Source organism: Dermacentor andersoni, chromosome 9 (genome assembly GCF_023375885.2).
Source record: "Dermacentor andersoni chromosome 9, qqDerAnde1_hic_scaffold, whole genome shotgun sequence".
Taxonomy (NCBI): domain Eukaryota; kingdom Metazoa; phylum Arthropoda; class Arachnida; order Ixodida; family Ixodidae; genus Dermacentor; species Dermacentor andersoni.
The window spans coordinates 74,770,164-74,831,111 of record NC_092822.1 but is presented as its reverse complement, the minus strand read 5'-3'; the positions used below and the strand labels follow the sequence as shown (position 1 = coordinate 74,831,111).

General features: G+C 45.4%; 2 protein-coding genes across 4 annotated transcripts; both read left to right on the top strand.

The window, feature by feature from the left end:
• The first annotated feature begins 416 nt into the window (after positions 1–416).
• LOC126527816 (glycine receptor subunit beta-type 4-like) lies at positions 417–11,672 on the top strand. The gene is made up of 3 exons (XM_050175668.2): positions 417–1,644; positions 3,946–4,221; positions 10,927–11,672. Exons 1-3 carry the CDS (start codon positions 1,231–1,233, stop codon positions 11,449–11,451), a joined length of 1,215 nt encoding a protein of 404 aa, XP_050031625.2. The 5' UTR covers positions 417–1,230; the 3' UTR covers positions 11,452–11,672.
• A 3,651-nt stretch (positions 11,673–15,323) lies between these two features.
• LOC129384097 (zinc finger transcription factor family protein 17-like) lies at positions 15,324–48,313 on the top strand. Of its 3 annotated transcripts, XR_008611873.2 has the most exons (5): positions 15,324–15,601; positions 21,236–21,400; positions 34,823–34,963; positions 44,627–44,809; positions 47,808–48,313. XR_008611873.2 is itself a non-coding variant. In XM_055069233.2 (4 exons), exons 1-4 carry the CDS (start codon positions 31,903–31,905, stop codon positions 47,900–47,902), a joined length of 549 nt encoding a protein of 182 aa, XP_054925208.1. In that variant the 5' UTR covers positions 31,264–31,902; the 3' UTR covers positions 47,903–48,313. The 3 variants fall into 3 exon arrangements, 2 of the variants coding, with proteins under 2 accessions (XP_054925208.1, XP_054925207.1); XM_055069233.2 differs by lacking the exons at positions 15,324–15,601; positions 21,236–21,400 and adding an exon at positions 31,264–32,125 and having other exon boundaries at positions 44,627–44,716; XM_055069232.2 differs by lacking the exons at positions 15,324–15,601; positions 21,236–21,400 and adding an exon at positions 31,267–32,125.
• The last annotated feature ends 12,635 nt before the right edge of the window (positions 48,314–60,948 follow it).

Sequence of the window (60,948 nt, the reverse complement as noted above, 5' to 3'; positions counted from 1 at the left end):
CCGACGAAGTCGTGGATTCCATTTCGGACCGGGGCAGCAGCAGTGCGATCGTGTCAAAATGCGACAGTGGTTTCTCGCGTGCTTATATTTAGGAGCACGTTAAGTGGTTCCTCACCTGGAGGATTGGCAATGCAAACAGACCTATTCTTTCGGTAAACCGCACCCGAGACGACGCTTTACTCTTTCTACTGTATGAACGAAATCTCGAAGGTGCCTTGTGAGGAGCTCTTGTTTAACAGCTACGTGCTAGGAACTATAATAACTGATGCCTCCTTTGTGTCATCTTCATAGCCCAGATATTTAATAGGATAGACGCAACCAGCCAGCCCTCTTCCACCCGTGTCTGTCTTGCAGTTATTTTCCGCGTCATTTAGTCAGCTCAGAGTTTACAGAATATCGCCGAACTTCACCGTTTTGTGAGGCCATAGGTGAAATAGGTTCCGTAGTCCAATTAATTGACATTTGTGGTTGCTACGTCGTTGTAGTGATCACCATCAGGTTGCATGTTCGTCTTACGCCTACGAGGTAGCTGCAGACGAAGGGTAAAAAAAAATCACTTTTTTCTTACATTTCTGTCCACTAGCTCCCACAACAAAAGCTGCACATTCTTAAGGAGCTCTCCAACATGGCGCCTGCACAATCTATAAACTTAAGTCGGAGCTATTTCTCCGTCTTAATCTCCCGCATTCAGCGTATTGGTCGAAACAGCCACAAGCTGCACACGAGTTAACGGAGCTAAAGAAATGGTAGGAATTATGTTTTACGTGCAGGGATATCTTTCATATAGTTTCAGCCACAGCTATTCAAACGCACTGTATATGAAACTCAAGTTAACTCTGTTGCAGAACCCGAACACTGATTGGTGAAGAGCGCAAATCTCTCTGCTGATTGTCGCGTCGCCTATGGACAACACTGCTGTAAATCGCAACTTTTCTAGCACAACAAAATAAAATATCCGCACGCAATATACGCAAAGACAAACTTCATTTTCCATCGACACTTTTTTTTTTTTTTTTTGCTGCCGGGTCAGCTATATTTCAAACACATTTTAGCGGCTGATGGATGACGACCAGTTTCACGAAGTTTGAAGCGGAGTTTCGGAACGGGTGTCATTGTAACTTTTACCGCCGACGACAGCGTGTGAATACGTAGTATGCACGTGACGTCACATCCGCTGCTGTCGTCTGCTTCCGCTACCTTCCGCTACCTTCCGCCATCTTGGTGAACCTAATGAACAGGCGCACCGCCGTAAACCGCAAGTCGCGGAGTATCCCTGAACGACGTACGTGCATACTATGTGTACGACCTCGCAGGTACAGCAAATCGTCGCCACCGCAGACGGCTGACAACAAGACCGAGGTCTTCATCCAGCTCGAAGTGACGTTTGTGGGCGACATACGGGAGGCGGCGCTGAGCAGCTTCGAGCTTCACGCCTGGGTGTCGCTGCTGTGGCGCGACTCGCGCGTCAACGCCGAGATCCTGCGCCAGCTGGGCCACCGCATCATGCCCGAGTTCTTGGAGCGTAGCGTGTGGCGGCCCAGCGTCGTCTTCGAGGGCGTCGGCGAGGTGGCCCGCTGGGACGAGCCGGACGTCTTCGTCAGGGACGACGACTTCCTGCTGTCTCGCCAGAGAACCGTCTTCCAGGTGCGAGCGCTGTCAGACTCCGCCAGGCGTGGCGGAAAGAAAGAAACATTAGGAGGGAGTGAGGCCTAGCGTTCTCAAACCAGAGAGAGAGAAGAAACCTTTATTTAGTCGGACAATTCTGTAGGGCCGGGTTACATTGCCCTATTAGATGGTCAGCATGTCAAGCCTACTGGTGACCTCATAGGCATACTTGAGAGGATCGGTCTTTATGCCCGAGCCCAAGCTGAGCAGCAGGGTCTCCTATAGTCATCTGGAAGCAGGATTTCTCCTAATTATGCGGGTGAAGGGTTTTCGTTGCACCCCCAGAGTACATGGTTGAGGGTAGCTCTCTCACCGCATGTATGTAGTATGCAATCGGGAGAAAACTGTGTTCTCAAACCTGCCTCACCTGAAGCCGCTCCACTAGCCCATTTCGTGCTGACTGTTCAGCGCATTGCACATTCGGAATTTTACCTAGCTGGAGAATAAAAGAAAAAAGTTGAAGGGCACGTAGGTATCCCTGCGTGGGTGAATGCGAAAGCATTGAGACGAAAGGTAATGGTATATATATATATATATATATATATATATATAGTTTGGCAACGCGAGTCCAATACTATTACCTTTCGTAAAACGAGTCGTCATCGGGTAGACGGCTCAATGCTTTTGCATTCATCCACGTAGGGATATATCTACGTGCCCTTCATTTTTTTCTTTTATTCTCCAGCTAGATAAAATTCCCAATGTGCAATGCGCTGTCAGCAGGAAAGGGGCTAATGGGGCGGCTGGTTTGTTTTCTCCTGATTGCATACGGTGATTATATATAATCACTGCACCAACTGGCAGTGGGCCAGTGCCGTCAGCGCCTTCGCGGAGGGAAGGGCAATGTGGGAACGTTGCCATGATGAGCGGCATCGGAGCCAGCCGTGGAAGAAGACGACGAACGCGTCAGCAGCGGCACGAGAACGTCTCTGTGACCACGTGACTTTTTGGACCATCTCCGGGGACGCCGCCGGATATTTCTGCTGCGTGAGCCGTATAATGCTTTCGCATTAAGGAGACAGATGATACACGCGTGAGCGCAGGCTACAAGGGGACATAGCAAAGTAGATGCTATAGAAGCTGCGCGTTGTTTTTTTACGGTCCGTTTCTCTCAGATTTAACGCGCTAAGGCGCTACGAAGAACTACATTCATTTTACATTTTTTGAGAGGCACTTCTCCCGAGAATGCAAGCGACGCTCAGTCAGCTTGGCTGCGAACCGGGAAATAAACCTAGTGGTAAAGCGCCGCTGAAATGCTCAAACGGCTCGGTAGCGTTGTGCTTCCCGCTGAGCATGAGCGTTACGCGCATGCGCACTAGTTTCCGCTGCACGGCTGTGTGGGAACTGTAAGGACACCCTGGTCTCAGTGGACTGTTCCGCAAACGCTAAGCTAAAGCTCTGTTATCGTGTACACAGGCCGATGTGCAACGTTATATATCTGCGTCGTATATACTGAATGGTTGTACACTTACGTGAAGAAATAAAGGAGGGTGGAGAGAACTAAGGACAAGTGAGCCGCACATGTATGGAGACCACCGTTACCTTATTACCGAGATACTGTGGATGTAAAAGATCACGCCGCGTTGTTGCCAACTACTTGTGACGCTGCGTTGAAAAGGAATGCGTCATAAAATATACCCCGTTGCACTAATCTTATACCTATGCTAAACAAAAGCCGAATGTAGCCCTGATGAAGACTAATCTGTCATTTTCGACATCATTTAGGCATGACGAAAGGTAGAGCATGCCGCTCATTGCAATAGACGTTGGGCATGCTGATCGAACTCACCATCACAAGATGTCATTGCCGGCTGCTTTCTTTTTCCTGATATATATTATAAATAAGGCTTCGCACCGGCGGTGCCACTGTAGTAATCCGGTTAATATTACGTGATAATCGTTATCGAGCATGGAGAGATTATGTAAACTCAGATTATAAATCTCAGGGCGCATGCGCACTGCCCTGCCAGCGCCATGTTGCCAAGAGTCTCCCATATTGCCCATTCGTCTTAAGGTTAAGTCAGTTGGTCGCGCTACAGAATGAAACGTAATAAGGCCGTCCTTCGATTCACAGCTACCTTTTCGTCCGGTAACACCTACCGCCATCCACAGTGGAATCGGTGGCGTATAGAGAAATTCGTTGTCACTTCGGCCTCTTCAGGAGTAATACCGGAGGCATCAATGTCCTACGCAATCGCCTTGACGATACATGATCGTGCAACAAAGGTGACGATGACGAAAGCGTATACAATTGCATTTGGGGGACGCCAATCCTCTCAGGTCCTGTGCCTGGGCCAGCAGAACAACGTCATCCTGGGCGTGACCGTGTGCAGCCTGGTGGTCAAGCTGCTCCACGAAGCCGACAGCGTGCCCAGCCTCGTCTGGATCGGCAACGACACGGCGAGCCCGTTGCGCGGGCAGTACGACAGCGTCACCGTCCACGGGGACGTGCGGCCGTTCCTCCACACGCTCGTCAAGGTCGAGCCCGTTCAGCGCGACGACGCTTCCGCCGTAGGGGGCGCTCCCGCGGTCGTGGCCGACTTCCACTTCTCCAAGGTGCAGACGAGCTTTCAAAGCGAAAGCTTTATACTGGCCGCGAACTTGCGATTTCGCCGTGGCCGTGCTCCGAGGAGGCACATGACGTCACACCGCGTTCCTACACCGCGTTCCTCATCGTTGCGCTCGCCTCCGCTCGCTTCTCCAGCTACGTCGCATGCCTCATAACATGTCGGAGGATTGAAAAGGAGAGCTCGCGTGCGCCGCAACCACAGTTGAGGCGGCAGTATGGACGGCGACAATTCTGTTAAGCAGGAGGAGGCCTGGAATCGACATCGGAACGAGATGAAGAGGAAACGAATCGTGCAGGAAACAGACAAACAGCGCGACGAACGACTGGCTAAACGTCGCAACATAGCTAGACAACCAGACTAACCTGGACTTGCAATCAAGATTAACCAAGGCTAACCATGCTATGCGTTAGCTTTCGCTACGTATATCCTGGCATAGCCGAGCTAAGCCACTGCCAATTTTTGAATGTGCGGTTACGCTGTCGCATTCGCACCGCAAAAACGAGTAGAGGGCTACCGCTCTACCTCCTGCTCTTCTCTTGGTCCTTGCTACGCCAGTGACATATAGTGCTGCAAACCCGCCGTTGGTTGCCTAATGGCTATGGTGTTGGGCTGCTAAGCACGAAGTCGCGGAATTGAATTACGGCCACGGCGGCCGCATTTCGATGGGGGCCAAATGCGAAAACACCGGTGTACTTAGATTTAGTTGCACGTTAAAAAACCACAGGTGGTCCGAATTTCCGCAGTCCTTCACTACGGCGTGCCTCATAATCAGATCGCGGTTATGGCACGCAAAACTCCATGATTTTATTTTTAATAGTGTTGCTGCTACTGCCACTATCTGGAATAGCAAAAATACTTTAGGCATATCATGCAGCAGCTGTATACCTGCAGTACGTGTAACTGTAGTAATAACATCCAATGTGGCGCCGATACTGTATACTAACGCTAGTCAAAAGAGAGATACGCGTCCCGTAGCGTATGCCTATATAGGTTTCGTACACGCGTGTTGTCTTCTCACTGAGCTAATATGTATCAAGTTAACTACAGAGTACTGTGACTATCGAGTTATATATTTTTAAGTTGCAATGGGGAAGAATAAAACTAGCAAAGGCGTGAGTAACAATTTAACTCACGCTTTACAGTGTTTGGGTGAAATTGGGGGCCAAAAAAAAAAACGAGCAGTGCTCAAAGCAAAATTATATATATATATATATATTGTCACGAGAGAAAAAGCCGGTCAGTCAGTTCTAAGCGAACAGCCGTTTACAGTTCGTGTTTGTAGCAGCTACCACGCACATTTCTTCTTCCTCGACCTCTAGCGTAACTAGTGCGTGCCATTACCCCTCCCTCCAAAAAAAAAGAAATAAATAAATAAAGTTGGGGAGATGTTAAATGCCACAAGGAAAAAATAAAAGAAATGAGAAAGACAACGGACGAGACGACAGGGGCCGCATCACAAAGTTTGTGGATGAGAGTCAGCGCGAATGGTAAGGCTTCATCCTGGTAACATGAACAATGTCAGAGGAACGTGGTCTACGAGAGTGGTGCGAAGTGTCGGCTGGAAAAACTTCGTAGTTGACAGGACTTAGACGACGCAAAACTATGTAGGGTCCAAAGTATCGGCGCAATAATTTTTCTGACCGGCCTCGTTGACGTATAGGGGTCCAAACCCATACAAGATCTCCCGGGTTGTACGTGACGTCTCGATGGCATATGTTGTATCGACGAGCATCTTGACTTTGTCGGGATAGAATTCGTTGCCGCGCAAGGTGCCGCGCCGCTTCGGCACGCTGAACAAAGGCGTCTGTATCTGGTGCGGTAGGTTGAGACGAAGTTGGTAGGAGCATCACGTCGAGCATAGCGGTGACGTCGCGTCCGTAGACCAGACGAAAAGGAGGAAACCCGGTGGTTTCTTGTAGGGCAGTGTTGTACGCGAATGTCACATACGGGAGCAGTTCGTCCCAATTTTTATGATCCGTGGCAACATACATGGAAAGCATATCCGCAATCGTTTTGTTGAGACGCTCTGTTAAGCCGTTAGTCTGCGGGTGATACGCAGTTGCCGTACGGTGCGTTGTTCCGCTCAGCTGCAGAATATCTCGGACCAACTGGGCAGTGAAGGCCGTACCACGGTCTGTGATGACGACAGCGGGAGCACCATGTCGAAGGACGATATTTTTGATAAAGAAGTTAGCAACATCTGAAGCAGTAGCTCGCTGAACGGCTTGTGTTTCGCAGTATCGAGTGAGGTAATCGGTGGCGACGACGATCCAGCGGTTATCAGCCGAAGACTTGGGAAATGGGCCGAGTAAATCCATCCCGACTTGTTCAAAAGGTGAGCAAGGAGGTCGGACAGGCTGAAGCAGACCGGCTGGTTTTAGTGGCGGAACTTTGCGGCGCTGGCAATCTCGACAACTTCTGACGTACTGCTTCACGGTTTTTGTGAGTTTCCGCCAATAGTACTTCTGCTTGATCCTCGCGAGAGTACGCGTGAAGCCAAGATGCCCGGACGTTGGTTCGTCATGGCATGCACGTAGAACGTCGTCGCGGAGAGTAGCGGGAACAACGAGCAGGAAAACGGCTGCCGTAGGGTGAAAGTTCCGCTTGTATAGGATGTCGCCACGTAGGCAGAAAGAGGACAAGTGACGCGCGAACAGCCGTGGGGGTTGTGGGCGGCTTCCTTCAAGGTATTCAATCAAGGGCTGGAGCTCGGAATCTTGGCGTTGCTGTTGAGCAAGGTTTAAAGACGGGAGAGTACAAAGAAAACCAGAATCGTCGTCAGTATCTAGTGGTGCGGGTTCGACGGGGGCGCGGGAGAGACAGTCGGCGTCAGTGTGTTTCTGGCCAGACTTATAGACGATGGTCACATCAAATTCCTGCAACCGAAGGCTCCATCTTGCGAGACGGCCTGAAGGATCTTTGAGATTCGCCAGCCAGCAGAGAGAGTGGTGGTCGCTGACGACACGGAAGGGGCGTCCGTACAGGTATGGGCGGAACTTTTGGATAGCCCATATGACTGCCAGACATTCTTTTTCAGTTGCTGAGTAGTTTTTTTCAGCAGCGGACAAGGTTCGGCTGGCATACGCAATAACGCGCTCAACACCAGCTTGAAACTGTACGAGTGTCGCTCCGATACCAACGTTACTAGCATCAGTATGCACTTCTGTGTCAGCCTCGGTGTCAAAGTGACCAAGTATCGGTGGTGTCTGTAGACGTCGCTGAAGGTCGTGGAAGGCGTCGGATTGTGCTGGGCCCCAAACAAATGTGACGTCGTTCTTGATGAGTCGTTGCAAAGGTTCGGCAATTTCACAATAATTGGGTACAAAACGGCGGTAATACGCGCAAAGCCCTAAAAATCGGCGGACATCGTGTTTTGTCTTCGGTATCGGGAACAGAGCAACTGCCAGGGCTTTGTGAGGGTCAGGGCGCACACCGGTGCTGCTGACAATATGACCTAGAAATTTGAGCTCCTCGTAGCCAAAGTGACATTTTTCGGGCTTCAGGGAGAGGCCGGCGGTGCGGATAGCTTGAAGAACCGCCTCAAGCCGCTGGATGTGTTGTTGGACGGTCGGTTCAGTGATGATTCTGTGTTTGATTAAAGGAGTCTGTTTGACCTTCGACGTGGTGGCGAAACAGTCGCTAAATGACGAGAGCAGAGTAAGGAGCCTCTCCTTCTCGTTTTGGTCGAGCTGTGGGTTGACGTTGATGTGACTGGTCAAGTCCACATCGCTGGGTTCCGGAATCGAGATTGTCGTTACCGAAGCACAGGCGTTGGACTCGGCCACCGTTTCAAAGTAGGCCACGGTGGTATGCTTCGCAAAGTGCTTGTATTCGCCACTGAAGTTCGTAACTAGAATCGTGGTTTGCCTATGTTGGAGCTCTACGAGACCTCGTGCGACGCCGACTTCGCGATCAAGCAATATGGTGAGGTTACCTTCGGCGATGCCTATTCCTAGTTGTTCTTGGGGGCATTCAACGAGGACGAAGATGCTACTTCGAGGCGGTAACGTCACGCAGTCATCGACCACGCGTAAAGCCGCGCGGTGATGTTCATCCGCCACATTCGAATCCGAAGAAACATAGTTAGAAAAAGTCACGAACAAGTCACGAAGGTTAATGATCGCCCCATATTCCTGGAGAAAATCCATGCCCAGTATAACTAGCCGAGAACACTTGGGCAGCACAAGGAAAGACGCTACGAAAGTCGAAGTAGAAATTGCAAGTCTGGCGGTGCATCGTCCAATGGGTGACACGAGGTGTCCTCCGGCCGTAATCAGATGTGGGCCGTCCCACGCTGTCAGCACCTTGCGTAGCCGAGTCGCCAGTGAGGCACTCATAACCGAGTAGTCAGCTCCCGTATCTACAAGTGCAGTTACTGGATAACCGTCGATTGAAGCAGTAATAGCAGCAGAAGTTTTTTTTTGCAGTTGCGAATGAAGGCGTCAGTGGTTCGTCGCGAGGGGATGGCGTCGGCGGAGGATATTTGACGGTTCGCATGACAGCGGCCTCACCCCCGGAGGTCGCCGTTTTCAGTTTCCCCGGCGCGGGCTTCCACCGTTGACTCCAGCGGAATCAAAGGCGGGTCGAGCACGGTTTGGTGACGCGTACCGACGAGGTGAAGGCGACCGTGACTGTCTTCGCTGTTGGGCAGGAGGAAGCCGGTTACTTTCTAAGTATTTCTCGATTTCGTGCGGGCGTTCGCCATAGCGCGGGCAACGGGCGTCCGGATGGTATCCCCGCAGACCAATTCGTCGGTACTGGCAATCGCGATACATGTGACCAGCCTCCCCGCAGTGATAGCACAACGGACTGTTGTCGGGGGCGCGCCATACTGTAGATTTGCGCGGACCAGGATGAAAGGGTGCTTGCGGATTCGTGCGGTGGATCGGACTTGGGGAGCGTCGAGAAATCCCAGCAGGCGGCTGCGAAAAACGGCCCGTCGACGGCGCGCAAGCCCGAAGAGCATCCGCGTACGAGAACGTGGGAGGTTCGGGTCTTGTTGGTGGCGAGGGATGAACCACTTTGCCGATTTCTTCTCGAATGACATCCGTAAGAACCGCGGCACTGGGAGGTGTCGGAGCCGATGCATAGGACTTCTGCAGTTCTTCTCGAACAATTTGTCGTATTAGCTCGGTAAGTGACTCCCTGTCATCATTTGCAGGTACGAGAGAGCATGCAGCAGTCATGGTGGTCTGGCGTTCATACTGCGAGAGCCGCTGCCGAAGCATACGTTCCATGACTGTTGCCTCACGAACGAACTGAGAGACTGTTGTAGGAGGATTACGCACGAGGCCCGCGAAAAGCTGTTCCTTTACGCCTCGCATTAACAGACGCACCTTCTTGTCTTCTGGCATTAGTGGGTCGGCCCGACGGAACAATCGCGTCATGTCTTCGACGAACATGGCGACGGTTTCGTTTGGCATTTGGAACCTCGAAGACAGTGCCTGTTCGGCTCTTTCTTTCCTTTCGGGAGTGCAGAAGGCTTCGCATAGCAGTCGGTAAAACTCCTGCCAGCTGGTAAATGAGACTTCGTGGTTCTCGTACCATACTCTCGCCGCGTCTAAAAGGGAAAAGTAGACGTTCTTCAACTTACGGCGATCGTCCCAGTCGTTAAAGGCGGCGACCCGGTCGAAATGGTCCAACCAGTCTTCAACGTCCTCAAAGGCGTCGCCATGGAACGGGTTAGGCGTGCGAGGCGCGTTGAGAATGCATGGTACGGGAGCATTTGGGATCACCTCGGTTTGGCTTGCGGTAGTTGTTGACATCTTCCTCACGGAGCTTGCCAGGGGACTGTATTGCGGTGGAAGACCTTGGAGGCGACGGCTGCTTCGATAGATTTCTGCCGTCCCCGAGGTACTGGCGTCGGTAGCTTCTGGTTCAGGACCCGCAGGCATACGATGGATGCGTACCCAGCACCTCCACCAGTTTGTCACGAGAGAAAAAGCCGGTCAGTCAGTTCTAAGCGAACAGCCGTTTACAGTTCGTGTTTGCAGCAGCTACCACGCACACTTCTTCTTCCTCGACCTCTAGCGTAACTAGTGCGTGCCAATATATATATAGCGGGGCTCGGTCACGGCCGACGCGCCGGTCACGCCGGCGCCCTGCGCCCGGGCCTGTGCCCGGGCCTAGCAGCGCGAGCACAGTCGGTCGTCGAAATTTCGACTCCCAGGAAAAGTCCGCTCGCTATTTGTACATGTATAACCGTACATTCCGGAGTGATCTCTAGAACTGGCGTGCACTTGAAAAGAAAAGTACGTTATTTGCGTCCCACGCGCAAGCTGACTAGACGTGGCTCTTCGCTAAGAAATCGGCGACAACGCTCAATGTTATTTTCGGGTTTAGTAAGTGAGTCTTGCGCTGTTTTACAATTTCATAATTGCCATCCGGTAAAAATGTAACTGGCAATCGGCAAAACAATGTACGAGCGTGCCAATACATCTATGCTAATTGTCCCAGGCTCCCAGCTAACGTTAGCCCAGGTGTTAAAGAATAGAAACAGCCCTACGATGCTCCTCAGACGACCGGACACCGTTGGTCTTATAATCATATCTGGCACCGTGCGTTTTTTTTTTTTTTTTTGAAACAGCTTGGCTAGCGTTAGCTGGGACACCTCATTTAGTCCAAATCTAGACGATTTAACCGCACTCGCCCTGTAGCAACCTTACTTCGTGTCGCTGCGCTCCTCCTACAGGTGACGTGGTCGTTCCTGCTGTCCACCTACGTGCCGTCCACCATGGTGGTGGTCGTCTCCTGGATCGCCTTCTGGATGGACGTCGGTGCGGCCGCCTGCCGGGTCACGCTGGCCGTCGCCTGCCTGCTCATGCTGATCGCGCAGGTCGGCCACAACCGCATCGCCAGCCCGCACGCCTCGCAGCTGCAGCCCGGCGACGTCTGGTTCTTCGTGAGCGCCGTGGCCGTCTTCTGCAGCCTCCTGGAGTTCGTGGCGGCCCACGGCGCCTACCGCGACCAGGCCCGGGCGCAGGGCGCCGGCGCGACCGGCGCGTCGGCCGTGACCGAGCCCCGCTACCGCGTCTACCGCAAGCCGCCCACCATGAGCGCGCTGACGGTTGTGTGCGACGCGGCGAGCCAGACGGAGCTCTCGTACCGCGCCTACCGCGCCAACGAGCTGGACGTTCTCGCGAGGGTCATCTTCCCGATCGCGTTCACGCTCGTGGCGTCCATATATTTCCTGTGGTACGCGGCGTCGTACGAGTGAGCGGAGACAAAGCGGGGACTTCTTTCTTCCTTCTGCTCCTTGTGGACAGGCGTGGACGTCTCCTGCGGCCCCCTTGGCACGTGTGCTTAAACACTGCAAGAATGTTGAACTTTACTTTCTTTTTACTGTAATAGTTGTGTTAAAAAGCATTATTGCGTTGGAAGGCTCATTACCTTGTACGTAATCGCGCACTTTGTGTATGCTGGTAAACAGCTTTATAGCATCAGTATTGTATGCAGTGGGAAGCTGAACTGCGATAGCGTTTTTCTTTTTTTTTTTTGTGTCGTCTCCTGATGTTTTCATTTCCTTTTTATTTAACCTGTTCTCAACGAAGAAGTAATGTCAATTTCGTGCTTCTCGATCAAGTTTGAATCGATCAGGCTGATAGGCGCACATTAGGAAACGCTCTGTGATTCGTCTAAGATGTCCGACACGACCGTCGTTCTAGTCTTATGTGCACTATTGTTCATATAGTACTGCAGAACTGTGTTATCGCTTTGCAAATATGGCGTTATATTCATTAAGAACACGCTCATGGCAAATAGAAGAGTGACCTGCTGGCTAAAGTCACATAAAAGCGTGCGAACACCGTCCATATTTACACGTGTCGCAGTGCACGCCTCCGCATGCATGGTCATTATCTTCGAGCGGTCCTGCTTTATTTCGTTTGCTTTTTAACACTCTTTTTTTTTTTATTCAGCTGTTTTATGTAATTGTGGAGCGCCGTTTAGATTCTCAGGGGCACTCTATGCATGAGTAGCTGAGGTTTGTTCTGGTTCTCCATAATCGCTCACCAGACGATTCCCGACAATTCCCAACTTCACACCTATGCCACAAAGGGCACGCAAACGCAAGGTTTCGTCATCAGTCGTGCACAAACACTTCTCACACCAGTCTGTATTTATTTACTTAATTTAACTCATTGTTTGCTATTTATTTCCTTACCACTTTCCACACGCCCCCTCTGCATTGAAACCCGCCGTGGTTGCTCAGTGGCTATGGTGTTAGGCTGCTGAGCACGAGGTCGCGGGATTGAATCCCGGCCACGGCGGCCGCATTTCGATGGGGGCGAAATGTGAAAACACCCGTGTACCTAGATTTAGGTGCACGTCTCCCAAGTCACTCGCTAACGCTAACACCTACATCGATCCAGTGCACCTGGAAGAATGTATCGGGCAGGCTCTCGCCACATGCTGCCAGCGAGACCTTGCCCCGAGGACCCCCCATAAGCATTACTCACAAAATGCGTAAACATGTCTCATGCATATTGTGATTGCATATATACATTACTAAACTGCAAGTGGTCTACGTAAGTGGCCAATTTCGCCGTGGTTTGTGCCGAGCGACGGTTTACTCCGCCCATCACGTTAGTGTGCATCAAGCATTTAACCACCATTGGTCATGCGGATCTCCATCGCGTTCATTTAACAGAACGAATTGGTAATCTTGCCGCCTGGTGTGGCCGAGGTCTGCAATAAATGCAACACAATATTTAAGATGTGTTTGCCTTGCGGCACAAAGCCTTTGGTGCGTGCGAGTTATATATACATGTATAGTTATGTCTGACGAAACTTAACAAGGGCCTATGGTGCGGAACATAGATGCGCAGATGGTAGTCAGGTGGGTGGCTTCACATTTGGCAGGTAGTGGCGCCTTGATGAGTGCAGTCCGGGACAATTCCATAAGAGGTGCGGTAGGTCTGTGAGGGCAGCTGGGCGAGGGCATAAAAGACAGGTCAGGCACGTAACCAAGAGGGGGGGGGGCGGCAATAGTAATACGCATACTCCGCCCCCTCCCGACCAGCCCAAATAGCGGCCCCAAAAGCTTTGCGTCAGCAAACATGGCGGCACCCATCGAAGCTAGAGTTACTGTATATGCTACCGTAGGTAGCATGCATATACAGTAACTTTAATCGAAGCGACGGTAGGGACCCCCTAGCGACGGCTCTAATCTAGCACCAAACTGGGTTCGATTTGTGCAACGCGTGAAATTCGCAAGCTGCGGTTATCGCTTTCTCTCAACTAGCGTGTGTTATGAAGATTGATTCATTAGACGCCGCTGATTGATTGTGGATTTTTTGGCTCGTAGGCCTAACACGGCTAAGCTTGGCTGGCATAAAGTTAGTGTTGGCTGCACGTAAAGTTGGTTTGCTCAAAACTAAGCGCAACTAATTGTTTGCTGCTTACAGAATAATATCTAAATTGTAATTAAACGCGAATACACGCAAGTCAATATTACTATTCCTATCATAAAATGCTATATTTTATTTATTTCTAATAGCTTGTCTTTGACGCCGTAGTGGCGCTGTCAGCGCAAGACGCTATCGACGAAGAAGACACTTGTACTGTGTGTGGTAAATATGTAGAAACAATGGAACACCTCATACTAAAATGTGATGGTATCAAGCCCGATGTCGATGCGGCCACAGTCACCCTTCCTGAGGCCCTAGGATTCAGAGATAATAATACTGTCATGTAAATAAATATGCGGTGGAAATTAGGAAAAGGCGATTGGAGGATTGGTGGCTCAAAAGCAGAGAGGTGACATAGGGTTAAAGTGGTAGGAAGACGTATTCAAAGAAAATCGAGAAATTCAATAACACACAACACAGATAAAAATAAAAATAAAAGGCAAAATAAAAATCTGAGCATGGTAGCAACTGCTATCACCCCGTTTCAAAGGGGACGCTCCTACTTTCCATCCATCCATCCTATCCGCGAACGCAAAGCCCTATTTTGAAACTCTTCACTCCTGCGTGCCCCAACGCTAACACCCGTAAAGCTTTTTGGGGCCCCATACTATTGGGGCCCCTATTCTAAAACTTTCTATTCTGTCCGCGGTGTTATTTCATCAAACATAACGAAACGCAAGTCCTTTTCGTTGACGCGGCCAGATATTGGAATCGAGGCGCCTACGCGGTCTCTGTGGTGGACGCCCATGGCTCACTCGTCAACGCAGCCACGGTAGTAACCAACATCACTCGCGAAGCAGAAGAAATGGCCATCGCGGTGGCCCTTCGAAGCTGCAAAGGAGCGTCAGTCACTTACTCGGACTCGAGAACAGCTATTAGAACCATCTTGTCGGCCCTCGTCTCTAAGAAAGCAGCTACGGTTATCAACACCATCTTCTTCCAAGAAACGGGAGGAGACAACCTCACGTCCCCACACATCACATGGTTCCCGGCCCACATGGGCAACATTTCCGGACCTCCTGACTGCAATCCGAACGAGCGGGCACACCAACTGGCGCGAGAGCTCACATTCCGCGTCTGCGGTCGACCCTCTCGCTTCAACCCAGCCTGGAGGGACCTAGACAACAAAGACTCGCTCGTATCATACCACGAAATCACTTCAAATCATAGGTCATCACGAAGATTTTTTCCTCCTCCTCACTCAAAGCTCAAAATAAGCACAGGCCGTCACTTACAGACAGTTGCAGACTAGGACATACATCACACCAACAAGACTAAGCATAATCAATCCTGACCTTCCTACTGAATGCCCACACTGCGGCCACGAATACAACAACTTCGAACACATGCTCTGGCTGTGCCCTGCCAACGCGAGCACGGACTTTCCCGACCAGTCTTCCTGGGACTCAGCGCTCAGAAGCACAGAGCTCATCGCTCAGCTCAAGGCTGTCCAGAGGGCCCGGGCCGTCGCCGAAGGACTCTGTCTACCGGCTCCGACCTGGGTGGAGCCGCCGGATTGATTTCCCCTCAGGACCTAAATAAGGTTCTAACTCACTCACTGTTATTTCTGACGCGCGAAGCAGACGACGCGCCGCGAAGCGCAGAGCACGTCACGTGAACAGAGCGCAACTCGGTCGCAGCGCCGCCAAATTTTTGACGACAGTCAGGGGCCACAACGAGACGGTCATTAGAGGAAACGCCAGTTCACGGGATTGGCCAGTCGTTTCAGCGGGTGCGAGAGAGAAAATCTGGGGGCGTTTGCGCCTGAAATTTCTCCCTTTGCCTAGGTACTACGGAGGAGAAGCCGATTTGCTTGTTTCGTATGCGTTTGTCCCTAGGCGCGCATTTTGCCGTGTGTCGGCTGGCGATCCTTCAAATCAATGTCTCCTTTCTTGACGAAGCCGTGCGTGCCATGCGTCGTGCATAAGTGTTCCTCCTGCGTCTCCTTGGATGTTGCCGGTAGGTTTGTTGCGCTTTTTGGTAACATACGGAACGTGCGACGGGATCAGTGAACCTGTGATATCGAGGACCAATCGGATAACTTAATGCCACGGCGTAATGCCAAAGCATTACGCCGTGTCCATGATGTGTTGGTTATCGGTGCATACTGCACCCTTCAAGAGATACGCGTGAACATGCATGTCTGCATGTCGAAACACATTTAGCACCCTGTAGCTGGGAAAAGCGAAAGTCGTTATGCAATTTATGGCCGTAGACCACTCTGAAACGTGATGGCGGCCGCAGTGTTCCGACTGGTGTTATAGAAGTGGCGGGGTGCTTTTTTCGTCCCGACGATATAATGGATTTTTACCAGTACTGCGACAGGACGGCATACGTCACCGGCAAACGGAGCCCTCACGAGAGCACCTGAGCTTATAATAACGCTCTGTCTAAATGTACATCCGATCCCGGCCACGGCGGCCGCATTTCGATGGGGGCGAAATGCGAAAACACCCGTGTGCTTAGGTTTAGGTGCATGTTAAAGAACCCCAGGTGGTCGAAATTTCCGGAGTACTCCACTACGGCGTGCCTCATAATCAGAAAGTGGTTTTGGCACGTAAAACCCCATAATTTAATTTAAATGTACGTCCGACTTGCCTGCTTTGCTTCCGTTTCGCTAGCTCTGCGGCTCCCGCTTACCGATTTATTGCACATGGTTTTGCTGAAGAACCTTTATTTATATCGAAGGGGACCATTCAAATATTCCATTTAAAAGTCAGAGAGCAGCGTACAAAAAGCGTTGCACGAGCGAAGGTACTGCTTCAGGAGAGCATGCCTGGTCTACACTATGGCCCCTATTCCTCGCCCGGGAGGAGACGCAAAACATCTTTAATGAGACGAAAGATGGCTCATTAAATCAATAATCCGCCATCACCAACTCGGCACGAGCGCCGCACGGGCGAGAAAGTCTTTCCGACGTACACCCACTTTAGCAGTACATTTCAACTCGACATAGGCGACAGATTTCAAGAAGCACAGGTTGGTACACTTGGCTCACTGTAGCCCAGTACTGCCCGGCACTGCCATTTTTATGAGACACCTGCTGCTATCCCTTGCCACAACTGCGCCGTCACTTCCTTAACAGCGCCAGGACTGATGCTTGGCATCAGTAGCATTCGTGACAAAAAGTGCTTGCTCTTTGGCAACTTATGACCCAATTAATTTGCTACTTTCTTCTGAAATTTGTGCTCATAAGTGCTGCTCTTGTCGTCACTGTCAAACTGATCTCCTTTGTGTGATCCCTTGTAGTTTTTCTGTACCCTTCTCCCTGCACATGCTTGATCACTTTTTGTTGCTCTTCCCTGTCTCCATTCCTCTACAGTGGCACTGTCTTTTGCTATATGTGCCTGGCTGTCTATTGCTTATGCCGCATGTTCACTGTAATGATTTCCTTCGCCAGATACGTGAATTATTAATTGCTAAAAAAACTTTTATCTGCAGGGTCTCCTGGAAATTCATCCACAGCTGGAAACCAAAATTGTGCTTCATCCCAGACCACAGCTTATCTCCACATCAAAGCCTCATATCACCATTACATCTCCAGTCTCACTCACGTTCGCTCTGAACAGAAAAAAAAAAAAGAACAGTTGCTGCACTTCACAAGGCAAGAATCCATCTCATCATTTTCTCCTGGGGGGGGTATTCTGTAAGAGTACACCTAGTGGGCTGTCCATTTCGGCCACTGCTGATTGGATTCAGCTCTGTGAGAGGAGGAGACGAGCAGCCCTAGCCAATCAGTAGCGGCCGAAATGGACAGTCCACTAGGTGGGCTCTTACAGAATACTCCTCCCCACCCCCCTGCTCACCACATCTTGCCTGCTGCTTTCTCTTGTCATGTATGACTTTGCACATACTTTTCGTTCATGTTCTCCTTTCTGCTTTGGCACTACACCTATGCTTTCTTTTTTTTTTTGTTCAAGCAATAGCTCTTCATTGCCATTGCTATTTTCTCGGCCTTTGCGTATTCTATTGCAGTCACTAGCATCATACTTACTAATCAGTGCGGAAGCAATGGAAGACACATGGAAGGGCACTGGACGAGTGCTGTCTAATAACTGAAATTTATTGAACACTAGCATCAAATGTCTCTTACCTTTGGTTGCTCCATATAACTTGCTAGAAATGCAATAGAAATTTTCATCATAGGGCATTCAGTCTTGGAGCATACTGAAATTATAGCTATTTGCTTTGTGATGAAGTATTGCTTTAGTAAAAAACAACTAATTAACTTGGCAAGTTGTTTCCAAAGGCTACATCCTTTGCATGTCCAAATGTCCACACCTTGCAAGTTCCTAAAGAACTTCACAGCTTCAAAGGCTTTTGTTTCATAATTTTGCAGCTTAATTTAGCATTTTACCCCCGTTGTTCATCTCATTATTGTGGTTGTTGTGTGACGGTACCGAACTTAGACCTTAGCATGAAGCAGTGCTTAAAAACTGTTGTGCTCTTACACGCTTTATCAAATCACTGCTTTGTTTTAATGTTACTGGTGCTGTGGCTTTGGTGTTGGCTGCTAAGCCCAAGGCCGTGCGATCAAATCCAAGCCCCTGCGGCCACATTTCGATCGGGGCAAAATGCAAAAAATGCTGTGCGCCTTGCATTGGGTGCATGTTAAACCCAGGTAGTCAGAATTAATCCAGTTTCTCATTATTGCATCCCTCATCATCATTTAATGATTTTGGCATGTAAAACCACTGAACTTAATTTTGAAGTATTGTCTTTGCCCAGTACAAATCTGGATTTTGGATGTCACTGCAAATGTAACCAATACACAAATTTAAATACTTTGTCATCTAAAGAAAAATGGGACACTATAAAATGCAGTAATCGCCATTATGTGCCTTGCAGCCAGAACAATATCAGCACGCTAGCAAGCACCATCGCCATTGCCTGTTGCTTGACGACTCCATTACACCTCGCCACAGTCAAACAGAACAGCTTTCACCTCCAACTTTTGTCCACTCTCCTTTGCCTGTTGTCTAATCATCTCGCCAAATTCTATGGTTGCTATCCTGTTCTCCAGCTGTGAATCGTGGTTGAACCACTTCAAGCGTCTGTCGACTTGTTTATCTGACACAGTGAAGTAAAAGTGTACTTACTCACTGTGAAGTAAAAATGCACTGCAGTGATGTTGCAGTGATACTCTTGCCAGAATAACCTACTTTTCATGAAACCAGAGTAGTAGTCAGAAGACTGGCATTTATGCCAGCTGCATTGCCAAGCTCCTGCACAAGAGCAGAGCTTAGCATCTGAGCATTCGCATCATTCTGAGTATTCTTGCATATCATTTTAGCTCGTTAAACCTTGCTACAAGACATTAATTTTCAGCAGCCAAGCCTGACAGCTTTGGTCAATCTTTCGTGCTCTGAGCTGGTTTGATGCAATACTTTTAACGGAATTTCTTTATTGCTGTTTATTATGTGGTCAGTGACGGGATTTTTTTTTATGCAAGAATGTTAAATGGTTCCTTCAGTGAAAAAGCCGGCAGCACCTGTAGCAGCAAAACGGTGCCTAATTTCCCGTTGACTGTGACGCCATGTGAGCACACGAGGCGCGCTCATGACACTAGCTTGCATTTGCTGGCTCGTGTCTCAGCAGAGGAAAGCGAGTGAAGGGGAACATCTGCTGCTGCGCTACTTCGCGAGGGGAGAGTGCATTGCTACGACAAAACATCACCTTCCCTCTCGCAAGCCTGTGTTACCACCTGTTCCTTGTCTACTCAAGCTCTTGTGTGTGTTCTAACTGCGCCTCGGTGAGGCTAAGCTAAATCAATATGTGCCAAGCGTCTTAACGTGCCCGCTTGCCCGCGAGGAGTTCATAACTCGGACTGCTCAGTGGCGTTCAGTTGGACATTAAAGTATTCACAACTCATAAGAAGTGCTTAGGTATCCTCGGATTTTCTTCGTACTTAATGCACAAACTTCGAAGTCATTTTTCCTGGCGAAATGAGTTAAATATCATCGTCCTTTGTCTGCTGTCCGGCCTTTGTGTGAGCCTTATACATCTTCGCAGCCACTCCTGTCATGCACAGTAATTTGTGTACTTGTGCTTGTATCTTTAATGGCATATGATTAATTAATGCATTTTATTTGCATGATCCAACTAAACATGATCTCAAAAAGCTTCACTTGACTGCTCACTTGTCCCTGTGGCTACATTGTGTGGATGTACTATCAGCGTCAAATGAAACGCAAACAGCAGAGTGCATGCCTGTAGCATCACTGAATGTATAGTGCACACACTTGGCCAATCATCACCCTCACAGGCGTGCACATCTGGTTCACAACACTGTGCAATGATGCCCTATACTGAGATATTTTTCTTTCTGTTTTGCTTCTTGCTTTCTTAGATTTTTGGTTTTTTTTTGCTTTGAAATAAAAGGAAAGCATAACAGAAAGAAAATTTGACTGCATTCAATGTGTTAGAAAACGTTCACTTCAATATTTTTTTCTCACACTTCAATCAAAAGCAGTGTGGCAACACTGAGTCTTGATGAAATGAATTGGCACCCTCGGAAACTGTTCCCACTGGTAATCGAAGCTGATCTTGAAGGCCATGCTTTTGTCTATTGGAAAAACTGGAACTGATTTCAGGAGCTGGGAAATACGTTATGGCCCTCATTCATTGTTTTGCTTTTGCATCTTGGCAGTTTGCTGCTGCTATTTATAGCACAAGTGAAGGAATTGTAGCACAAGTAACACTGACACCTGTGCTGCCCTTTTTGGTGCCAGAGTGTGTGAAGGAAGGCTGCTATCTGGTCTTGAAATCCATCGAAGCAGCCTTGTTCCCAGACATCACACAGCCTTGCCAAAATGGCGGTTGGCACGAAGGGTCTAGAGGCAGCGACTTGAAATAGAATTTTCGACTTACCATACCAGAAATGGTTTTATTTCCAACAAACTTTGTTGGGTGTCCTCCAGGCGAAAAGCTGCAACATACAGCTTTAATGTGCCTGAAGGCCCTCGCATGGCAGCAGTAAGTCTCCTATCGGCAAACGTATAACATACGAAACACTAATCTATTAGGGTATACATTTACAATGTAGCAAAAGAAATGTGTGAAATCTAAAGAAACATTCATCTTTTCAGATAATTATATAGTATTTGTAAAAAAAATTCTTCTTAATGCACAACAAAGCTAAGATGCATATTATATGTATTATACATCCCAAAGGATCACATTTCAAAAATAAGCACTACAGACATGTCTAGCATGTACACTCGCCCACAAAATGTTACAGGGTGCGCAAGCGTGTGGCAAAACGACCCTTCTTCCCTTCTAGCTGTGCACCCATGGTATCGAGTTTGCACGCATGCGCGTCCCTCTGAGACTACAAGCGTGCATGTTTCTGCACTTCCTCCTTGTGCGCCGGCGATATCCGAATGTAGCCGTGAGGTGCCCCTCTTGCGATGGGCGCGAAACTATGTGAAGCCTGAGCTTGCGCGTGCCGCTGCGGCTGCTTTTTGTCGAGTCACGAGCGCCGACGCATACGGCCCAGTGGCGAACCCAGCAAGTAATTTTCTTTTAATGAGCTGCACCACTTTGTGTCCAATCTTTGTTGTTTCTTTTTATGAATGCGGCATTCTCCCACAGAAGAGCATGTCAGAAAATGCCCCCTATAGAAGGAGACAGTGTCAACTCCCATTGAAGACCAGCAGTTAGGGCACATGGACCTGTGACAGAAAAGCTGCCGGATGGATCTGGGACAGCGACGCTGGCCTGTACTTTCCTATCGTCTCCATTATACATGGCAACCTGGTATGAAGAGCATGCGTTGGCCATTTATGCTTGAACTACTTTTTCCTGGAAACAGTTAACAAAATGTTTTGCATGGAACAAAGAAGGTATGTTCACCTTCGCAAGTAGTGGCTCATAGGGAAGGCTGGCACATTGGCTGGAGGGATCAAGGTTGGACATGTTGATCTCGACTGCACTTTTAACTCGAAGTCTATGGCAGCCTGAAAGCAAGAGTGCTTATGCTAATTTTCTGTTTGCCCTACGACATAGAATACACTGCCTACTTAAAGTACTCGGTAAAGCTGTTGAACAAGTTCAACTTAGGAGGAATTGTAGAAGCCCGGTAACCTGGGAAAGTTGGTATGATTTCACTGAGAGGGAAAATTAATTTGCACCCATTCAAATCTGAACTACTGGAGGCACCAGCACCTAAGCCAGAGAACCAGGGGTAGAGAGGCTGGCCAAGACTGCTTTCATCAAAACTCGTAGTAACATGATGGGAAGACGTCTGCCAGCCAATAACCGCTTCAACTAAAACTGTGCAGCATAATGTGGACAAAGCAAGACATAAAAGCTATAGAGACAAGCCCACGATAAGTATCCTCATCCCTGTAATGTTGTTTTCCTTTTTCGACGATGCATGGCACAGTTTTACTTCAAGCTCATGTTTACAAAATGGCTTCATACTATGTTTTATTGTGGAGTAACTGTTTATTCCATCACATAGTCAGCGATATCATTACAACAGTCAAGTGAAACGTTTACCTCTGCAAGCAGCAACAAGCTTTCAGCACAAGCTTGCATGGGCTGTGAATATGCACAGAGTAAGTGTACGACATGGCTTGTTGTGTCAGGTGCACTGTCCCATTGGCCAACTGTATGAGGAAGCTGGGAGATTCCAAGCTTGAGAGTATTAGTTATAGTAATGGAAAGAATGTCGTATAGCAATAATTCATTACAATTAAACCTTGTTATATGAAACAATTATAAATAGAATTACTGCTTAAATAACAGGTGGTGAATCACCAAGAGAATTACATGTATATGTAACTTCATACATCAAACTTGCTCAGACATTAAATGGATATATTGAACTCCGTAGCATTAGACATTGGGACACATATTAAAGGCTTCACTGCAGTACATCGGCAGATCCTGGTGGCGCAAATAGGACCTACAAATTCTGCATGGGCTAAAGGGTAGAAAGCGCTGCTCTGAATGTATCTATGTAGTCAAACGCCTTTTTAACAAAGTGCTCGCACCTTCAAAATCCTTTGCTATGCAGGTCACTTTGTTTTAAAGGTTGCGCAGCTCACTGCTCACAATAGCTAAGCACTTTCAACAAAAGAAAATCTTTAACAAGAATTCAAGAGAGACTTAATGAAATAGACCGCTAATTTTTCTCTGCAAGGTATCCCTGACAGCACGTTCTACTGTAGCCACCCTATGCTCCATTGAGGTTCCCAGCTTGCTCTCCAACCAAATGCAGGAACCATGCAAAGCAAAGCCCCCGATTGTCTAGTGCCCCTAAGCCTCCCTTGCTGCAAAATTTTTGGTCGCCTTCGTTGACATTCGCGGCCTATCCATGCATTCGTCAGCCGTTGATCCGTCACAACAAGTAGCATACGAGGTGAGTGAATCCTGGAGCAGGGCAACAGAACTAGTAATATCAGCATGCTCTTCAAATACACTGCTGTTAGCGCTAGCGCACAGCTTACCCTGGTGACATCTTCGCGGGGCAGTGGCGGCACTGGTGCGGCATTCGTTTTATAAACGTAAATCAGCCGCCAGGGACGCATAAGTTTCTTTGTTTTACAGGCAAATTAATTGTGGTCTTCATTGTAGAGCTGTTCAACTGTAATCTAGTGCTTATGCTGATGCTACTTGCTGCATGCAGCGGCTCGTTTTCCTCACGTGATAGTGTGCGACGCTGTTGTATCTCAGCTTTCGGACTTTAAAACCAGCAAGCATCTAAAATGTGCTGCATAATAGACAGTTTTAGTTTAGCGTACACTATAAAATAGTGGGTCATCACTGCGCATGCGCAGAACGCTAAACGACCTATTGCGTATAGCGTACGCGCACTATTTCTCAGATTTAGCATTAGTGTCTTTGCGTGGTTTGCGGAATTTGCGTGAAACATGGCGGCGGCCCCGGCTGCCAGCTTCGAATTGAATTTGGCGTTGCTTTTGTAAAATGGACTTCGTTCTTTGCAACTGACTGTGTAAATGGCTTTCGCTTAGTCTCAGGCTGCTTCGACAGAGTATTATGGATAACCTTGTGGTGTTTTCGAGATCGCTTCTCGTTTCGAGTGAGTTGAAACCTAACGAAAGAAACATCCGACATGTTAGCACCACCTATAGCTACAGTCGGGAGATAGCCGCAATGACGGCACATGGCCTTTAAGATCTGAACATCTCACAGGCCAACTCAACCTAAAGAAATGTGTGCTGCTTAGCATACGCTATATATACTTTAGCGTATAGCATACGCTATAGTTGCGTACGCTAAATTAAAACTGTAATGTCAGACCCATAAGTTAGCTTCATCCCAATACAGTGGTGTTATGCATTCAACCATGCACTTAGCATTGTGATGAAGTATACCAACAGTGGGAAGGGGTCACAAACACTGGACATAGCAAGGTTACGCGGTCAAGCATACCATAGCGCTGAAGCGTACTGAAAGTGGAAAAAGATAAAATTACATGCAGAGTATCCTGTGGGAGTTATCTAAATGATGCATAAGCATTTGCGACTGATCACCTACTGTTGTGTCGTCATATGCTGCTGCGTTTCATATAATTGCGAGAAACGCCACGAAAAAAATCATGAAATGGAGAAGCGCATTTGCAACACCAAAATGTTAAACTGAGACCAGCATGAGTATGAAGCAGAGGCCAGTAGTAGCACTGTTCACTCCTTTTATATTATGGTGCATTTGGATGATGTTGCTGCTTCATGGAAGATGAGCATTGGCCAATGCGTGCTGTTCTACGTGACGTAATTGAACTGTCACGTTAGGTAGACGTCATACGTAGATGTGGTCAATGATGCTGCCTCCTCTCGATGCAAACCATTATCAACTGTACATCAGCGGCCGCTGCTTATGGCACGGCTGCGCAGGCCCGATCTTACAATTCGCTCGCTCATGCGGGCCTTATCTTGAAAGCAATCATCTTACGTGATGGACGGGTTTCCTCATTGGGTAAGCATAGAAACCTTTACGCATTTTGTTTTAAAGTGAAGCTTTCTTTGTCTCTTCCTCTGACTTTCCCACTCCAGCTGCTGCTGTGGACTGCTGCTGATGTCACACACACCACATCGGGGGGGGGTTCAGAGTGTGTATATACATGACAGGCACAAGTAAGAGAAGAAAGGAGATGGGAGAAGCTTGTTTTCACCCCACCGCATCGAATGTGCACAATGTCCTCTGGAGCTCCCTGGCCGTTATCACATTAGCCACCTGACAGCTGCAATTATCCGTGACTCCCCTCAGAAGCACTGAAGAAACTGCAGCGCTTATGTGCGAGGCGAGAGGGGACACAGATAGAACTGTAGAGAGAAGAAGAGGGAGGAGAAGAGGCAGTTCCCATATAAGATGGGGGAAGTGACATGAGAAGGCAAGGAAACTCCACTAACATACAACAGCGGTTGCGGTGTGCTTATGTTCAAGGCACAATACAATACGTTGCTGCTATTTCTGAAAAAATAAACACAATGAAAATATGTCAAGCGGGCAATTCACACGGCGTGCAGAAGCAGAGCCGCATTAATTAAAGCACACTGCAGCGTCCAGGAAACACTACAGAAGTGGTTGACCGTCAAATCAACACTTCTGTGCCCGCTGCATTAGCTCTGCTGCTATGGCATTGCGAGAGGTCATGGATTTGATCCCAATCGCGGGAGCCACATTTCGACGGGGGCGAAATAGAAAACCCATGTGCACTTAGATTTTAGGACACATTAAAGAACATCACGGTGTCAAAATTAATCTGGAGTCTGCCACTATGTCGTGCTTCATAATCTGAGTGTCGTTTTGGCACGTACAGCCCCATAATCCAATTCAAGTTTAAAACTTCTGCCATAACGCGATGTGCCATATGAGGAAATGACAACACTTAACCCTCTCGGGTTATAAGATATGGCCCACAACAATGCCTCATGCAAACACCTCTCCCTGTGTGTTCTGCCTATTACGCAGACAAACAGCAGTGGTGCCCACAAGGTAACGTTTAACATCAATTCGCCAATCTCGTGTTAGCCTAAACGTTGAAGAAATTAAGCTTTAGCCATCAACACTGCTAATTATCGTCAATCAGAGCATCCAGCATGGAAAGCTTCACTTACATCAATTCCCACAGGGTGTGGGATCTGCATAATTTTTCCCTTATTCCTCATTTTTGTGTGCATAGCATGAACAGGAAGATGTTCCAATGAGCTCAGTTTTGAAAATATAGTATTATATGTGCAATCTCCGATTACGGTAAAAGCACCGAAACCCTTAAGAAGTGTACAGGCAGGGATTTAGAGCTATTTCCGGCAGGGTTGTGGTGATTTGGGCCCTTGCTTCGCCCATCTTGCAAGCTCCATATACGAGACTGCAACACAGCCTTGCACATGTTCCCGACTATACATGCGCACATGTGCCGTCATCTGTCGCAGTATGAGCACCGAGACATCTAATAACTCACATGACACCCATTCAAAGCTGGTTCTGACGTTGCTGCAGTGATGGACCGCAATACATTACAGAAGCTCCAGTGCATAACACAACTGCATTGCGGTGAAGCTTAGTCTAGGGCATTGGCATTGAAACTTGTTTAAGAAATCACATTTCCTCAAGCCACAACCAGCATGCGTATTCGTGCTCTTAAACTGCACAACGGCCATCCATATGCCGACGTGTCGGAATGTTAAGTCAGGTGTAGTTCTGACCAGAATGCACATATTGTTTGCAATGTCTAGAAAGTGTTCCTAAGGTCACCTCTGCCGCATTACAGTTGAGTTAAGCAGGGAAGCTTATGCAATGTATTGCACTGAAGCATATTAAAAGCGAAAAATTGCAATTTCATTGCTGTGGTGATTTAAGCCCCTTGTTTGGGGGGCCATGACCGTGCCCCTCTGGAGGGCACAAAGGAGCGAGGAATCATGGTTGGAGAGCATGACACAAACCCTGGCGATGGAGAAACAGCTTTGATGACCTGCTCTACCGAAACTGCACTGCTTGTTCAGCAGGTGTTAATCAAGAAGCTAGAAAAATGAAACCTAGTAGTCTGGATATTTATTGACTACAGCAAGGCTTTTGACAGTCTGCAACACAAGATTCTAATAAGAGTTGACTGCAAACGGTGTACATGGAATGACATATTTTGTTGTGTTCGTATCTGCTTGATTGCAGGCAATGCGTTGTCATTGGAAATAGTATTTCCTTGGACGGCAATATTGTTAGGTGTCCCACAGGGCAGCATTTTAGGTCCCCTTCGACATTTACGTTAATGACATGATAGACATACGAAGGTTGATCCAGAAATAAGGTTCCCATCAATTTTAGAAGTAGAGAACATTGTTTATTCTCATAGAAATTTACATTATTGGAAAGATGAAACTTACATAATCGCCATCTTTTTCTATGCATTTTTGTATACAGTGCTCCAATTTCTGTATCCCAGTGTCGTAGAAGTCTGCCGCCGACCCACTGAGGAAGCATTTCACCTCTTCGACTTCATCGCTCCGGAAGCGTTGGCTACTAAAATGTTCTTTTAGTTTGGGGAACAAGTGATAATCACTAGGTGCAAGGTCCGGACTGTACGGTAGGTGGGGCATGACAGTCGACCCAAAGTTTGTCAAAAGTTCCTGGGTTTGACAGGAGACGTCAGGTCGGGCGTTGTCGTGAAGCAGTGTTACACTGGCTGCCAGTTGTCCTCGCCGGCAGTTCTGAATAGCTTGCCTGAGTTTTCATAGTGTTGCACAATAACTCTCAGAGTTGATTGTTGTCCCAGGTTCCATTAAATCGATCAGCAGTACTCCCTTATGATCCCAAAAAACAGTGGCCATGACTTTGCCAGCAGAAGGAGTTTGAACTTCTTTGCAACTGGTGACTCTGGGTGACGCCACTCTTGGGATTTTTATTTCATATCAGGAGTGAAATGAAACACCCACTTTTAGTCTCCCATAAAAATGGAGTCCAACAATCCTTCCTTATCTTCTTGACAATTTTGAAGAAACTGGCGAGCACAGTCAAGGCGTTTCTCCTTGTAGTCTGATGTCAATAGCCGCGGTATCCATTGAGCACAACACTTCTGATACCCCAATACTTTAGTCAAAGCTCTTTCCACTGTACCGTAAGAACTTCCAGGAATCTGAGCAATAAGTTCACAGATGTTGATCCTCCTCTTCCGAAGCACTTTGCGTCGGGCCATCTTGATAACCACCTTCGAAACTGACGGTCTTCCACTCCGTTCTTCATCGTGGACTTTCTTTCAACCGGCACTAAACTCCCTAAACCACTTTCGGACGTGTTGAACGGACATGCACTTGTCGCCATACACCTCTGTCAACTGATGATGAATATCCACGGGGGAGTCCCCTTGGCGTGCAAAAAGCGAATTGCGGAACAAATCTCGTACTTGGCGCGATCAACAATGGGAACCTCCATATCGGACGGCTGCTGAGCCAAGAATGAGCGGTGCAGCGAAGCAAAGTGCGGCTGGGGGGAATGGAGAGTGGGGGAACAGCCGCCTGCATGAGTGTTGCCGGATTTCACCTCGCACCTTCCCGTGCGGCTGGAGCTCTTTGGGAACCTTATTGCTCGATGAACCCTTGCAGAAAGCGAGGCAACAACCATTCTATATGTGGATCATACCAGCCTGTTTGTCTCTGGTCTGGAGGCTTGCGATGTCATTCCTAAAGCGAACGCGCTCCTTTCCACTTCATTGGGATGGTCCAGCCACAACGGCCTTAAAAATATTTCTTTCCAGAACAGTTGAAATTACAAATTTACCAGGCACTATTTGCGTCTCATATTAACTACTGCATGCATGTGTGGGGCACCACTGTGAACACTAACACAAGCTTTTTCTTCAGAAACGTGCACGTCGGAATTATTGCTAACGTTCCATACCTCCACACAACATCACCACTTTTCACCAAATTTAACGCGATTTCAAACTGCCAGATCTGTATGGCTTTCCTTTACTCTATTCATATTTTTTTCCTCTAACAAAGTCTCTTCACTTGTAAAATCACTGTCGGGACTACAGCCAGGATAGATGGCTCATGCCAAAAAGGCTAACAATTTATCTAATGCAATCGCTAACCTGTAATGTTCCTTTACTTCTTAACCCTTTCGCTGTCGGACGTTTCTGGCCGTGACGCACCCCCAGTGTCGGCTTGGTTTCAGGGAACGAGCATAACAGGGAATGAACATAGCAATTTATTTTTGATTATGATTGGCATACAAATAACATAGTCAATGCAATATGCCCATTTCAGTGTTCTGCAGCTGTTGTTAGTAAACATCATCATCATCAGCCTGACTATAAAATCTGTTCAACATCCGAATCTGACGATGCGGAACCCTCTTCGTCTCAAGCGACTTTGTCTGAGTCCGAATCCGAGCTCGGCTCGTATTCTGAATCGGAATTCAGCCACCGCTCCCATGAGCAGACGAACGTCCCGCGCGCCGAGCCATCCGAAAGTAACCGCGCGCAGGGAGGAAGCGCTTTCAGTCGCCCGCGCAACGGAGAGAAATGGGACGTTGCGTGATCAAGAAGACAGAGGGAGATGAAAAAAGGCTAAACAAAGTTCGAAGGGCTTTACGTTTACTGCTGCAAGTCGGAAGCGAGGGTGTGGCGAGAGAGCGAAAGCAGCAATCGAGTCACCCTTTTTGGAGAGGCAACGGCACGTGCGCCTGAACTTGACGCGCCGTAGCAGGCACACCAACAGAAGAAAAATAAAAACCTTCAAACCAGCGGAGATTACAGAACAACCCTTGAACCCATAACCACACGCGCGCGACGCATGATCCAGCGAACGCGGAGCCACCGCGCCACTCAGCAAAGAGAAAGTGGGGAGTGGCAGTCGCACCGTACTCTTCAATACATGGGTTAACACAGGTCGGAGCGAATATACGAACTTGTAGAAAGAGTCAACCGATGGCGTGGCCAATCCAGGAGCGCCTGTTTTTGCGCTCAGGCGCGAAATTTTGAACGCACGATAGAGAACGTACCGGTACGTCAGTGACACCGTGGGGGGGAAGCGCGATGACGTACCGGTACGTCAGTGACAGCGAAAGGGTTAATAAGTATGAAAACCAAGGCATTATTAATGTTCATGTATTTATCCGGAAAGAAACGCGAAATATTTTTGGTCTACAATCATTCATTACATGATGCCTGCTCGCGGGAACAAATGTATGGATATCCATAACTGGGAGTTACTAATGCGCTGTTCTTTCTCTCTCTCTCTCTCTCTCTATAATATATATATATATATACATATATATTTTGATGGGCTCAGACACGGAACCAGTGTTTACGGTCGTCTTCTCTGAAGAAGGACAAGAAGCCCCCGGAAAGGCTGGTGACGGTCATCGGAGACGTTGATCTTCCCAACGATGTCAGGCATGTGTTGAACAAAGGTCCGAAATTCAGCCACGAGCCACGGATAGAAGCACATGAGTTCCTGGCGCTTAATAGGCGCATAGCAGGAAAGGCGTTGGAAGAAAACCGTGAAAGATGCCTTCTGGATGGTGTGAATACGCTTATAAGATCTACGACCAGCACTAACACGTTGACTAGCAAAGATTCTATGGGAAAAGTCGTGTCGTATTTCAGGAAGAATAGACTCCGGCTTTTTCAAGCTGACAAGGATGGTGGGTTTGTGGTGCTCACCGAGGAAGAGTTTCAAAAAAGAGCCGGCGAAGCAATTGCAAAGAACTTCATCCCTCTGAAAGCTAGTGCGACGCGAGTGAGAGGCAAGGCGGCTGTGATGTGCAAAGAATTAGATCTGAGCACGCTGGCCAATGACATTGGTAACACCAAAGCAATGCCCTTTCGATGTTCTTTACGGCCAAAACGCACAAACTGTCCGTGCCATTCAGAACAGTGGTCAGCGAAAATGGAACTTGGCTGATTGTGTTAAGCAAGTTTCTTCAAAAGCACCTTACATCCCTTAAAGTTCAAGATCCGTACGCCACAAAGAGTTCAAAAGATGTTGTTAGGTTTCTTGAGGGATGTACTTCCAATGGTTATGTGTTTTCAGTAGATGTTGAAGACTTGTTTTACTCTGTGTCCCACGATGCCTTATTTCGTTCTGTCAGAGATGCTATAGGAAGTAACAGTGCAGTAGAGTTCCAAAACTCCTCTGGCGTGTCAATATATAATTTTATGAAAATGCTAGAATTTTACCTTGATGTGACGTTAATCTCTTTCGAGAACAAGTTTTATCGACAAAGACAAGGGATTTGTATTTGATCCTGCGTCGCCCCGGTGCTTACTAACATTTTCTTAACCTGTATTGACAGCGCCTTGGAGCCAATTTTAACATGGTGCTTGTCCTGTGTCGTTCTCCCCACTTGTGAACGTCTTCGTTGGCGCTGTTCCTTCCTAAATCAAGTATGCACCATCTAGCCCAAATGAATGTTGTCCTGAACTTCTAGACTCGTTGATTTTTTCATCGCCGCGTCTAGCCATAACCACTATGGTCTAGCCCCAGGGAGCCCAAACAGAGGAAACGAAGGTAGAAATGAACGATAAAGGTAATCTAAAATGACGCAGGAACTAGGCAGCCACCGTACCTGCGCTTAATCAAACATTCAAATTTTGACACTTCACGTGCCAAAGCCGAGAACTGATAATGAGGCACGCCGTAGCGGTGAACTGCAGATTAATTTTCACCGCACGGGATTCGTGAACATGTGTTTAACGTACGGTACACGGGCATTGCATTTTTACTTCGTCGAACCCCGTCGAAATGCGGCCTCCACAACCGAGATGTGATCCCACAACCTCACTTTCGCAGCGCAACGCCAAAACCACTAATACAACATGGTGGGTCTAGAAGCCATCAGGACAGTTTCAGTTGGCTGGACCAATAAACCATATTGCTTTTCACAAAATCCCGCAAAAGTTGCGGAGTCCAACATGACGGTCTAATGTGAGGAGTTTATTTTAAACTTGTTTCAATGCCAGGGCAGAATAGTCAGACTTCGCCAACGTTACATCGCGATTGCATCTTTTGTCAGAATAGTAGATGCTTTCGGATTGCTACAGGCGCGCCCGTGCAGCCCACGCAGTTCGTGCGTGGTTGCGGGCCGGAGGAGAGAGATATGCACAAGAGAGGATATCTGCCACACCTTCCGACGTCACTCATGCTTCGCAAAGAGTGACGTCAGCATCTCTCAGCTTTTTCTTTCCTCCATGGTCAGAGCACCCGCAGATATAGAAGGCCCGCTTGCACGCACTGAGCATAGTTACGTAATCGGTTTTTAGGAAACCCCATGCTTCTCTTCGCGGTATCGCAATGGCGAAAGTTGCTTCCTTTGAATGTCAGTACTGCGACCTGCGGTTAGCGAACAATCGCAGTCTGCAGAGGCACATAAAACTTGTGCACAAAATCACTCACCCGAAGTACAACTGCGACGAGTGTGAAGTAGCCCTGACTTTGAAAGAACTGGAGTACCGCCATATCAGCGTGCATTTCTTCGAGCCAGAATATGAGAGGTATCACTTTCTGACAATGCCAGGTAAGACACTTGCTTATTCTCTCAAAGCAACGCGTGATTACCACTGCACCTGTTATTTTTGCATTACGGGCTTGCAGAGTGAACGATTCACTTGTTCACTTATTGCTTTAAATGTGCTCATTTATGGTGCTTTCATGCTTAACATTTTATCTGACCATGCACTAGCTGCAACTTATACCATCATACATTAAATTGCATGCTTATCATTGCTGTTTTGAATCGAAGCAACGCAGAATCATTGCTGATGGATCTTATTTAGGAATCGCATATTTAAGTTTTAAAAAAATGTACCCGCCGCGGCGGCCGCATTTAGATGGGAGCGAAATGCAAGAAACGCCTGTGTGGCACGTTAAAGGGACATTAAAGTGAAAAATTATTTCTTCTGCATCAGTAAATTACCGTTCTACAACACCAAAAACACCACTGTTACAATGATAAGACGTTTGGTAAGCCAGAAAAAGCGCAAGAACGAAATACGGGTGGCGACGCCTACTTGAGTTCCCGCACCTGGGGCTGTGACGTCGTGGATTTTGATGGCATCTTCTAGGGCCTACTAATTATATATAGCGGTACAGATTGACTATATTGAGTTCTAAAGGAACCAAATATTAAACATGGCAAGTTTCAGGAACCTTTATTCAGCCAACGCGGCCCAAATGCGAAAACATACTTTGGAATCCCTGACGTCACGCTAACGTACCGGCACTGGGGTTTCGGCGCGAAATTCAAATACTGATACTTCGACCTTCATTTTCTCATCTAATAATCAAACTATTTTTTTGAAATCACTGCCTGCAGGGTTCTCAAACAATGCTTCATTAGTCTAAACTGATTTATTGTTTCGCTTTAGTGTCCCTTTAAAGATCCCCTCGTGGTCAAAATTAATCCGGACTGCGCCACTATGGCATGCCTCATAATCAAATCGTGGTTTTAGCGCTAAAACCCTAGAATACATTCTATAAAAGAAAAGTGACTGGAGGAGCATGAATGAAGTTAATGATTTGCTATTTTTACTTTAACTAATGAAAGAAAGAAAACAAATATACAAAGTATGAACCCTGCTTCTAGTTCCCAACTTCTGTAAGGTAAACCATGCGATACAATATATGCAGATTTGGTAGCATGAATATTAGCCATAGTGGTGGCCATGCCATGCAGGAAAGCACTCGCTTTGCAAACTTGGAAATGGGTAAGCACCTATAGTATGGTACAGGAAAAATTTGTTTCTCCCCATTGCAGCAAGCACCTACTTTTTTTTTTTACTGCATTCTTTAGGGTCTAGAAGCAATAGTTGTCAGGTTAGGTAGCATGGACAAGCCTCCTTGTACATTAATAATGTGTTAAATCAGCTTTTCTGTTCAAGAAATCTGGTCTAATCTTGTGCCCTAAACTGGTGCTGGAGCTTTCATATGCTTTACAGTCGTCGTATAGTTATGCACAGGCTTGCGCGGTATTGCACACTAATGAATAGAGGCAAGTGCACAGGTATGAGATTGCACTTCTGCCTAAGGTCGATCTGCAATCGAGCACATGGCTTTGTGTGAGCGAGAACTCCATACAATGGAAAGGATTGCGTCTAAAAACATGTACACACAGCAGAAAAAACAAAGTAGCACTTCATATCAATCTTAACACAATAAGTAAATGCTGAGTCAACCAAAGCGCAAATTTTGCATTGTTTGATTAAAGAAGTGCTAGAAGTACTGTACACTAGTTCTAATGATAGCTCCTGTCGAAGTTTTATATTTCCTGAATTCCCAATGTGCAAAAAATTTAAATCTACTAATTGTTCAGTTAAAACACGGGGAAAACATGGTGTCAACCACGTGCCAACTCACGCGTGTTAGCCGGCATGTCAACGGCGTCTGACACGCCGGCTGAGAAAAAGAAGAGGAAAGAAAAAAAGGATACGCCAAGAAACCAAACTAAGTGTTGTTGCCTATAGCTTGAAATTTAGCATAGCGGATAGATTATAAAGCTCCTTTTGAAATGTTTATGCCTATTTGTTGCAATGCCTTGAACTTATAGATAAGGTATGATTCTCTGTATTTTCTTTCTCGTTCAGAACGGAAATTTGTAAGATGTAGAGTTGTCATTTTCAGTTGTCATTTCATGCAGTTCTTGGCGTTGCTCACGAAAAAAATTTTGATGGCAGTCACTTTGCGCTGCTATAATTAAGACGCCATGTCACAGTGTCAACCTCAAGTTAATAAAGCAAATTAGCTTACAGTTTCTATACATACTGTCTTCGCAGGAGTTTGATCTCTGTATGAAAGCTGCAAAATGTACTCAAACAAAGCATAGTTTAAATATGTACAAGAAGCAACATCATTCTTGTCACTTTTTTATATCTTCTTTTTCTTCAATTCCATTATGCTTCGCTCTAAAATTTTGCCCTGAGAAAAACAAATGCTTGATCCTCATCAGGAAAAGAGAAAAGATGTCACTGAACCTCTTCTTCATAACTACTGAGTTCCACAACATGTCTACGATTCAACTTTGTAACGCTAGTTCTGTGCATTACACACCCTGAAATGCAGACTGAACATAACAAGTGTCCAGGGTACTTAATCTTCTTTCTTCTTCTAAATTACCCCATAAGATATTCTGCACAGCCAACGTGGGCTTACAATAAACTGATTCCCCTTGACACACTGCATACATGTAACATTTGCTTTATTTTATTATCCTGATCAGCTTTCAAGTCATTGAAGGAAAAGGTGGAGAAAGACACACGCAGTCACTTCATTGCAAGGACAGGTACAGAGACTTGCGGCCACCTGAAAAAGAAGCATTTCTACTTCGTCTGTCACCGGTCTGGAAGTTATGCTTCACAAGGTATCGTGAAATGCCCGTATCATGACCACCAGTCTGAGTCTCTGGCTTTGATGGGTTTTTAAAAACCACAGAGATTTTTGTTCAGTCATGTTTATACGATTACTCAAAGAAGCGTTAACAGCATATCGGAATGAACCTCAACCTGGACAGTTATCTCGGTATGCTCACCCAAGCTGGGAATCATGTGTGCCTAAAGTTGGGCTTAAACATACTCCAAGGCCATCTTGGCCAAGATTATACATATTATTCTATTTCCTTCCTATCATTCAATGCACCATGTATGCAGTAACACTGAATGAAGTGCGAGTGATGCGAAAGAAAATAGAACAGGATAAAAATTGTATACACTAGCCTGACCCTGGTCACCTCAAAGCCTATGCATCAATATTAAACTACTTACACCCGAGTCCAAGCGTACCACTGTCCAAGTGGCTGCCCTTTAAACAAAGCTCTAGTAATGCTGGACCTTGCTGTTAAAGAACTCCTATAATCAACCACAAGACATCGACTGTAATCGCAAACCAGACCTATGATAGCACCAATGTTAAACTATTTGTTGTCACCAATATGAGTTAAGCACATTTGTTTTAGAACTACACTGTACTATTTCTGTGTCAGTGATTGCAGGGGAGTCCTCGTGTATCGTGTTAGACATAAAAGGATTAAAGAGATGCCTACAGAGACATTGCGAAAGTAGCTGGTATTAGTAGATTGCACCAATGATTGGAACATCTTTTTGGAGCACATGTTATAAGCACATGTAATAAATAACGAACAGTGACACAATACATCCAGCGGTCAGATGCAAGTAGTACTGCTCAACATGACAACAGATCACTATTCACCACTGTCGGAGTGGCAAAGTTTAAAGTTCGTTTCCAAAAGCATTGCCTGCCTGGGTTACATGTCGTCATAACCTTCCCATGTTATGAATACGTAAAATTTATAGCAGGCCCATCCCAAAAATTTGGGGATGTCCAAAGCCAGTATATCAAAAAAATGTCTTCTGTTTGATTCTACTCTAACCTTATAGTCCACGGATTTCAAGTGACTGGCCCAGCTAGTAGTGCAGGTGGCATGCAGCTCTAACAAGTAGTGCGGCTGGAATAGGAATACTTTATTGTGGCACTGGTGGCCTGAATTCAAAGCCTTTTCATTAAATAACAAAGCTCAAAAAGAACAGTGCCACAGTTATTTTTGTCTTACTGAGACTTGGCTAATACAGCCCACACCCACAGTGGGTGGTGTGTCAGCATGCAGCGGTGGCCTAGCCAGTTAAGGATTTGGGCTAGGAAATAAGTAGTCATGGTGCATGTTGGAGCAGAAAAATTCGCCCTTTTGGAATAGTTCGAGTAGTACAGCAGTAATGTGTAGCCATTTGGTGCAGCTCATTATTACTGTGCACTCACTAAATGCTGCTCAACAGCAAAGGAAGACACCAAGGCCAACAGCCAGCAGCAGCCAATTAGTACCACGTCAGTATGTTGCAAACACTTTTCTTTGAATAGGTAAGAAACCTTCATAAACGATTGAAAAATTCATGCAGAAACTCCTCTGGGACTTAGGTACGCTTAAGCATTGTACCACTTGCTCATCTCCACGCAGCCCAATGTCATTATCAACTCATTTTCAAGGATACGGCAGCCTGTAATGGAAAATTCAAGAAAGACATCCTAGGGAAAGTAAAAGACGTCCAAACGAATGTTACTGAACTTCTTTCCTAAATGGAAGGAACCTCTGGCGTCACGAGGTAATTCATATGCTTGACACCCAGGACAAACTGGAAAGCATAAAATCAGGACAATTGCAACACAAGTTTGGTGGTAGACGACCTCAGTAACAGATTGCGTCACAACAACCTTATCTTTAAAGCAGTCATTGAGCAAGACTCAGAGACGTGGCAGGAAAAGGAAGGGCTTGTAACCGAGTTAGTTTCTAAATATTTAGGCATTGCAGCTGGTGAAATTGAGCGTGCCCATAGAATAGGACAGAAAAGACAAGGCTATACTTGGCTGGTAATTGTGAAATTCCTAAACTTAAAGAAGAAAACACATACTGAAAAATGCATTTAAACTAAAAAAGGTTTGAATCGTCTCATGTGGACTGATAAGGATTTTTCAATGAGGATGCAGTCCAGAAACTCCGAGATTTCGGACGTTCCAAACAGAAGCCCACTGAAAGGTTCAAACTTCTGTTTGGCAAGCTTCTACTAAACAACACGATTTGTCTTTGACCATACCACTAATGAAGTAAGCGCCCTCCCGAAACGTCACGTCCTCGTGAAAACCCAGTGATGTAAAAAATGAACGCTGTGATGCATGTGTGTCAATTCTTTTGTCAAACTTCCGCAGCTTATTTCGTAAGCAAGATCACCTCTGTTCTTATCTTGAATCCTGTTCAGTAGACGTTCTAGGCACCGAAACCTGGTTGTCATTCGACATTTTGGATCGTCCTTGTCTCGTCAGTTTTCATTATTTAGAAAACATAAAACTGAATCGAGAGGTGGCGGTGTGTTAATCGCAGTAAAATCTAGTTTGGAAGCTTGTGTTATTGAAACTAATTCCTGCCTCAAAATTGTAAGGGTTGCTCTCTGTCTGCCCACACATTCTACCTCTGTCATTGGAGTCTGCTATCGTCCACTTGATTCATCCCACTACTTTCCGGATCATCTAAACAAGTCTTTAAGTTTTGTCCAGAACAAGTACCCGACATCACCAATATTTCTTGTCGGCGATTTCGACTATCCCAATATTGAATGGCATTGATGCCGACCCCTGTATGGCACAAGAAAAACGTCAATGCCAATATTTTCCTGGCATGCTCTCAACTTTCAATTTGCATCAAATTGTTTCTGTTCCCACTCATGGTGATTCACTCTGACCTCATACTAGCCACAGAACCAAATAATGTTACGGAAAATGTATTGGATGGTATCAGTGGCCACAATATCTTGCATTGTGAATTCATAGGTGCCCTAAAGAAACATGAAAATAGAAAGAAATTAATATTTGATTACACCCGCGTGAATGTCAGCGGGCTTGTTAGTGACCTTTCCACCTTTTCTGTCGGCTTCTTGCAGTCATTCCCTCATTGCAACATAAACACAAACTGGGTTTTTCTTCATAATGGGCTGATCACACTTAAAAAGAAAAGCATATTCCAAAATTCAAAATAACAGCCTGCACAGAAAGCACTTGGTTTGCGACGCATGTGAAACCTATATATTGCAGAGCTGAACTATGAGCATCTGTGGAAGATTGGAGGCCCTATCGTGAGCACGCACACTTATGCAGGACCGTAACAACAGCCAAAGATAAATTTTTCAACCATGACATTTCAGACATGCTTAGCAATGACACAAAAATTTAGGAAACCCAAATTATCGAACTTGACGGTACCGTTATCTAAGGATGGTAACATTCTTTCTCTGGCACGTGTTGCTATTGAATTCAACAAGTTTTTTTTCATCCGTTTTCACGGACGAGACTCCTGTACCTAGTAGCTTTCAGGCCCCTATTTTGCATTCAAGCATGCACAACATTAATATCGCTTCTGAAGTAGTACAGTCCTGTATCGATTGTCTTCCAACTAACTCTGCTCCTGGCCGTGATGGCATCTGCCCTAAACTTAAGATATCCAAACCTGCAATATGTCGCATTTTAGCCAAGCCTTTTCAGCAATGTATTGACACGGGATGCGTCCCAAATGTTTGGAAGGCAGCTTGCATAATTCTCATATTTAAATATGGTGATTCGTCTAACCCATCAAATTACAGACCAATTTCTTTAACCAGCATGTGCTGCAAACTTCTCGAACACATCATTTCATCTGCTCTAATGAAGTTTCTTACAGAACATAACTTTTTCTTTATCAGTCGGCATGGACTTTTACACGATTGATTTGAATTAATGACTTGCATAACTCCACTCATTCTTTTTATCGAATCGATGTAATATCTCTAGACTTCGTGAAGGCTTTTGACAAGGTTCCTCAATTCTGGCTTATTCATAAACTGACAGATCTTAACATGTGAGGATAACTAGGTGGACTACAATGTTTTTAACTAACTGGTAGCAATCAGTTTTCATCAATGACCATTTGTCTCCATTAAATCATGTCAAATCTGGAGTACCGCAAGGTTCCATGCTCAGGCCTATTTTGTTTTTAGATTATATTAACGATATTAGTAATGGTAGGCGTTTCATAGACTATTTGCTGATGATTGCGTGATCTACTAACCCTGAGGACACCTGCTACCTTCCATCTTACTTAGACAATCTCCGTAAGTGGGGCAGTAAGCAAGCGGAAATCAACATTAATATAACAAAAGCTATCAGATTCGGGACTACAGCTAAACCCGTGTTATGCAATTGCATAATTATAAAACATGCCCGTAGCCTCGGTATTCGCAATATCTGGGTGTTCATTTGTCATCCGATCTGTCATGGAACATTTGCGTAGATGTGATTTTCACTAGAGTGTTTTAGTTTAGTGTCATTACGGTCCACCCCGCTCCAAGTTGCCCCGCTAAGCCACATGGTGGAGTGGTGGGTGATTGCATGTTTTAGTTGTATGTCTAGCCTAGCGGAGGTGGATAGGTGCTACGAGTGTCCCCTTTGGAAAGATGTGTGGGTTGCGCCATGAAGCTCTTGTATTGCCTAATGTTCTACCTATGTTAACAAAGAAAAAAAAAACCCACGATGACTTCCCATAACCAAACTTTCTGAACTTTGTCTTTGCAAGCCTCTGTTGTTTGACGTTTCCCTACTTTTTGTCCACCAATCTTCCATTCACTGCTTACCAATCTTTACTGCATACATTTTTACTTTCCCTCTGCTCTTGCTGAACCCAAGGGCTTCAAGCAGGCCAGTGGTGTATGTGTGTGAAAACTTTTATTGTAATGATGTCCGGAGGCTAGACTTCTCAAGCCAAGGCGGTCCGCTCCCATGTTGGCACTGTCAGGCCAAGCCTTTCAGCGACATCATGGGCCCCCTGGACTGCCCTTAGTTGGTCCTGAAACAATGGGCTTTGAATCCTTTTCTCCCACTGTGTCCATTCTTCGAGTTTGGGGAGAGTCGCAGGACACCCCGCCAGCATATGTCTGATTCCAATGATGCCATTACAATCATTGCAGTCCATCTTAATCTCCCTCTCTGGATATATTTTATTAACGGTATATAGGCCAGTGGTGCCTAAATCTACTGCTGGGGAGATATTTCACATTCTAGTAAAGCATGCTCTATTGTTTCCCTAGCTTTACCGCAGCAAGCACATGCTTCTTCCTTCTTATATTTTGCTGTATAAGTGCGTGTTCTAAGGCATCCCGAGCTCATTTCAGAAAGTAATAAGCTTCTCTTTGAGTTATAATAGATTGTTTCTTTCCCGATATTGTTATTTCCTCTTCAGTAGTTACTCATAGCAGGTTTATTTTCCATTGCCGCCAGCCACGAGATTATCTCGGCCTCTCTGGCTTTCCGCTTGATGTTCCTTTCGTATTTGCAGTGCCTTCTGGCCGAATTCAGGGTAATGAAACAAAATAAAAGCACCTATAAGTAAAACTTGTAAGTAAAGCTTTTATAAGTAAAATGAATACATATAGCTTATTTGTCCATAAAGCATCTAAACATGAACTTGTAATGCATTACTGGTCCATTTTATCCAGTGGAAAATAAAGCCCCATCTTGGGAAATGCCACGTGATAGCCAGCGAGCTTGCATTTTTCATCCAATCTGATCCTTTCTGATGCCAACATGTTGCACAGCATGCATCACATACTACCGCGCTGCGAGGTTTTCAAATGGGTCAGTATGCGCACCTTCTAGCAGACATAAGTCTTCGTCTGTGCAAATCTGTCTTGTAAAGAGCAAGGCAGGCAAGGTGCCTCGATGCACGTGCCAGAGTGGGTGTGTGCATCGACCACCCTTGCTAGAAAAAAATGGCAGCAACCTTCTGTTCAGGCAGCTTGTAAGCGGACCGTGTTTCTGACTCCACCAGCCTGCTTGCAGCTAAGCGGAGGGCGCATGCGCATTCACGCTTTCGCTCCGCTCAGCTGCTTAGCCGAGTGTAAAAACGGCAAACTAGAACACTCTACTAAAGCAACCAGATCACTTGGCTTCATAAGGCACTATTTGCACTCGGCTAACTCCGAGACCAAATTTCTGGCTTACACCACCTTAGTATGCTCTAAAATCGAATATGCCTTCTTAATTTGGAATCCACACATGAGGCCTACCTCGAACACAAACTAGTGTCTCTGCAAAATAATGTTGCTCGCTTCATCACAAGAAACTACTCGCATACATCTAGTTACGGAAATCAAATATTAGATTAATTTAGCTCCTCTCAATATACGCAGGCTTCCGACACTATTGTCCTTCTTTCATAAACTTTACTCCAATCGGTTGTCCCACGTGACTCTAAATATCAGACTAGCTCGTGACATGTGTCTTGATGGCTTGATCACCAACTTAAAATCGCACCCATCTTCGCCCACACTAATCCGTTTTTCCACTCACCTCTTCTCCTCGCTATTTGTCACGACTCATTTGTACATAATTTAAAGTTGTTCCTAGAAATCTGAACTACCTCTTACCTTGCTGTTCCGTTCCAGTTGCATTTCTCGATGTTCTTATTTAATATGCAATTTTGCTTTCTTGTTTAGTAATGTATACTTAAATTTTTTTCCATTGTTTTGTAATGTAAAACAGCTCATTGTGATAAGTCAAGTATTTTAGGAACCTTGAACCTTGTCATTACTATGTTTTTTCACACATTGTATATACCCTGTAATAAGTAGTTTTTTTTTTCACTAATTCATGTTGTTCCAATTCATATTTCTTGTTTAGTTGTGTACTTTTGGTATGTTTTGCTCCTTTCATTGTAATCCCTGTAAGAGATGGTGTCTGCCATGAAAAGGGTACCGGCCCATACCATCGTCCGACTCATTCATGCTAAGGATGTTGTTGAAGGGAGGAATGAGGAGTAGGGGATTTATTTACAATATCTACATGAAGGGTGGAGAACATTACATCTGATCAGTCTAGCATGACTGAAATGCACACTGAACAGCCGAAAATGTCTGCTTAAACACTCTCTGTCCTTACTAGATCCCTAGGCCAGGGAAAGCTGCCATCCAACCTTCATCCAATCAAAGCGTCCAAAGTCGTCGAAGTACCCGCCTTTGAGGGCGAAGGTTCACACACTCTCTTGCACTTTTGTTTTACTGAACACACCAAAACCAGTGAGGCCTCATAGACAGGTGTTGTCACGCTTGACTCAAGCTGGCATGTCGTTCCTGAGCTGACTCTGCAGTTTGCTGCTGAATCTGTCATGACCGTGACTATTACCAGAGTACATGGGGGAATGCCATAGAACAAACATTTCCAGGAGTTTTCTTGCTCCAATTGGTCCCTGAAGGTGACAGCGAACCAGCTAACAATCCTGTCCGCCAAACGTGTCTAGCCTTACTGGCTCCGAAGGGCTATTCGAAGGGGGCGTGTTGTTGGCTTCACGAAGCGATTCATTGCAGTGAAGCCAGAAGGTCACTATCCCCGCTGGCCAATTGTAACATCCCCCACCCCTATGCCTCCTGGGCTCTTTAGGGTACTTGAACAAAAAAGTGTTATGGAAGTTAATATGACCGGTATAAACAGCAGCGTCGCAGCAACACTGACTGCTGCAGACGGCGGCGCCAGGTGTGCTGATGACGTTCTGATCATTATAAGCTGATACTGCTCTTTAGTGCCTTATCCATCCATGTCAAACCATTATACGCCGCGTGGACCATATCTTGAACTCCGTGTTCTCGTCGCTTTGCCTTGAAGAGCGGGCCCATATCTTGAAAGCGATCTGCGAAAGGTGCAGGGTGCGGTGTGTGCCGAGAGATTTGCGAGCGCTGCTTCGATCTCGTGGTAGTGACAGGCAGAACAAAGGTAAAGCCACTCACTGCTCCATGCTCTATCTATATTGTATGCACTTTTCACTTTGTTGGGTACTTGAAGGCTGTTCACCTCCGCCGTGGGTCGGCCCAGTATTGCACTATCTCTGGGATCGGCCCACATTTTTATCTTGCGTGATGGACATTTGGTAAGCATAGAAATGCTTACACATTTAAGAAAATTTTAACACCCAGAACCAGCCAATTATTACCATGCCAGTATGTTGCAAGTACTTTCATTTGAGTAGGTAGAAAGCCTTTGTAAATAAATAAAAATTTTGTGGGCTAATGAAAGCAGCTGTGTGCCTAGGTGTCGGAGAGGCAAGAAATTACAACTGCACTAGAACAATTTGCTCTGTCACACATAACAAAAGAACTGAAGGTGAATGTCTTATGTGCATTGCAAATGACACATGTGCTTTCATATGCACTATGGCACATGCACAAGTGTATTACACCCGATAACAATGCAAGAGACTGCCGCGAGGCTATGAATGGCGTCCAGAAGGAGGTGCCATAGCACAAATGGATGCAAAGATGGCAGTGGTGGACACAAACAACATTGCTACCATTCCATACACTCAATTTTGTTACAAGGTGGTTTGCTGGCCTCTGCAAATAGATATGAGTTGATTCAACTGCAAATAGATATGAGTCAATTCATCAGCTAACTGTAGCTCTAGTTACTGATACCCAACCGACCTGATGAAGCAGTGCTGATTAGGGCCAATGGTCAGGGTAGTGTGCCATGAAATTAGCTTTTGGTGATTGTGATATGGGCTGCAAGCAGTTACAGGAAGCTTGGTGTTAATATATTGGTACGATTGGCAATTGTTTCCGAGATCATTAGTACAAGTTTTTGATAACTGATGAAGCACTGCTGTACGAGTCCACAAGATCACAGCAGATCTGCTTTCCATGTGAAGCTTTCATCACTTTAACTTGTATATTATTCTACTATATGCAGGGCTCACAAACCATATACAATATTTTCCGGACAATAATTTGAACCTGGCACAAGTAACCTCCCCCTCTTTTCACAAGTCGGCAACTATCACAAGTGTGCACAGAAGTTAGTTCCTGTACTTAAAAGATCACAAATTGCCATACAGTTCTGAACCACATGCAAGAACACATGTATGCAATGCAAACTGTGTGCCTTCCAGTGGTCAATGGGTCTTAGTGCATGCCATTGTGCTTGCTATGAATGCTGCTTTTGTCACCGTACCCTGTTAGCATTGCATATAGTAATTGCTTCGATTGGTGTTGACAGCCAGGACGAAACTTATACTGAGAGAGGCATGCCTGATAATCAGATCGTGGTATTGGCATGTAAAAACCCAGATTTGTTTTATTTGTTCTTGTTTCGAGACACCAAGTGTTTTTGAAATGCTGCATGCAATGCTTTGACCTCGGGCAATCCATTGCATTACTGCAAATATTACTCAATATTTGAAAAGTCTAGTAGATGATCCATCTCAAACTGAATTACTTGCACGTTCACTATTTGTTTCTTATATTTAAGTCTTCTCGTACCCCTGCTGAAAACGCTGCGTTGCCCTGAAAGCGTGAAAATACCACACCTTTGCGCAGTTCGCGTAGCCAGGTTTCAGGCAAGTTGAATTGTAGCTAAATGGTGTAAATGGTGTAGTAGAACCACCACTAAGCATGTGTTGGAAGTCCAGTGCTTAAGTTAGAATAAACTACCCGGTTATCTTTTTCCACAGCTACAAGTAAACAAAAGCTGAAGCGGCCTTCAAGTGTCAAGTGTGGAAAAAGATGTTTTGCGGCAATGGCTGTGACTGAAGACAACACAGGTGTGTATGTGGTTTTCCAATTCAAGCACAGAGGCCACGACTTTGAACTGGGTCGTGTTTTTCTGTCCAAGTCGGAAAGAGCTGCTATTGCTGGTAAGAAACCGCTTTTGCCCTGCTTTATAATACATAAAGAGTGGTTGTTGAGTTTTCAACATCCCAAATACAAGGCAATACTCATGCCAGACCATGCAATGAACTTGGAGCACATGAAATTCATTTATAATTCATAATTTCCACATAATTCGAGGCCACCTTTACTGACTGCTGGGCATTATAGTTAATGACATCATAAACATGTTTATCATTTTGCTACATTGTATCAATGCCTGAAGGGTTCAGAGAGAGAGAGAAAAAAGGGAACCGTTCTCCAATTTCACAGCGGTAACAACTACCTTGGCACAGCCAGTGGCCTATATTTGACCTATATGGCTATTCTTATTGCAGGCAACGACTTTAGTTATTTTATACTTGTTTGCATCACTTCATGTACCAAGCAGGAAGGTGTAGTGCCTCCTGGTGCACTGTAGGCCACGTAGCAGACTGTGGCTTTTTCTTTTTCTGTTTTATTTTTCAGGCTTTCAGTTAACTGTATTGGTATGACTTATGATCCTAGTGGGATTCAATGTCTCAAAATAGCAGTAAGCTGGAATAATTTCCACTTGGGATTACTTAAGGTGCATTGTACATAATTATGTCTGCCATTTTGCCTAAACTGAAGTGCAAGTATTACAGACATTGATGAAACTGCGACCTCTCGCCACTACTGTAGGTCATCCACAGCAGATGTGCTTTCCATGTGAAACTTTCATCAGCTCAAGTTGTATTTTACTCTACTATATGTAGGGCTCACAAACCATGTGCCATATTTTCTGGACTATAATTTGAACTGTTGTACAAGTCACCCCCTTGCCCCCCTCTTTTCACAACTTTCAAAGAAAAAATATGTGTATATAACTCATTGTATAAGATGCATCTATCTTAACTTGGGTCAGCATCGTGAAATGCGATTGTGCATGTTTATACACTTATCCTAAAATGTCGTACTTACCCATTACAGGGCACTAAACTTCAGTAAAAAAAAATTTTATGAGCCGCACATTCTAGCAGACAAAGTAAACTGCAAGTACATTGCTGGAGAAAAAGAATGTCTCATGTTGGTCTTGCATATATAAGTTACACTGTTCTACAATACGCTTGGACGAAAATGAAAAGAAAATGGTGGCACCTATGGTTTGGAAAATATGGTGCCTTAATACTTGGATGCTCATGAATCAGCTATGTGAATGAAACATGATTGAAACGATCACGATAATTAGGCTTATACCCCTGTCACACGGCGAAAACTAATGTCATTTGAAAATGATGACAATGACGATAGTAAAAAAAAAAAACACGCCTCAAACCCACTTTTGTCCAATAATTATTTTCCAGTATGCTAAATTCCACTAGAATATGTGATCACTGCTTTCAAACCGTAGTGTTCGATTACTAACTTGTTGACATTGCCAACGAAGTCGAGTCGAGCTAAGGCAAGCAACAGGGCGAAGAGAACGATAGGCGCGTCCGCTACATCTGCTAAAAAAGGTACGAGAAGGGCAGTTGCATGTCATCGCCTTTCTGATGTGCATACGAGCTTCTAATATCCTCATTCTTGGCGCGTGCCACAGGAAAAAACGCGCACGCTTTTATGCCAAGTTAATTGAAGTGGCCGCGGCCGATGCTCCGGTGAGAACCAACATGACTGCTGCAGCGAAAGCTAAAGATGGCTGTCTGGTCACTGGACTGAGAGTAGTTTTCTGTATTTACCTATGTGATGGACTTCAATGTCGTTAAAGCAATAATTAGGTAATAAAATGGATAGAATAGTGATTTTTTGTTAAAACAAAAAAAGAAGCACGTACTGTTTGCGAAACACTGGTAAACTCGTGGTGTCGAGGATACACATTCAGTTCCAAACGAATGCGAATGAGTTTGGCGAACTGATTTGTTTGTAAATGTCCTTACGTTTTACCGTGTGACACCAAAGAAATGGCATTATCAGCGAATGTCATTCGTTGTAAATGACATTAGATTTGCCGTGTGACAGGGGTATTAGACATGAACTCGTAAAACAGCTTCAAGTGTCCAGTCAGTACTCTACTTGACTGAAATAATACCTTTAACTCAAAAACCCACATGACTGCATAGCCTTCAAAGCATACGTTCACAGGTGTGTCTGCTCTGTAAATATGGATGAATGACTGATAAATCAACCATTAAAAATAATTGCTGAAAGCTTTAATTGACAATTTTTATATTGACATTAATCAAATTATGTGCATCAATTCAGTCAGTAACAGTGATGTTTAAGTTAATCTGGAAATGTTGCACATGTTTTCGATTGCAGACTGTTTTGCCCTTCTATGGTGGCATGCCACTATGGAAGTGGCAATAACTTATGCTATGGAATGTAATTGGAAAATTAAGTTCTAACTGTAGGATAGAAATTGATAACAATGGCAATATTTAGTAAAGGAACTAAAGTGGAAGACATTTTTGCCCTGGGTAGGATCTGAACCACAATCTGCACATGTCCAGTCCAGTGCAATGCTTTTACAATGGTTCAGTAATGTCTTTTGTGCGAACAAGGTTACCAACACTGAAGAATGAAATTGGCAGTCTAGCTGTAAACTTGGTACACACAATAAATTTCTTCACTTACGTACCTGATAACACTGGTGCAGATAATCCCTATGACGGTTTATCAATGACACCAAACATTTAAACACTTTAATATGTAATCTTGCCTCTTCAAATGTAATGTAATCGTGTAGTATAATTCAGAAATGTAATCTTGCCTCTTCAGCAGCTGAAGGCTGCATAACACCTAACCTAACCTAACCTAAAAAGAACAAAAATTGCGACAGCTTGAACTATTTAACACACACCATTGCAAAAGGTTTTTGTAAGTTAATGTAACTCATTATTCAATTAAAGGAATTCTAAATAATGATATTAAAAATGTTCATCAGTGCCCATTTCACTTCCTTGCGTGCTCGGTAATTTTTACTTATGCTTCAACTAATATACACTCTTTCTCTACTCTCTCAAGACAAGCTGCGAGAAGGCGTGTCCATGGATGCAGTGCAGTACTGGATAATGTGCGGTCCAACGTGGATGAGACATTCCACCGCATTAACCTGTTAAGCAAGCAGGATCTCCGCAAAATAATGAGGGATGCCAGAGTCTCGAAGACCGAGCGGCTGCACGATAATGACTATGTGAGCGTGCAACTCTGGGTTGAGAGGATGCATAGTGAAAAGGAAAACCCATTGCTCTTCTTTAAACACCAAGGACAACCTGACAAAAAGTGACATTTTTTTAGAGAAAAAAATGAGGACCTTTTGGATGACAGAGATTTTATGCTAGTCATCATGACCACACCACAACAGGAGCTTTTCAAGAGGCTTGGAACTGATCGTATATGTGTCGATGGAACACATGGAACAGCAGGTGAGCAGTACTATATAAATGCCTTAATAATAAAAGCAAGAAAGAGGGAATGCTGTCCAAGAATAATTGCAATAGATATGATGAGTAGTATTCCTTCACACATGATATTTCTCTTAATTTTTCATTTGATAGAGTTCTCAATTATCAGTAACGGAGCAAGAATGAATTCAGCGCTCTGTACACTGGTGATATCATTCCATTGCTACTGTCCTCATCGCTATATGCCCTGCATATCCTGTCTGTATTGTCACCACGGAGTTATAATAGGTCACATAATACAGCTCTTATCACATTTGTCTTGTGGGGATGCGCGACTGTCACACGTCCCCTGATATGTTGTTTTTCCCGCATAGCTTCCGTCTCCTGCATTGCGGCTTCGCTGCGGGCCCCAGGCCACGCGAGAGATGGCGCGAGTGTTGCGCTGCTAACGCCGCCTCATGGCAGGGTTACTTGGGGGCGCAAGGGAGAACATGTTTCCTCTTTGGTTCGGGATGGCAAGCAGCACGGGCCCATGCGCCGATCCATGCTTCTGCGAGATCGTCTCGTGAGGCCTTGTGCGAAAGAGCCACCGTTCGCGTGACCGTACGCGTGAACGACCAGGCATTGGGATCCAGCAAGGGGCGAACATATTCGCTCGCTATCCGGTCGCGGTGAGTCGGACTTCCGCGATTTGTCGCACGCCCATCGGCATGTTTTGTGGATAGCAACTCGGCTAGCAGGCATTGATCTATGAAAGGTGCAATAAATGCCCTTGTGATTGTCGTTCCTTTGACCCAAGGTACGGGATGAGAATCCCCACAGTCTAGAGTGCAGAAACAGTGCATTGCACTGTGTATTAGTGCCTTCTGTCAGAGGTACAGCTGTCTCGAGGCTGTTTGGCATCCTGAACTGTTTGCCAATTAGGCGAATCACTGATTACTGCTACAGTCAAAAGTGCTTTTTCTTGGTGGCGGTGGGTGGTTCCCTGAGGACTGCAAAAACAAAACATTTAGAAAATCAGGCAGTCCAAAAAAAAAATTAATGCATGCCTTTTACTGCCATTTAAAGGGAGGTGCTAGTTTAAAACATAACAAGAACCTAGAACTATGAAACCCCAGCTGTTTACATACTCTTATGGTAATTTCAAATACTATATAAATCAGTTTTATAGCAAGTTGCATAGGTTGTGTTCTGTACAATGACAATGTGTAAAACGTAGGCATTATTGCCCCCATTTTTTTATCTCTAAACTTCCATAATTGCAGACCAGTGATGGCGCATAATCCTCCAAATCAACTGTAGAATACTGAAATATGTTACCGAAATCGTTATTCACTGTTGTTTTAAAAAGTGCATATAAGTGTTAAATTAGAACCTGTGAAACCATTTCAAAATGTTTAGACAACCAGTAAGTGTTACTCAAGATTTTATCTTAAGTATATAAGTGATGTTCAAGATCAACCCCTCAGTGGTGGTCAAGACAGTTTAGGGTTTCAAGCACAAAGTTGACATTCTGGAGCAGTTTAGGAGCAGAAATTTTTTTTCTACTTCATGTTCCAAAAGTCTTCTTGGAACACTTGGAGTAGTACAGAAGTAATCTAGCCATTTGGTGGAGCTTATTATTACTGTGCAGTCAGTAAGCGCTGCTCAAGAGTGAAGCAAGACACAAAGCCAACAGCAACCAATTAAGCTTGCCTTCCCAAGGACGGTATACCACGCACATCATGTTGCAAACATTTTTGTTTGGGTAGGCAAGGAACTTAATTTGTACCCGCCCTAGTTGCTTAGTGGCTGTGGTGTTGGGCTGCTAAGCACGAGGTCGCAGGATCGAATCTCGGCCAGAGCTGCCGCATTTCAATGGGGGCAAAAGGCGAAAACACCTGTGCACTTAAATTTACTGTAGGTGCACGTTAAAAAACCCCAGTTGGTAGAAATTTCCGGAGTCCCACACTACGGCATGCCTCATAATCAGAAAGTGGTTTTGGCACGTAAGACCCCATAATTTAATTTTTCTTAATTTTGTAGACCAACCACAACACTTATCAGGCTTCTTGGCGCTTGTGCTGTAACAGAAGAGAGTATGTATGTGTGTAAATAAAAAAATGTAAATCATGCCATCTTACAATGGCCCCTTTTCACTGCTGGTATGCTCCACCACGATACATTGCATAAGCCTCTTCCCGTAGCAAGCTATATTGCAGCAAAGTTGACGCTTGAAAACCGGCATTATACAACACTTTCTACAATGGTTGTGCCTTCCGCACTTTGAAGGCAAAGCATTTCAGCATCCGAAATTTCAGCTGTGCTTATAATTAATTGCCTCTGTGAGGTACGTGGCAGTGTTGCAAGGATACCCGAATTCTCATGCATGTCCGAAAAATAGTTTGTTGGGTGTATTTCTGCTTGGTAATGAAGACGGCTACGACAGTGCACATTAGTGACACAACAGTGGCCAAATGCTCAGATTCCTTTTAAGTTGAGTGCTGTGTGCTTTTATGACTTCGGTGAAGTTAGCATCTGAATTTGCCATACACACACCTGCAATTATCTATTTATTAAACTCACGCACACATAATATAACTCTAATGAGAAATGCATAGTGTTTTAGCTGTTCCCTGCAGAATGTTTTCTGACAACTGCTTTGATGATGGATGGATGAATAAATTTCTTGACGTCCGTCGGTACGTGCGATTAGCGCGCAGTGGGCCACTCCCACGTCGAGACAGAGAGGCCATGCCCCTCCACCGCGTCGCGGGCCCGATGGACAGCCCAGAGCTGTGCTTCAAGGTCCGAGCTGTGTGGAGCTCGGTCCCACTCTTCCTTGGTGGTCCTGGCACCAGGGGGCAAGCCCAGAGCATGTGATCAAGGCTAGCTATATCCTTACAGTAGTGACACGCATTGTGAGGGTGCACGTCCGGAAAGATTTTGTGCAGGAAGGCCGGGCATGCGTAGGTGCCTGTCTGAAGCCACCTGTACGTGACTTCTTGTGCTTTATTGGGTGCTTTGTGCGGTAGCAGCATGGTTCTCTTGACTAACTTGTAATGCTGGGTGAGATCGTTGTGACGAGGAGATCGCACTCGCTTGCCCATCCTGCCGAGAGGGAGTCCGGGCTCACACGGTGATCGTGTGCTGTCTCATTGAGGTCACTTTTTAAGAACAATATTTGATCACGAATATACTCTTAATGCTTCACACACAAAACAATTTGTTACCTTGTTGTGTCCATGAAAGGGTTGTATTAAGAATAACTTTTTGGCAGCCTTGTTGACAGTTTGACAGCATCAATCAGTGAATCCTTAACAGGCACTCTGCAACACTTTTTCAAGAAGGAAAGCCAACCTACTGAGTCTCCAACACATGCGATTTTACATTTTGTCACAACCTTAATGTAGCTGGCACATCTGGGTTCAAGCTTATATAGTGCTAACTTAGGCAAGTTGGCACATGTTGCAGCACTTCATTTGTCTCCTATGTGTTGTAATGCTATGTTATTTATTCAAGCTCATACTTCTGAGCAGCAAGCAAAATGCAGTTGACTTCATTCCGTTAATTCGACTCTGACGGGACTGACGAAACAGATTGAATTATCTGGTGGGTCAAATTTAAGAAGATGCAGAAGAAATGCCAACACACATGACTGATTTATTTGCCATGGTTTACGTACAGATTCTAACATGCCCCAGAGTGAAACACACGCCCGCTGTCTCCGTGTCCGAAGTGTAAACTAGCATAGAAAGGACAAAAGCCCCTAAAATGAAAGAGAAATCAAATGCGCACACAATTTTTATTAAAAAAAGAAATGGACAGGGGTCCAATGTGTTGCACATTGCAACCAATTTTCAAAAGTGAGCTTCGCCGCAATACCCATCGGTTATGCGGTAAAGCATAAAAAAATCGCCAAGGAAGTTTTGTTAAGATGGCACATTAGAAATGGGTGAATACCACAATCAGACGTTTTGATCTGTGATTATTGCTTGGAGCTCCTCCTGGGCAGGCAGAAAATAGGCATTTCCTGCAGGAGATAAAGTCTGTTTCACACATCTACTGTCCTCTAAGGTATGTCACCAAAGGGGTCGCTTATTGGGTTCACTGTAGGGGTCAGCATGCATGCTGACTGCTCAAGTTGGAATTGTTGGGTGAAGGCCTATTTTAGTATCAAAATAACCGAAGTTTGGACCTATAGAAATGCACGTGTGTCGGCTGGGACTTTCTGACGGGATCAAATTTATAGGAGTCTACTGTTCTGCAGCCACTGAGCACTGCAGCATGCCAATATACTGCTATGTGTAGTAGGAGATACATTCTTGCTGCAAACTCCACTGCCATATGGTACAGTCGACTTCTGTTAATTCGACTCCGAGTAATTCAATCCTGGCCAAAGGTCTTGGCTGGCAGTCATACATTTCTACGGTCCCGAATCTCTTATTTTGATTGTAAAATTGGCCTTCACAGGATAACTTGAACTTGGAACAGTGACTCGCTGTTGACCCCTATGGTGAACCCAATAGCGACTCCTTTAGTGGCAGCACGTCTAGCTCGACGATGCTTAGGAAACAATGTATGCATTCAACACGTGTGATCGCGTGTCGACAACTCCCATTTATGCTTGCCATAGGAAACTTTTGAAGCAAGAACCATATATCACAAAGTTTAATTACGGTATTTACCCGATTCTGATGTGTGCCTCATAAGTTAGCACTAGTAGAATGCAATAGTTGTACACTTTTCTTTTCAGTGACTATGGTGTTGGGCTGATGAGCACGAGGATGGGGATCGAATCCCGGCCACGGCGGCCGCATTTCGATGGGGGCGAAATGCGAAAACACCCGTGTACTTAGATTTAGGTGCACGTTAAAGAACCCTAGGTGGTCGAAATTTCCAGAGTCCTCCACTACGGCGTGCCTCATAATCAGAAAGTGGTTTTGGCAAGTAAAACCCCATAATTTAATTTTTTTCTTTCAATGACAGTGGTAAGCTCCCAGCCATGATTTGGTAATGCCTGACATATGCATTCCACCCCATTTTTATTCTTAGGTAAATTGCCTTTTCATGATCAGGGTCCCTTACGAGCAACTGACTTACTCCTGTACAGACTCTAGAGGCTGACTGGCGATGTGAATTCTTCAACATTGTCTTCTGCATATTAATCTTCAAACCCACTCTAACACTTTTTTGGTTAAGGTCCTCAATCACTAGTAATTTGTCCCCACTGTTGCCGAGATATTCACCATTGATCCGCACTCCGAATGTGCTGCAACTGCAGATTTGATATGGCATTAATCAAAGCCAACACCGCCGTGTTATCTCACCACCTTGAACTGACACTCACACGCAGATCCACTGGCCACTGTAATCACCATGGCGGGAACGCTAGGCCTAGGTATGCTATTACGGTTCTTGACATTCGGTGCTGTCTTTTTCATTGAAAGAATTCACCGCTGTCAGCAAAGGTACCCACTCTGCCTCTGCAATCCTCGTAAAGCACGGGGCGCGTTGCATATTGCTAGTCCTCGAAAGGCAGCTTTGCCTCAGCACAGTGATGCTACGCGGTGAAGTGTATGGGACGCAGCACATATATTGTTAGACTCGCGTGCACTTGCCGTCTCCTGTCAGACTGCAAGCACCTATATGCCTAATAAGTGTACTGGCAGACCTTCAGAGCTTTTACGGACGTGCCTGTAGCGATTTGGGCCCTTAAGGGCAGTAAAAGACATGCATTCATTTTTTTTTTTTCGGACATTGTAGCGGCCCTTAGGGAGTCTGAAAAATCGGACTGTACAACTGACCAAAAGGATGCTTCATCCATGGGGCGAACACGCAGCGTAACAAGGACAAGAATAGGAAGGACCATTGCATCGAGGAATGATCTGGAAAGGAACTGTGCCGCCGCCTCTTTGAAGGAGCTTGCGTTCAAAAAGCAAAGTGTTGGCTGACGCTAAGATGCAGGTTACCCACATCCAAACCAAAATAAATCTCTTAAAGCAATGAAATGCAACACTGAGGCATTATGGGCAGGCTGAGAGTATGTCAAGACAGTTGAGGTTGACTTTCCAGTTGCTTGGAGAATCTCATATGTGACAAAGTTCGGGCATGATACCAATGAGCTTGCTATCAGTTGATACAAATAGCTATTTGCTTTTGTATGCATCTCTTTTTATTCGCATTTTAAAATGTTAGACTCTATTTGCCGTGAGCTAGACCACTTTTTTTACAGTGAAGCTGTCTATGGTGAGGATCTGGCAGATCGCATTTGCGCATAGACCAACAATTTTTCATACGGTGGGCCGATCCCGAAGAAAGTGCAATACCAGGCCAACCCGAGGCAGAAGTGAAGCAAGCATTAAGCACTCCCCATATGTGGGCTGATCCCGAAGGTCGTGAAATGCCAGTCAAACCTGCGGCGGAGATGAAGCAGGCTTTAAGCACTCCCCCACACATGGGCCAATCCCATAGGTAGTGCAATACCAGGCCGACCCGCGGTAGAGGTGCAGTTCACCATTAAGGGGCCCACGTACGCAGCTTTGCTGGTCATCCTTCACAGAGTAAAAGGGCACCGAGTTTCTTTCGAAGATATTTTAGTAGCTGTGCATTTTACAAACCCCTCTTTTCAGTTTTCTATCTTGAATAAAATAAACACTACTCCTTACTGTTCAAACTGGATTGTTTTTATTTTTTTAACATGCTTACCAGAGAGTGACAGCATCTGGTGACGTGGTGTCAGCCCATCTTGACATAAAACAAAGTTCTGTGAAACCTGAAAAAATCAGGGAATTTGAAAATGTCAACTTGGTAGACACGTTGTTCTTCTAAGCATGCAGTATGGCACATAAGCCTGGAGGTTAACGAAGAATCTCGAGAACATGTTCAGGGCCGTACAAAGAGCAATGCAATGATAAATGACAATGAGACAGGAAGAGAGCAGTGTGGATAGTCTATATTCTAGTAGACATTAAGAGGAAAAAATGAAGCTGGGCAGGCCATGTAATGCATAGGGTAGATAACCAGTGGACCATTAGAGTTGCAGAATGGGTGCCAAGGGAAGGGAAGTTCTGTCAAGGATGACAGAAAACTAGGTGAGATGAAATTTGAAAGCACAAGTTCGCATCAGCTAGTGCAAGACAATGATAATTGGAGATTGCAGGGAGGCACCTTCATTCTGCATTGAACTTTAAAATAGGATGATGATGAATGCGTGCAACTCTTTAAAAAGAAATTTGGGCCGGAAATAGCTTGCACAGTTCACCAAGACACGAAACCAAATTCGTATGCTTTGCCACTAACACAGATGTATTCCAGCGAAGCTAACTTATGAAAAGCGGCCACCATTGTGCAATCATCTATTTCGTTGTTGGAACAGCTTGCGAAACATAGCATGATATGTTGGAAGGAGCTCTAACTTTTTTTCTTTATAGCCGGCTATAATATGCACATGCTGAATTTTTTATAATTAATGCTATGTGATGTGCAAATTAAGCAGTAATTTTATGCAGTATTAAAACGTACCTTAGTGTAATAGTACAATGAGAGACGTAATCAAGAATTTGTATGTATGCACATCTGAGTTCGCATGCAATGCATGCTGTCATCCTTGAGTGCGCACAGACGTGAAACTGGTGCACTGGTCTTAGTGCAGCTTGGTAGCTCATAGTTTGTGAGGGGATTCGTAATGGCAGTGCTCCACCACGCCACAATGCAGCAGTCAACGCTGAAGAGAGGAAATGCTAATCTTACCAACGCTACACATGCTCAACAGGCCAATGAGAGTGCTGACAGGTGAGCTTGAAGCTCGCCAGATCCATCTCACAATTTGTGTGTCGTACATGACAGCATAATCAACATTTAATCATCGATTTATTTCAACTACCATGTACGTCGACCTTGCTTCTTTAGTGTTGATACTTCGTTGGCCCCCCTCCCCTTTTCTCTTCAAGGATACTTCTGACAGTGAAAAATAACACTGAATGTCCACATGAACAGGAACTGGCATAAGATGCAACCATTTGTGACCTTTTTAACAGAAGCTTGTATTGCCTCACTGGTGTCGGTGTTACCACGCGAAAAAACCCAAGCTGCGCAAAAATAGAAATTGCTTATCAGGCTGCGGATTCGAACCACCGACCTCTGGGTTGCGAGATCACCATGCTAACCGATTCAGCCACTGTCAGTTCATCAAACGCTGCCTTTAAGGTGGGTAAGTAGAAGCAGCGCAAGGCATGAGCCAATCACGGGCGTCCCCTTCCTCCAGAGGAGGGAAAGGGTGTGTTCGCTCGCCTGACACCCGCAGTTTCCCACACCAGTTCAGGCCCAGCAGTCAGATGGGGAGGCTGCGTTTGGTCTGTTCTGCTGAAGAGCAGGCTGTGTTGAAGGAATGGCAGTGGGAGCAGGCCACGTGTTGTGCCTTTGGCCAAAGAACAGGCAGTGTTTGATTGATGCCACCAGGAACTTGAGAAAGGGGTCGACGTTGACGTGCCGCCCTCACCGTGAGGCGTTACAAAGAGCCGCAGATCCCAAGTTTCGCTTGCACCCCACTTCGCAGCAGTGGAAGGGCAGTAACTTTTTGGCCTCCATCCTTGTGTCATAGTCCAAGCATGCTCTTGCTAAATAGAATCATTCTTGGCAACTAAAGCTTAGTGTTTAGGTGCAATTAAAGCTCGTCATTGGAACAGTCTCCAGTACTTCAGGATTTCACAATAAGTAGAATACCATTTTGTTGGCAAGTACCACGGCAGAGATAGTGACCTATAGGTAGATACTGAAAGAGCCAGTATAGTAAGAATTTCATTTAAAGTTGAAGCAATGGTACAACTCTTGGCATTCTGGGGAGTTAAAAAGAGTGGAATTAAGAGATCTCAACTTTGTCAAGCAGGAATGAAATGGAGGGCCTGCCCCATTCTGCAACTTTACTGTGGACCAGTGTATGCCAACATGGCAAGTAAGAAAAAAAATTGGGTATTTCACGGTGCGTGTAGATCCATAGACTTTTGTTCCCAGTGGTATCTTTTGACGACATGCCCAGGCTTTTTTTTTTTTCTCGTCACTTGTTACACTTTAATGCAATAAAATCTACTTAAACCTCTTGTGGTTGCAAGATCCGCAGGCGAGCTCGTTCCCTCAATCGGCTGCCATCACCCAGTCTCTACTCGTCACATAACCATATCTTGTGAACATTATATACATTTTTTTTTTTGCCTCTTAGAATTTCGGGTGATATCCTGAGTGATGAAAACAAGCACTACATAAAATCAGCAACATCTATCACTACGACAGATTCATAACAATAGTGCAGCCACTACATTGTTTTAGCTTTCCATACTAAATAAACTCACTGTGTCTGCGTTCAGTGTGGGCAGAGGTAAGCTTGCACACGTAAGTTTTTGGTAACATTCATAACAAAGCAAACAAGCTTTCAGGACTATAAACCTTTGAGTCACATCAGCTATGTGGGAGAAAAATATACATTCAAAAAACAGGACAAAAAAGGCACACTGTTATGTGCCACTAATCCTTTCTTAAAAGAAAGCTGCAAGAATTTTAGGCGGTTTTGATAGAATTATAGCATGGCACAAAACTGATGGTGCTGTGCATTTGGTCACCGCAAGCAGCTGTACATTGTTAACCTCTCTGGTCAATCATGTCTGCTGCAGAAGCATCCCTAGGATGTCTCCAAATTTCAAGATACTTGATTTAGTGCAGTATCACTCTTTGTTGGCCTTTTTATCAGACTGACGCAGAAGTGGGAGCACTGTACACTGTTCACATTTTCTTTGTGCGCAAAAGATAAATATGCCTTGCATTCACCACTAAGAGAATGTATTTAATGCTGTTCTTAAGTTTACAGCCTTACAGCACATGACACAGATATTCATGACAAATCTGTGCATGTCATACAGACAGCTGAAATGTCAAATGAAACGCCACTTTCCTCCCTCTCAAGAAAGTGCCACACCCAGCCAGAGTCAAGGCAACACAAACAAACACTGCGACGCAAAACACATTATCAGACTGAAGCAGAAGTGGGAGCACTGTACACTGTTCACATTTTCTTTGTGCGCAAAAGATAAATATGCGTTGCATTCACCACTAAGAGAATGTATTTAATGCTGTTCTTAAGTTTACAGCCTTACAGCACATGACACAGATATTCATGACAAATCTGTGCATGTCATACAGACAGTTGAAATGTCAAATGAAACGCCACTTTCCTCCCTCTCGAGAAAGCGCCACACCCAGCCAGAGTCAAGTCGCTCGCCATGACGCATTACTTCGGTAAATCGCCCAATTCAGAATGCACAATGCCACTGTGGAAAATGTGCCACGCAACAAAAATGGATAAGAAAAAAAAAAAAAAAGCGGGTGGTGCTAGTCACGTGAACCCGATGTGGTTCTTCGGCTCAAGTATGTGACAAGGCGAGGAAGGAACGTCGCTTGCGGATGCTACTCAAGGCAGAGGGAGAGTGTGTCTCTGTTGGCAGTCACGCTCACCTCATGGTGGTGTGGTAAGAGGGCATTCAATTTCTTCTGTCTCCTCTAATAATAAACCAGTTTAAAAGATTATTTCGGTAAAGCAATGCCAGAAGTCTGAAGTCATTACTCCAAACATTCATCATGGATATGAAGTCCAATGCATGTGGAACTGTCGAAAGTGGTTCACTCATATTCTTCTCATCTACTTTCAAGAAATTTCACACTAAATTGATCTAGACCTCTGCATTGTCACAAACAGCAGGAAGCAACCTTGAAGCTTGTTTTGAATTCCTCATTAATGCATGAAAATCCAGGATGCAGCAGCCAAGTAACAGTCTACTACACATAACTCCATCTTCACCTCTGTGTTCAGGCAATGAAATACAGTTTTTACCATAGCGAACATGAGATGTTCACTTGTTGGAGATGCAGCTCTTAGCCTGTCTACGTATGACTGTGACATTTAAAGAAGATGCCAGTTATTTAAAACTATGTTATTAAAAAAACGTCTTTCATGTTCGTAACATGCCTGGAGGCAATAATAACCAGCTTGAAAAGTAATTATGTCCCATGGCTGTATTCGGGTCTCAAGAAGCTTTAAATTGCAGTGTAAACTAAAACTTGCTAGGGGGCCTGATGTAAGGCCCTCAAAAAACAGGCCAAACGGGGCTAAATGTTTCTTCAATAGGATAGAAAGTGCGTTGGAAAGTTAACGCCAAATATAAATGAAAATATATTAATTCAGACTTACCACCAGACTTTCACAATTAGAGTCTTGTTCTCCAAGGTGCATTGCCATTCCGACTTGTCCAGCTAGTGAGAAATGCAGTTCGTATTGCCTCCGCCAATGTGTTGCACATGCACAAGTGATGAACTCTACAAAATGAGAGCAGCATTGAAGATAAACTGAGCAGCTGAAAGTGCACGCACTGTTGCTTCTACGCACAATATGGAAACTAAACAGCAGAGGTAAATTTCGTTAATAGAATTGCGTAATACTTCATTCCCGTTCATATTGAAACATAAGTCGACTCTGAATATAAGACAACCCCCTACTTAAAGACATCACATTACAGTCCCCTTTATAATTGAAAACTACATGTTCTATAAAAAAATTGGGCACTGAAAGCACCATGCCCCGCTTTGCTTCAGTTGTTTCGCTTAAATCTTTTGTGTACCCAGTAGAAGTTCTAGATTCTAAGCTTTTGTTTTAAATGTAACAAACCTCGTCAAATTTGGTGCAGTGGTTGCCGAGAAAAACGAATACTGCGCTTACATGTATTTAGATTGGAACACCCGAGCTAAAGCTTTCTCTTAAACGCGCCCGCCACGCGGAGGCTGGAGGCACCGCCAAATTATACTAAACAAAGAAACGTTGCGTACACTTAGTACACGTACAAATTTCCTCTTTATAGCGACAATGTAGGGGACTGCGGCTTGCACTGGCAGCCGGCTTTACCTATGCGCCGCCAGTCTGGTTCCTCAGACGTGTAACGATTGCGACAGTGTACGCGGCGGAAAAAGCACCTGGGACTCCTGCAAGACCAGACAAAACCTTGCCTCTGTGCATTATCTAACTCCTTCTCATTACCGTTGAACAAAACTCGAGAACGCAGTCAAGAATTTCGTATTGAGCTGAGAGTACGCTGCACAAGGTCTACTGAAAGACGGAACTTTTAACGACAGCTTGTAGGCTAACTTCAAGATGTATCGATAAGTAACTGTTCAATAACTGTAGAATAAATACGTCCACTTGCCTGTCTGTTCACGCCAATACTGCAGGCTCTTTTCAGAAGCACGAGACGGCCGCTGAAAAGCGTCGAGACATTTCATTCGGCGAAATTAACCGCTTGCATTTCCAATGCAACGAAAAATCAAGTGAACGATTAGAGTGTATTAACGATTTCGACGATGCAGTCGGCCATTTTGGGAAGCTTTAGGCATGGATCGGCTTGGCTATAAATGCGCACAATCTTTGGAAGCGACTTTTTTTTTGTCGCCAGACGAAAATCACTGTGTTAAACTTTTTTTTTTTTTACAGAGAAGATATGTTTATACCAAGGGTATGGTGGCTAGCATACACTCTTAAGCATAATTACACCCTTTTGCCACACAACGATAATCGTCATCTGCTTGTCCGCATTTCCTTTCTTTAACGCGGCGAGCCCGGTACTTTCCAGTAACGAACGGCATGCGCGTTATCATTCCCGACAGGAAAGTAACAGGCAATGCTATCATGCTGATAACGCGTGTGCCGTTCGTTACTGTAAACGCCGCCAGAAGTGGGGAGCAATTCC

Excerpts from the sequence above, each read along its gene's own strand:
- LOC126527816 (XM_050175668.2), top strand. The coding sequence starts at position 1,231 with ATGAACAGGCGCACCGCCGTAAACCGCAAGTCGCGGAGTATCCCTGAA. Across the intron at positions 1,645-3,945 it reads GCCAGAGAACCGTCTTCCAG|GTCCTGTGCCTGGGCCAGCA; the intron begins GTGCGAGCGCTG and ends CAATCCTCTCAG. Across the intron at positions 4,222-10,926 it reads CCGACTTCCACTTCTCCAAG|GTGACGTGGTCGTTCCTGCT; the intron begins GTGCAGACGAGC and ends CTCCTCCTACAG.
- LOC129384097 (XM_055069232.2), top strand. The coding sequence starts at position 31,903 with ATGGCGAAAGTTGCTTCCTTTGAATGTCAGTACTGCGACCTGCGGTTA. Across the intron at positions 32,126-34,822 it reads TCACTTTCTGACAATGCCAG|CTTTCAAGTCATTGAAGGAA; the intron begins GTAAGACACTTG and ends TATCCTGATCAG. Across the intron at positions 44,810-47,807 it reads GGAAAGAGCTGCTATTGCTG|ACAAGCTGCGAGAAGGCGTG; the intron begins GTAAGAAACCGC and ends TACTCTCTCAAG.